This window comes from Capsicum annuum, chromosome 1 (genome assembly GCF_002878395.1).
Source record: "Capsicum annuum cultivar UCD-10X-F1 chromosome 1, UCD10Xv1.1, whole genome shotgun sequence".
In the NCBI taxonomy this organism is placed as follows: Eukaryota; Viridiplantae; Streptophyta; class Magnoliopsida; order Solanales; family Solanaceae; genus Capsicum; species Capsicum annuum.
In genome coordinates, this window is record NC_061111.1 from 215,165,518 (window position 1) to 215,237,606 (window position 72,089).

A 72,089-nucleotide genomic window follows, 5' to 3' on the forward strand; every position below is an offset into this window, starting at 1 on the left:
AACCTACGGGGGCACGTAGTTTTGGGTCATGAGACCTTGGAATCATACCCAACTCGGTGTTAAATACTACTCCCATACTTAAGCTCAGAATTTTTAGGAAATCCACCTTAAAATAATTCAAGGGTTTATAATAAAAACCAAATTTACGTTTCTTGACTTTAAGTCATAATTAATGTGGATACCTATCTTAACTTAGACTCAAAAGGTCAATCCTTTAACTAAAATCTGAAAATAGCTTAACTATGGGGTACTTATGACCCAAACAATCTTGAACAACTATCTTTAAAGGGGGTCTATTAACCCAAACAGTAATCTCAAGCCAGATATTACCAAATTCGTGCTTGGTAATGCAATTACTCATAAAGTATCTTAGAATCTGTAAATTTCATCAATAGGCATGGAAATATAAATAAAATCATGTAATTCAACTCTTAATCCATGGAAAATCTCACAATCCAATAAATAATGAAAGTGGGTATGAACCCTACCTAACTTAATTTCATGGAAATTCTCATAAATTGCAGAAATTTTGTAATTTAAAATAAGACTTTGGGAACAAGGGTGAAAGGGTTACCCTTGTTCAAACCCCACATACCTTAGATTATGACTTGTAGGTGAACAAGCTTGCTTGAGACTCTTTTTTGTATTCTTGAGTGAGGGTTATTGAAGCTTTTGACTTGGGAACCTTGAATATTAACTCAATTTGTAGAAACTATAGTGGAATCTTAAGGTTCTTGGAGAAAGATTTGGATTTGCTCTTGAAGTGTAATCGTGAGAAAAAACCATAGTTTTTGGATGCTATGGATGAATATAATGTTTGTGCCTTAAATCTGATGTATTTAGATGTGAAAAGGGTGGGAAAAGATAGAAAAGCGCTTTTTAAAAATGGCTTTAAAATACTAGATGGAATCTGCAATAGCTCGTGCGACGGTCTATCGCTGGCTTGACGGTCCATCGGCCTAACTGTCACACCTGTCCAGAATGTGATCTTTCTGCCTTAGTTGCGATGGCTGGGGCGATGGTCCGTCGGCCATTCCATTGTGCCAGACCAAAAGGTGGACTCACTGCCTCTGCTGTGACGGTTTAGGCGATGGCCCCTCGCTAGCTCGATGGGCCATCAGCCTTTTTCGTCGCCCCGGGGCAGTTCATACTACTTTCTGTAATTCGGTCATAAACTTCTATCCCGACATCGGATTTTGACGAAATGGGTATCGTTGGAAAGATAATTAAATTTCCCATGTGATAAAAAGTCAAAATTAGGAAAATTCAATATTTTTTAAAGACTAATCACTTTGGAAGTCATTCATTAATCTTTTAAAGGCGAAATTAGGCTTCACTTGACATGCTCTAAAGGCTTAGACTACGAGGAAACTTTACGGGGTTTTATAATTTCTCCCTCTTGGAAACATTCATCCTCAAATGTCACTAGTTAGGTTAAGAATACGGAGAAAAAAATCGAGAATGCACGACTGAAACAACTTTACTAATCTGACTCTGTATCATTCTAAACTTTTGAGTATCTCAGAGAATGCATGAATTCATGGAGAAGGCAACTCTATAGCTGAATACAAATGATTAGAAAGGAATTGAATGAAGGAAGAGTAGTACCTTCATCTAGATCTGAACTCACAAAGAAGAGTTGCGGGTACTTGGCCTGCATGTCTGCTTTTGCTTCCCAAGTAGCGCCCTCAACTAACTGGTTCAGCCAAAGAACTTTGACCAAGGGAACCTCTTTGTTCCTTAGTCTACGGATCTGATGGTCTAGAATCTCGACTGGAATCTCTTCGTAAGAAAGACTGGTCTGAATATCTGAGCTCTCTGAAGGATCTACAATAATGGAATCACCAATGCTCTTCTTAAGCATGGAGACGTGAAAGATGAGATAGGCAGCTGACATATATGCGGGCAACTCAACTTCATAGGATATTTTCCCAACACGTCTCCGAACTTTATAAGGGCCAACATAATGGGGACTAAGCTTTCTCTTTTTGACAAACCTCTTAATCCCCTTTATGGGTGAAATCTTCAAGTACACGCAATCACCTACCTCAAACTCAAAATCTCTTCTGCTCACATCTGCATATAACTTTTGATGACTCTGGGCTATTTTTCAACCTTTCTCTAATTAACTTGACTTTTTCCGTAGCCTCAAACATAGCATCAGGTCTAATCAAAGCAGCTTCACCTACTTTAAACCAACCTATGGGTGATCTACATCTCCTCCCATAAAGAGCCTCAAATGGGGCCATCTGGATACTAGAGTGATAACTATTGTTACACACAAATTCAATCAGTGGAAAATGCTCATCCCAACTACCTTTGAAATCAAGAGCACATGCCCTTAACATGTCTTCTAAAGTTTAGATGGTTCTCTCAGCCTGACCATCTGTTTGCAGATGAAAAGTAAAACTCAAATAAACTTGGGTACCAAGATCCTTCTAAAATGCTCTCCAAACCTGAGAAGTGAACTGAGTACCCCTATCCAAGATGATAGATAAGGGAACTCCATGCAACCTGACTAACACCTGGATTTACAACCTAGCATAATCCTTAGCTGTATAAGATATATCCACTGGCAAGAAATGCGCTGACTTAGTCAACTAGTCTACAACAACCCAAATTAAATGAGGATGGTGACGTGAAAGGGGTAGACCAATCACAAAATCCATATTCACCTCTTCCCACTTCCAAGTTAGGATACCAAACTCTTGCAACTTACCACCAGGTCTTTAGTGCTCTACCTTAACCTGTTGACAAGTTGCATATTTTTCCACAAACTCGGCTATATCCTTATTCATACCACTTCACCAATAAATTTCCCACAAATTGCAGTACATCTTGGTAGCATCAGGATGAATAGAATATTGTGTGCCATGCGCTTCAGCCATAATTCTCTTCCTCAAGTCACCAACACACAGAACACACAATCTATTCTGACATCTCAACACATCATTTCCCCCTTAGGAAAAAATCTCTACCTTTTGGTCCTTAACTGACTCCTTTAGTATGACCAAACTAGCATCTATGTCTTGCTTCTCCTTCACTTCCGAAACTAAAGAGGATTCGGATCTAATTTGAACCCAAGCACTATTTTTAGCTGAGTCAAGCAACCTAACACCCAGTTTATCCAAACGATGTACTTCATAAGCTAACTCTTTCTTATTTTTTTTCTACATGAGTAACACTGCCCATAGACAATCTGCTAAGGGTATCTGCCACTACATTGGCCTTGCTCAGATGATATAGCACACTCATGTCATAATCTTTTAGCAACTCTAAACATATCCTCTAATGAAGATTCAACTCCTTCTGAGAAAACACATACTGCAGGCTTTTGTGGTCCGTAAAGATATCAACATAAACACCATATAGATAGTGTCTCCAGATTTTTAAAGTAAACACCACAGTAGCTAACTCTAAATCATGGGTTGGGTAATTATTTCATAAGGTTTCAACTGCCTAGAAGCATAGGCTATAACCTTACTGTGCTGCATCAAAACACAACCCAAACCAACTCTAGAGGCTTACAATACACCATAAAATTGTCAGTACCATCAGGCAATGTCAACACGGGGGCTGAAATGAGTCGAGTCTTCAACTCCTGAAAACTCTTCTCGTAAGAATTTGACCATAGGAACTTAACTTTCTTTTGGGTTAGTGTAGACATAGGAGACGCAATAGAGGAGAAACCTTCAACAAAATGGCAGTAATAGCCTGCTAGAACCAAGAAATTTCTAATGTCTAATGGTGAGATAGATCTAGGCCAATTTCTTACAGTTTCTATTTTTTGGGGTTCAACTCTAATGCCTTCGGCTGAAATAATATGACCTAGAAAAGATACTGACCTTAGCCAAAATTCACACTTGCTAAATTTGGCAAACAACTAATGATCTCTAAGAGTTTGCAAGGCAATTCTAAAGTGATCCATATGGTCATTCTCTGTACGAGAGTACACAAGGATTTCATCTATGAAAACTATGACAAATATATCAAGATACTATTTGAATACTCGATTCATGAGGTCTATGAAAGTTGCTGGAGCATTGTTTAGCCCAAAAGACATGACTAGAAACTCAAAGTGACAATAACAAGTTTGGAAGGCTGTCTTTGGGATATCACACTCCCTTACTTTAAGCTGGTGATAGCCGGATCTAAGGTTTATCTTTGAGAAATAACTTACACCTTGCAACTGATCAAAAAGGTCATCAATTCTAGGAAGAGGGTACGTGTTCTTAATTGTAACCTTATTCAGCTAATAATAGTTAATGCACATACGCAAAGAACCTTCTTTCTTTTGCACGAACAGGACAAGTGCACCCCAAAGAGAAACATTGGGCCGTATGAAACCCTTATCTAGAATATCTTTGAGTTGCTCTTTCAACTTCTTAAGCTCTGCGGGTTCCATACGGTATGGAGGAATAGAAATAGGTTATGTATTGGGAAGAAGGTCAACCCCGAATTCTATCTCTCTATCAGGAGGTATCCTTTGGAGATCTTCCGAAAAGACATTAGGAAACTCATTAACTATGTTGACTGACTGAATGGTTGAAGTCTCAAACTTAGTGTCTTTAACTCAAACTAGATAATCAGGGAGATACTAAACTCCTGGACCACTTGAAGACTGGATCATCAGGGAACTAAAACTTAACCACACGGGTACGATAGTCTATAGATGCATAATAGGAATGAAGCCAATACATACCCAAAATAAGGTCAAAATTGACCATATCTAACTCTATCAAATCAACAAATATAACTTTGTGAAGAACAGTAACAGGGCACTTTTTGTAAACTTGCTTAGTAACAACTGAATTTCCTACTGAGGTAGAAACCAGAATGGGCTCAGGGATCTTTTCGGGACTCATTTTAAAATTTACAGCAACTAATGGGGTCCCGTAAGAGAAACTTGACCTAGGGTCCAACAACACATAAACATTAAAGTGAAAAATATTAAGCATACCAATTACAACATATGGTGTATCCTCCTGCTCCTGGCGGGATGGAAAAGTGTAGAATCAGTTTTGGCACTGACCGCCAGCAGTATTTGATGAAGCACCCTGAGGAGGAGCTGGATGGGCTACAGGAACTGGTGCACGGGTAGCATGAGTCTGTGGACGAATATCTTTATTCCCTTGCCTAGCATGTGGGAAATCTCTAAGTTGGTGGCCCAACTTGCCACAACCAAAACAACCTCTCTACTCTGCCAAACTCTCGTCGAGATAAGTCCTGTCACACTTAGCACAAGAAGGATAACAGGGCCTATTACTCACGTTGTTCTGGGACCTGGACATAGAAGACTTATTCCCTTTCTCCTGCCTATTTCTGGGTGTGGGAGCACTAGATGACGAAGGCGCTGGCATAGACGAACAACTCTAAAACTATGGACGATTCCCTCCATGGGATCTAGTCTGACCATGGTCAAACTGCACCAATCTAGCCCTCTTATTTCCCCTTACTCTGTCTCTCTCCCTTATCTTATCAGCCTCAATCTACTAATCATACATTATTAGTCTGGACAGATCTATATCCCTATTGAGCATAGTAGTCCTACACTCTTTCAGTACTAAACCAGACACATCATTCAAGAATTTGTTCATACTAGATCTGGTGTCAGATACCAAGTCATGAGCATACTTAGCTAACTGGTTGAACATAAGGAAATACTTCTTTACAATCATAGAGCCTTGCCTCAGGTTCATAAACTTCTCTATCTTTGCCTCCCTTATCTCAAGTGGGAAGAACTTATCTAAGAATGTATCCTAGAATACCTACCATGACATGGGAGCAGCATTCTCCCCTCTATTCTTCCTCCATGCCACAACCCAATCATAAATAATATTTTTTAGCCTATAAGAGGCCAGGTCTACACTCTTTTCTGTAGAAATATGCATTACTTGGATGATCTTCTTTACCTCTTCAAGATACAACTGTGGGTCCTCACCTGCCTTAGACCCATAGAACTCTGGCAGATTCATTCTCATGAAATCTTGAATCTGAGCTATAGCAAAATCATCTCCTTACTTCTGTGGAACTATATCCTAGTTATTGGCCTGAACATTCGTGGTGACTGCTTGGGCTAACTCCTGAAGGGCATCTCAAAACTCAGCGTGAGACACGTTCTCATTCAGGGGATCGGCAGATTGAGGTGGTTGATCAACATTCCTACAGGCATTAGCTCTTCGGGGAGGAATTTTCTATCATAAGAGAGTACGAGTCAATAGCAGATAGAGACAGTAGTAGGCACGATAGACTCTAAAAGAAAGATATGACATTTTACTAAAATGTCCTGTAGCCTCTCGCTCATAGATATGGTGCTCTACTCACCGATGATTAAGACTCTACGTAACATGGCTTGTTAGACTCTCTAGGACTCCTTAAACCTTAGGATCTGAAACCAAGTTTATAACGGTCCAAAATCTCATCCGAGAACTTCACATGGTGTTTAAGGCTACAAGTAGCCCCAAGTTAACCTTTTGTGCCTGATACTACATATAAAAATTACTTTGAGATGAATAAAGCAAAACGATGGTACTGTCATATCGTAATCATAAAGGAAATCTGAAGAAATACTTGTCTGAACAGTAAAAATACTAAAAATCTAAACGTTCTGATAATCTATTCTGACAAAGCCTCTACTAATCAAGAACTGGAGAGTCATTGGGACAGGCCCACAACTGAATCAAATAAACTAAAAATAACAACAACTGAAAATTTGAGCAATAGGTCCTTGAACCATAAGGACTCACCAACTGCGGAGTATAGACAAAGGTACTCGAGAATAACTGTCACTGCTGGGACTGAGCACCTGAACCTACATTATGACACAATATAGCACATAGACGTATATGTGGATCAGTATTTTGAGGATGTACTGACTATATGGGGGTGGATGCATTTAAGTAAACAATGTTATCATTCTTTATAAAACATGCATGCTGATATGAATGACTCACATAGCTTGAGTAAAACTAATATCTGAATCTCATAATCATGTATATTGAAGCATATAGTACAAATCTAGTGAGTCATTACACTTAGTTCTAAAATCTGTATTCTCCATCTTATTCTCAAAACTTGTAAGCAAGAGAAATCATTAAAAACAATAGCTTTCAAAACTTATACTTTTATGTTATGGAGAACAAGGGACTTCTTTAAAACTTAGATATTTTAGGACTTTGGGAACCTCAAAATCAAACTTTCAACATATAAACTTTTATCTTAATTAGAGTATGGGATTGCTTTGGGAGATCTTCTAACCGACTTAAACCATATGAGTCATATGGAGTCCAATGTCTTGCCCACATTGGGGAGAGCATCTCTACCCTTGCCATCGGAATAGAACCTTAACTTTAGTGATCACTATCTTAACCTACTTAGGGTAAATCAGAAACCTATGGGGGCACGTAGTTCTAGGGCATGAGACCTTGGAATCATACCCAAGTCGGTGCTAAATACTACTCCTATACTTAAGCTCAGAACTTTTAGGAAATCCACCTTAAAATAATTCAAGGGTCTATAATAAAGACCAAATATACTTTTCTTGACTTTAAGTCATAATTAATGTGGATCCCTATCTTAACTTAGACTCAAAAGGTAAAATCTTTAACAAAAATATGAAAATAGCTTAACTATGGGGTACTTATGACCCAAACAATCTTGAACAACAATCTTTCAAGGACGTCTATTGACCCAAATAGTAATCTCAAGTCAGACATCACAAAATTCATTCTTGGTAATATAATTACTTATAAAGTATCTTAGAATCTGTAAATTTCATCAATAAGCATGGAAATATAAATAAAATCATGTAATTCAACTTTTTATTCATGAAAAATCTCATAATCTTACAAATAATGAAAGTGGGTATGAACCCTAACTTAATTTCATGGAAAATCTCACAAATTACAGAAATTTTGGAATTTAAAATAAGCCTTTTGGCATAAGGGTGAAAGGATTACCCTTGTTCAAACCCCGCATACCTTAGATTATGACTTGTAGATGAACAAGCTTGCTTGAGACTCTTTTCTGTACTCTTGAGTGAGGGTCTTTGAAGCTTTTGACTTGGGAACCTTGAATCTTGACTCAATTTGTAGAAACTATGATTGAATCTTAAGGTTCTTGGAGAAAGATTTGGATTTTCTCTTGAGGGTTAATCTTGAGAGAAAACCATAGTTTTTGGATGTTATGGAGAAATATAATGTTTGTGCCTTGAATCTGATGTATTTAGATGTGAAAAGGGAGGGAAAAGACCGAAAAGCCCTTTTTAAAAATTGCTTTAAAATTTTGGACGGAATCTGCGACGGTTCGTACGACGGTCTATCGCTGGCTTGATGGTCCATCGGCCTGACCGTCGCACCTGGGCCAAAATGTGATCTTTCTGCGTTAGTTGCGATGGCTTGAGTGATTGTCCATCGCTAGCTCGACGGTCCATTTGTCATTCCATCGTGCCTGGCCAGAAGATGGACTCACTGCTTCTATTGTGATGGTTTGGACGACGACCCGTCACTAGCTCGATGGTCCGTCGGCCCTTTTCGTCGCACCTTGGAGGTTCTGACTGCTTTCTATAATTCGGCCATAACTTTCTACCCCAACATCAGATTTTGATGAAATGGGCATTGTTAGAAAGATAATTCAATTTCCCATGTGATGAAAAGTCAAAATTAGGAAAATTCAATATGGTTTAAATACTAATCACTTTGGAAGTCATTTCTTAATCTTTTAAAGGCGAAATTAGGCTTCACTTGACATGCTCTAATGGCTTAGACTATGAGGGAACTTAGCCGGGTCTTATAATTTCTCCCCTTTGGAAACATTCATCCTCAAATGTCACTAGTTAGGCTAAGAATACAGAGAAAAAAATTGGGAATACACGGCTGAAACAACTTTACTAATCTGACTCTGTGTCATTCCAAACTTTTGAGTATCTCAGAGAATGCATGAACACATGGAGAAGGCAACTCTATAGATGAATACACATGATTAGAAAGAAACTGACTGAAGAAAGAGTAGTACCTTCAGCTAGATCTGAACTCGCGAAGAAAAGTTGTGGGTACTTGGCTTGCATGTCTGCTTTTGCTTCCCAAGTAACGCCCTCAACTAACTGGTTCCACCAAATAACTTTGACTAAGGGAACCTCTTTGTTCCTTAGTCTACGAATCTGATGGTTCAAACTGCTTTCTGTAATTCGGCCATAACTTTCTACCATGATATTGGATTTTGATGAAATGGGTATTGTTGGAAAGATAATTCAATTTCCCATGTGATAAAAATTCAAAATTAGGAAAATTCATTATGGTTTAAACACTAATCACTTTGGAAGTCATTCCTTATTCTTTTAAAAGAGAAATTAGGATTCACTAGACATGCTCCAAAGGCTTAGACTACGAGGAAACCTTGCTGGGTCTTACACCATACCTCTTATTCAGTCGAGGACAATGCCAAACTTGATATCAAAGATTTGGTTAGGTTACACGGAGTCCCAGTATCTATTATCTTAGATAGAGGTACCCAATTTATCTCTCATTTTTGGAAAGTATTCCAAAAGGGTCTTGGTACCCGAGTTCACCTTAGTACAACCTTTCGCCCTCAGACAGATGGTCAAGCAGAAAGGACCATTCAGACTCTAGAAGATATGCTAAGAGCCTTCATAGTCAATTTTAAGGGTAGTTGGGATGACCACTTTCCTTTGATCAAATTTGCATACAATAACAGCTATCATTCCGGTATTCAACTGGCTCCGTTTGAGGCTCTCTATGGTAAGAGATGCAGATCTTTAATTAGTTGGTTCGAGGTAGGTGAGGCTGCAGTAGTAGGGCCTGACCTAGTGTTTGATGCCTTAGAGAAGGTTCAGTTGATCAGAGAAAGACTTAGGGCTGCCCAGAGCCGACAGAAATCATACGTAAATATATGGAGAAAGGATCTCGAATTTAAGATCGGTGATTTTGTATTCTTAAAATCTCTCCCATGAAGGGGGTAAAGAGGTTCGGCAAGAAGGGAAAGCTCAGTCCTTGATATGTCGGTCCTTATAGAATTCTCAATCACTTCAGAAAGGTAGCTTATAAGATTGAGTTGTCTGCATATCTAGCTTTAGTACACCCAGTAATCCATGTCTCCATGCTAAAGAAATATATAGGTGACCCAGTAGTCATAGTACCCTTAGAGAACATAAACATTCAAAATGATCTCTTTTTCAAAGAGGTTCCAGTCCAGATCCTCAATCATTAGATTCGCAGCCTGAGGAACAAAGAAGTTTCCTTAGTCAAAGTTTGTAACGCCTCGAGATCCCATCTCGAGACGTCGCACGGTGCTTATGACCCCGAAGGACCACAAGCTAACCCTTTACTGATATATGTACCTGTATAATGCATAATATCAGAAATAAATGCGGAAACTAGCCAAAAGGTTCAACACTTCTATGAATACTCATAATACAAAAAACTGAATACTAATACATCCGTCTGAAAAGCCTCTAAACTGTCTGAACTATGGAGTTGATGGGACAGGTCCCCAACTAACTCTGTCAACTGAAAATAAATAAGGTATGAAGCAATAATAGTAAACTGAGATTTATCCTCGAAAGAAGAGGACTCACTACTACTGCTGTTGACTGGGACTAAACTACTGAGGATAATCTGGATCTTGTGTCTATAAACCTATGGTGTCAAATAAAACACCATAGCGCAAATGCGTCAGTACAGAAATATACCGAGCATGTAGACGAGGTAGGCTAATGAAAGGGCTCATGCACACACCATATCTAAACTGACTAATCATGAAGATGCTGCATGAGAACACATACATGATTGCATAAAAAATAAATAAAATCATCGCAACTCTAGATACTGAAACTCAGATACCACCATACTGCAGACTGAACTCACCGAGCGTACTATTTTCGACTGATAGTATTAGAGATCAACTTTTCTAATAGATTATTCTGGAGTGATTCTCAATGATAAGAAGTATGATCATGTCCGAATCTGACAACATGAATACTTAATAGAATCTGAGATAGAGATCAAGCCTATCTGATGGGAAATCTCTAGATATGATAATAAGAATACTCAACATGGTCAGAGACTGAGATCAAATTTTCTAATAGATTACTTTGGAAGCTTATCAATGATAAGAAATATGATTATATTTGAATCTGACGACAAGAATATTCAATGGAAATCTGATACTATGATCAAGCCTGCCTGGAGGCATATCTCTGAATATGATATCAAATAACTGTATATAAGACCAAGCCTATTTGATGGGATGGTCCATAAATCAATGGAGCTATCTGAGTTCCTCACTGAGATAAATAACTGTACCATGCAGTTCTAATTTCTGAAGATTGATTCTGAAACTACGACTGAATCTAAAACTGAAACTGTGGGAAGTAGTTATCTAACCGACATTCCCCAACCTATCATAGGTGGGGTCCAACCTCTACCCCCGGTTGGGAGGGTGCCAATATTGTGCCATGGGTAAAGACATTATCTTTTCTCTAAGGTTAGGCTTTATGGCAGTGACCCTCAACAGGACGTCAAGCTTGCTTAACGGGTGACTCCTTTTCCTGTGATGGCTACACAGTTCTGGAATGCAAGGATTGATTCTAAGAATTACACCCTCTACTAGCAGGTGAGTTCTCATCCTTGGGTTCGCTCAGTGCTGAATCATACTCCCAACTGAAAGACTCTGGGTTGATTCTTAGACTGTACTAGACAAAGATGAATCTGATACTGATCATGTTTGTCAAAAGATCTGACTGAGTTACACTGAGATTACTAAGTTCTGTATCTGACGAAAAAGATATCGAGTCATGGTATCTGACTGACAATACAGATCTTAAATAGATTACTCGAATCACTTTTGAGATTAGAATTTAATCACTTGAATACTATTAGAACTGAGCGGATTACAGGATTGAGGCTAGATTACTAGTGATACAGAGATTACAGAGATAACTAATATTACTGAACTTTCTTAAGTTCTGCACTTGTCTGAGGATATAGAGTTCTATAATTCACTGAGTTCTGAGAATCATGGCTCGACTAGAATTATCAAGAAACTGACACGGGCTCTAAACAACAGCTCTATTGTTGGGTATAAATACCCCCAGGACTCGATGACATAAAAGTAGAATAATCATTCATTCATCATCACGTTCATTCATATATCATCACAATTATTTAAAGCATCTCATAATCATTAAAGTATTTTCACAGTCGTTGAGGGGTCACTTTAGGCATCTCAAAATCATAATCATATAATAACGTAGGGGAAACATGTTACTAAATCGTACTCCATTCAACGAGGTTTTACCTCAGCTATTTTATACCTATATCAATCTTCACACATGTTTGGATATCACATAGCTTGAGGAAACTTCATACTATCACGTCATAACCTACTTGCTAACCACCTGACATGTATTAAAAGCTTAGCATATATCAATAGCACGTAATTGGGGAAATCACTACTATCACCTCTCCACTTGTTCACTAAGGTCCTTCAACAAAACACTAGATATGTACGGGTTCACTCTTATTTGGGAATTTCCTACTACCATGGAATAATTCATTCACTTGGGCATTTTATCAAACACTAAGCACAAACTAACCCACAATTTGGGGTTTCCTATTCAACATACTATAATGGCCCTTATGCTTCACCTATGCTCTTTATCAAACCTATCGGCGACATGCTTCACTTATTCAAACATTTCTACACCCAAAAGTCATGAACACATCACATAGAAAACAACTTCAAGAAGGTCTATCACAAACATCACATGAATTCCACATACTAGGGTCAAAGCTCATAAATTTTGTAGGCAAACATAAATCAAAACTCAACAACACATTAAACATCAATTTAAACTCATAAAAATCATTAACAACTCATAAACATAAAAATCTTTTAGTTTTAAAAAGGGTTCATGAGCTTCTTGGATGAAAGGGACCCAAGAATCAACATCTACATACCTTAATCTTTGAAATTGGATAAATTATAATGCTTGAGACTCTATCCGCAGTCGTAATAAATGATTCTCGAAGCCCACACTATGAGGAACTTGATTCTTGAAGATATCTTGAAGAATTTATGGATGATTTTTGGAAGGTTAGGGTTCTTGAATGAAACCCTAGATATTCTATCTTTAGAGAATTGGAAAAGAAAATAAAGAAAATTAGGGTTTTGGATAAGGTTTTCCATATTTATAGAGGCTTCCAAAAGGTGGGAAATGACCAAAATATCCTTGCAAAAATGTTCTAAAATTGCTGAAAAATATTCTTGACATTATCCGTGACAAGCCGTCAGGCCCGTGATAGGCCTTCATGAATTTTCGTCATAAAAGGGGTCAAATTCTTGATTTTCTGCCCAGGGCTGACGACATTTGGTGATAGGCTGTCACAAGCGTGATGGCTTGTCACAATTGTCGTCACCAGTTTCTCGGTCAGACATGCTGGAGTAAAATTGGCATAACTCTTTGCTCCGATATCAATTTTTGACGAAATTGGTATCGTTGGAAAGATAATTCAAAGAGATTTCATTTGACATATAGTAGGTTCTTTAATTAGATATATACAAGGAGTTATGATCAATTAAAGTTGACCCAATTTTTGTCGATCACTAAAATTTAAACGATAGGAAAGGTTTCAACTCGTCCATGAGTTAGGGGACCTCTATGATCTCAATTCATGCTCAAATAGATTCCCACATGATTCAAAGTATTTCATACTTGGGAGGATATTTCTGAAACATTTTGACTCAGATTTTTACTTTACCAAAATATGCTCTAAGGCTCGAACTAGAAGAGGATTTTGTGGGGCATTACAAAGTTATTTGGCAAAATTAGTTCGTAGAGAGAGATACTTGGGAAGCAGAAGTAGATATGCAGGCCAATTATGCTTACCTCTTTTTCGCAACCTCAGATCCAGCTTAAGGTAACAATGTTCCTTAGCTTTACTCAGTTCCATGTTCAGCTATAATTATAACATGGTATCTATTACCGTTACATATTTAGTCATACATTCATGAATCAGTTCATACATGTACTCATCCATTAGATATGCATGGTCAGTATGAGATTCAACTTATTAGTAACTTCAGTCATGTATTCAATGCATCAGATATGCATGTTCAGTATGAGAATTCAGCTTGTCAGTAGTTCAGTCATGTAGTCATGCATCAGACATACATGTTCAGTCTGTAAACTCAGTCTATCAGTTTCTCAGCTTAATCAGTCTCATTTGAGGACGAATATTCCCAAGGGGGAGATATTGTAATACCTCGTATTTCTCAAGCTTAACTTAACTCTCATTTCATGAGTTATCCAATATAACATTTTTAAAATACTTAGTATTTTTCAGTTTAAAGCCTGGCATTGTGTAGGAAATTTAATTATCTTTTAAACGATATAAAATTTGCCCAAATTCGATAACCAGACGAAGAGTTATGGCCAATTTAGTGAAACAGTGTGCCAACTGGCACTTCAGTGCATCGCGGAGCCTGGCCAAATGGCATTTGGCAATTTCTAGTGAAGCCCCGTGATACCACCATGAATAATTTCCCAATTATCAAAATCCAGTGTTGCTCCGTAATATTGGCGGTCACGCCAAGGACCCAATCCACAATTGTCAATTTCCAGTAAGGCAACGCAATTGTACCGCATCGCGCCAAACTTCCAGGTCCCATCTAGTATTCCAATGTGATTCCACTGCATTGCACCACCAGCCATATTCCCAGTTGTCATTTTCCAGTGGCTTAGCACGATAGTGGCGCGTCGTGCCAGGTGCCCAAATCGAGAATTTCTCAGTAATGATTTTAAATCATTCCCAGGGGTAATTAGGTATTTTTTTCATGACCCAGGTCAGCCTTTAACATGTAAATTACCCCAAACTAACCTAGTTACATCATTATTTCTTAATTTTTTCCCCAAAATCAAAGTATTCTCTCTCAAGAAAACAAATCCTAGCTTCAAGAATCAAGGTCAAAACTCAAGAATTTCTTCAAGCACCTTCAAGAACTAATAACCCAAGGTATGTCAGGTGTTCATCTAAGGGTCCCTTTTACTCATAGAGTCCAAGAATCCATTTTTAAAAATTCAAGATCTATGATTTATGATTTTTATGCTTGGAATTAAATATATTCATGTTCATGATAGTAATTGAGATCCAATGCATGTTTAATTAGAAGTTTCCATGAAATTAAGATAGTTATGTGGTGAATTATATGAATATAGTTATGTGGTGAATTATATGAATTGCATGCTTAACCCTTGAATTTGAAATTGAATGTTGTTTTCATGATTGCATGTGTTGACCATCATTATGTGAAATACTTCATGATCCCCAATTGTTTGCTAAAATGCCTATGTGAAGTAGATAGTGGAATCTTGACATGTTATTATGTGGTCCCAATCATGTACAAGCTTATGCCTTACAAATGTTTGATGAAATGACTTTATGAATAAATTATGGACAAGTGTACATTATTGTGTATCTCAAGATCATGCTATGCTTTATTTTTCATGCTATCTAGTCCTGAGGTATTTAATACCCGACAATTTAGCTGTTTACCTAGAGCCAGTGTCAGTTACAGAATAGTCTCAATCATGTTATAATCAATAGTACTCTCATTCAGTTATAGAACTCGGTAGAACTCAATCAGTTACAGAACTCAGGAAAACTCAGTAAACTTAGTATCAGCCCAGTATACTCAGTTCAGTGTCTTTCAGTTGGGAGTAGGATTCAGCACTGTGTGAACCCAAGGATGGGGGTTCACCTGCCCGTAGAGGGTATGACCCTCTAAAATAATCCTTGCGTTCCAGAACTACGTAGCCAGCATAGGATGAGATATCAAACCTACCAGTTGAGGGTTGATGAAGTATTTTAACCTGCCAGGTGAAGGTTCCACCATTCTTATTAGAGTACCTGCCAGATCAGGGTAACTCTTCAGTGTCTTTACCCATGGCATGGTACTGACACCCTTCCAACTAGGGTCACAAGTTGGACCCCAACTCAGTTATCTTATTTAGGGTATGTCGGTTAGATGATTACCTCCCATAGTCTTAGTTTTATTCTTCAGAATAGAACTCAGTTCAGTTTTACAGAATCAGGACTGTTAGATATAATCATCAGTATTAGTAACTCAGTTATCAATAACTTTAGAGATCGATTATTGAGTATTAGAACTCAGGACTTAGCTTCAGATAAGCTTAGTCCCAGTATTTATTTATATGCACAGTCAGTATTTACAGCAGTATCAATTATCCATGTACTCTCATATTCAGTTACTCTATATCATACAGTCAATTATTGCTCATGCATATGAATCCTTGCATTCTGCCTTACCCCATCTAGTATACCAGTATATTTCACTTACTGACGCATACTCTTTGTTTGTTCTATGATGTCTCATATCATAGGTTCAAACGCTCAGGTTCCTGACCGTGCATAGACAGATTCAAATTTAGTCAACAACAGTATATATATAACACATGCCGGGAAAGGAACAAGGCTTATCATGAACTTTAAAACCTTAACTTGGACTATGTATCTTGACTGTCATAAATAGGAACCTACGAGCTATATGGATTCAGCTCCTCTATTGAAAGGGCCCCAATGCATGTTAGCCGCATGAACTGGAAGTCTCATGAAAGGTCAGAGATTCTGGCGTACCCTTCGCCAATATGATACAATTATATATATACACTTGAGGAATTTTTCTATACCCCACAAGCACCGGGTCATCAAGACCACTCCTCATATCGGCAAACATGACTTTTCACTATCAGTCCTGTGGAGTCATGCCTTCAGGCAAACTAATACGACCCCCATTAAGACCTAATTAAAACATTTATCATGAAACCCATCCACCGATTTTTGGAGTTAATTATTAAGGCATTATTAAGCGGTTTCGTCATACCAACTATAGCTTGCAAGTAATGTCATTAAGCCACCACTTAGGGGATTCCTTCGTACCCAGCAAACTTCATTATTAAAATTACTTGTAGGATTCGTTCTTACCCTGCAAGGTTTTCATTTTTTTATCCATTTAATCATTTATGCAGTGCATTAGTTTTAAAGAGAATAGCCAAACCAAGGATAATTCACATCCCAAAACCAAATTATGCAAGTGGGTTGAGGTTATTATCAATTTCCATACCAAAACTAATTATTTTGGGATTTATTTGTACCCCTATTGCCATGTTTTACAATCTTGGGGAATCCATTGTACCCCTATTCTATTCACCATTTCCATGCACCCCAAGGAGAGTATAAAACAATAATGTAAAGCATAGTAGTTCAATAATAATCATGAGAAAACATTCAAATAATTTATATCCAAAACCCTCAACCCAGAGTTCAAAACCCAACATCAAAATCATGAATAATAAACTAATTTTCATGCCATTAAGAAAATATAAGTATAGGAAAAGAAGTACATGCCTTAGACACATGAGAATTAAAAAGTAATTCGGAGCTTAAAACCTGAAAGATGAACGTATGATGAAATCCTTAGGCTCTCTTGGGTTTTTGAGTTTGAGAGTGGAATTGGGGATTTTTTTTATTCTCTTAAAATTGAAAGAAATAGGCTATATTATGCTTAAGGGTCATACATAGGTGAAAAGACCCCAATTCCCCTCATCTCAAGTAAACAAAGCAAAAACTGCACGGATTTTACATAGCGGTGTGGCATAGACCTTATCGTGGAGGCTAAGCTTTGTGCCATACTGCCTATTGTGGAGGCTAACCTCCATGACACGCTGGCTATCACAGAGTATAGCCTTTATGAGACGGTGATATCGTGGAGGCTCACTACCTCCAGGGTTCAAAATCACCCCGAACCTCATTCAAAAAATTTGAAACTCTCCCGGAATACCCCATTCACATGCCTAAACACAATTTAAGTCAAAGATTGATGTTTCAAACACGTGAGGGACAAAAATAAAATGCTCAAAATTCTTGAGGGTGTTACAATCTTGGTGATAATACTATGATTGAGTTGGTAGAAAAAAAAATTACGGCATTTAATAACGTAAACATTAAATTTTTAAAGTGGTATATTAGTTGTACAAAGAAATATGTAGGCAAGGATTAATAATTACTTTTTGATTTTCTCCCAACAACTGTGCCAATGAATGAAAAAGGATTAGCTCTCAAATTGGTTGGTGCATAAAAGCAACACACTTTTGTTATTTTCAATCAAAAGACCAAAAAATAACTATTTATTAGTAAATAAAAAATGATTACTAGGTTATTACATTACTACTTAGTTTTACTTTGTAGTTTTTGACATATAAATATTTAATATATTAATTTTATGGGTTTTATTTATTTTAAGATATGGATAATTCTCAAAGTAAGTTGTCCTATTGTGAAGATACTTGTTTGATTGATTCTGGTACTACACATACGATATTCAAGGACGAGAAATATTTCTATTATCTAAACATGAATAAGATTAATGTTACTACAATTTTTGGTAGTGCTAATTCAATTAAAGACTTCAAAAAACCATAATAATCTTGCCTAAGGAAGCTAAACTCATAATAAATAATGCTATACTTTCTTTTAAGTCTCAGAGAAACTTGTTGAGTTTTAAAGATATTCATGAAAACAGTTATCATATCAAGACAATTGATGAGATGAATCTTGAATATCTTGGTATCACCAAGAATGTCTCTGGATAGACATGTGTTATAGAAAAGTTTCTTGCTTTATCTTCTTGGACAAAGATTAGTGCAATTGAGGCACGTTATATAGTAAACCAGAAGTTTACTAACTCTAATACTTTCATACTTTGGCATGATCGTCTAGAACATCCTGAATCTATAATAATGAGACGAATTATAGAAAATTCAAATGGGCACCCAATAAAGAACTTGAAGGTTCTTTAAAATGATGAATTTTCATGTAATGCTTGTTATTATGGCAAGTTAATGTGAGGCCATCACTAAAAAAAAGTTGAGATTGAGTCCCCTGTGTTCTTAGGATGCATACATAAGGATATTTGTGGACCTATTTACCTACCTAGTGGGGCGTTTAGATACTTTATGATCCTAATAGATGCTTCTTCTAGATGGTCTCATGTGTGGCTATTGCCATCTCACAATTTGGCATTTGCAAAATCATTGGTATAAATAATATGATTAAGTTTATTCATCTTGACAATGCTGCACAGTTTTCATCTTAAGTATTTAATGATTATTGCTTATCAATTAGGATAAGAGTAAAACATCCTATAGCTCATGTTCATACTCAAAATGGTCTTACTGATTCATTAATTGAACATCTATAGTTGATAGCAAGACCATTACTTATGAAAACTAAGTTGCCTACTTCTTTGGGATCATGCAATTTTGGATGCTGCAACACTTGTTCATCACAGACCATTAAATTATCACAAATTTTCTCTGTTGTAATTAGTTTTAGGTTAAGAGTCTAATATATCTTATCTGAAAATTTTTAGGTGCACTGTATATGTGCCTATAGCACCAACAAATTGCACCAAGATGAACCTCTAAATAAGGTTAAAAATTTATGTTGGGTTTGAATCACCCTCTATTATTCACTATCTTAAACCTTTAACGAGAGATACATTCACTACTCAATTTGTAGATTATCAGTTTGATGAGGTAGTTTTTCCAAAATTAGGGGAAGAAGATAGTGGCCTCAAAAGAGAAATTTTATGAAAAATTCATCACTATCTCATCGTGATCCACGTGCTTCTATTTGTGAGGAAAAAGTACAAAAGATTATTCATCTACAAAAAATTGCTAACTAAATAACGCATTTATAGATTTAAAAAGGATCGCCAAATCACATATTCCTACAGAGAATGTCCCAATTCGAATTGATGTCCCTAAAGGACCATCCACTAGTGTATAGCTAATAAGTCTAAAGCATGCTTGAAGCGTGGTAAACCATTGGGTTCTAAGGATAGAAATTCTACAAAAATAAAAATAAATGGTCAAGATGACACTATGAAAGATCCTCATATGGAAGTTTAAGATTTGAGCAATGTTGATATTCCTAAAGGAATCTATGAGCCTGGGACTCAAAAAAAATGAGAAACTATCCATAAATTCAAGTGATAATGGAACTTATTTGAATCGATCTCAAATAGTAGTGGATTATGTCTTTGCATATAATATTGCAACAAAAATCATGCAATATAGTGAAGATCTTGAACCTCAATATACCATAAAATATCATAAAGAAATGATTCGACAAAATGGCAAGAAGCAATTCAATCATAATTGAATTCACTTGTCAAACCTAAATTTTTTGGACCTATAGCTCAAATACCTAATAGTGTTAATACTGTTGAGTATAAATAGGTCTTTATGTGAAAAAAAATGAAATGCAAAGGTATAAGGCACGCCTTATTGCATAAGGATTTTCACAGCGGCCTGGTGTCAATTATGAAGAGACATATTCACCAGTTATGGATGCAATAACAATATGTTATCTTATTAGTTTCACTGTCCATAAGAGACTTCAAATGTATTTGATGAATATGGTTACAACCTATCTATATGGATCACTTGATAATGGATATAGATGAAAGTTCTCAAAGGATTTAAAATGCCGAAAGTATATAGTTCAAGACCTTGGGAAATGTATTTCATTAGATTGCAAAGATCATTGTATGGTTTGAAGCAATCTGGATGCATGTGGTATAATCGTTTTAGTGAATATTTATCTAAGAAAGGTTATACGAGTGATGAAATTTACCTATGTATTTTTATAACGAAAACAATATCGAAGTTTGTTGTACTTGTTGTCTATGCCAATGATATAAACCTTATTGGAACTCTAATAGGGCTTCAAAAGATAATTGGTTATTTAAAAAAGAATTTGGGATAAAAGATCTTAGAAGGAAAGATTATGCCTTGATTTACAAATTGAGCATTTCACAAACGATATCTTTGTCCATCAATCTTCCTTCGTAGATAAGGTGTTGAAAGGATTATATAGATAGAGCACATCCATAAAGTACTTCGATGGTTGTTTGATCACTTGATATGAATAAGGATCCATTTCAATTTCAAAAAAAATAATGAGAAACTTCTTGGTCCTAAAGTACCATATCTTAGTGCAATTGATGCATTAATATATCTTGCAAATACTACAAGGCTTGATATAGCCTTTTCGATTAATTTGTTAGTAAGGTATAGTTCTACTCCTACTAAGAGACATTGAAATAAGATCAAACACATATTATGATATTTAAAAGGGACTATCAATATGGACTTATTTTATTCTAAGGACTGCAGTCCCGATCTTGTTGGTTATGCTGATGCTGGGTACTTATCTGACCCGTATAAAGATCGGTCTCAAAAAGGCTATGTGTTTAATTGTAAAGATACTAACATATCTTGGAGATCTATAAAGTAGTCTATCGTAGCCACCTCATCGAACCATGCTGAGATTATGCTATTCATAAAGCAAGCCTACTGTGTGTAGTTGAGGTCCATGATACATCTCATTCAAGAAAAATTTAATTTGAAATGTGGCAAAATACCCATAATTTTATATGAAGATAACACAACATACACAACGCAACTTAAGGGAGGGTTCATAAAAGGAGATAGAACAAAACACATTTCGCTAAAGCTTTTCTATATACACAAGCTATAAAAAGAATGGTGATATTAATGTGCAACAAATTTATTCTAGTGATAATGTGGCTGATCACAAAGTCTCTTCCAACTGCAACTTTTAAAAAGATGGTGCACAAGATCGGGATGCAAATGTTCAAGGATGTTCTTATTAGGGGGTGTTAATACGCGTTGTACTCTTTTTCCCTTATGAAGTTTTGTCCTACTAGGTTTTTCTTGTAAGGGTTTTAATAAGACAACCTATATGCGTATTGTCTATCAATTAGATATTCAATAAGTGTTATAAATGTATTAACCATGTATAATGAATGTTTATTTTACCATATATAGTGAATGTCTATTTATCAAAAAGTTAGAAATCTCAAGATTAGTTCTTTCCAAGGTTAGTTTTCCCATATAAATAAAGGGGATTTTTGGATTTTCCTTCATTGTTATTCACCTTCTCAAGAGAAAAATAATAATCATTCTCTCTTCCCTGCTTTATATTTCATAACAAAATAATCATAATAATTGTTGAGATAATTTTTATAGTTGCTGGAAAACTACTATGGAGTCATTTGGTAGAATATATAAGAATACTGCAAAATATGGTGTATTAGTAATGCTTGTATTAGTTATGCTTATAATAGTTATGCTTGCATTAGTTATACTTGTATTTTTCTTATGCAGTGTTTGGTTCGATGTTTTAAAAATAACATGAATTAAAGAATTTCTAAAAAATTTTTTTTACAAGAATATCTTCCAAATATATGTTGGAAAGGATGTAGATAATTTTTTTAGGGATAATAATATCTTAATTATGTTAATACATGCATTAAATCCATTACAATACTAATATCATAAATTTTGAGATATTAGTAATACATACCTCAATATATAATATAACATTAGTTATACAGAAGATGAAAAAATATACCAAACAAGATACTAGTAATACATATTAAGCTAATTCATACCTTAACTTTTGTATACAGTCTACCAAATGAGCCCAATATGTATTGGGGTGGTGCCATAGCAAGAAATTTTAGGGATTGCTAAAATAAGTGTTTTTGGAAACTTGAACACCACCACTTAATTGACAAACTATTTTTTAATTGCTTCTCCCCCGAGTAAAAGCCCAAAAATGAAAAAGTAAAAAGCCGCAGCTAATTTTGATAAGCAGCAACGGCGAACCATGAAGGGCGATGGGGTTGTAAGATATGAAAGAAACCCGGCGGAGGAGAATGAGTACGAGTATGAGTATGAGTATGAGGAGGAAGAGAGAATTGTAGAAGAGCTAGGAATGTACAAAGGGAAAGTGAGATTAGTGAACAGTGAGGAGCCAACAGAGGAGACAATGCTACTTTGGGGTATTCAACAGCCCACCTTTTCAAAGCCCAACGCCTTCGCTCGCCAGACTTCTCTCCAACTCCGTGTAGATGCGTGTGGGCGGTCTCTCTCCATTCTACAGTCTCCTTCTAACCTGGTTTGTGCCTAAACCCTCGTAATTTTGGAGTTTTTTAAAATTGAATTGAGTCGATGAACAAGTAATTGAGTGATTGGGTCAAAATGAGTTGGTTAAGAATTTCCCTTTTGATTTGTCCAAATATGGTACTTTTTTATACTCCTTGCTTTTCATTTTACTAAAAATGTTTCAATTTACTTGTCCATTTTTGCAAATTAGCAGAGTTTTGTTACTCCTTTCCCGTACCGCCCTTAGTACTCCCTCCGTCAACAATACTTGTTCGCTTGAAACACACTTTAAAAAACAATAAATAATATGGGTAATTTTTATTATATTACTCTTTGAATATAATTAATTTAATGTCTTGGGAAATGTACTGAATGAGAAATAGTATTTAATAATAAGGGTAAAATGGGTAGAAAATGGTAAATTATGCATTGATTTGTCAAACTAGACAAGTATTGATGGACATTTATTTTTAGTGTAGTGGACAAGTATTGTTGGACAGAGGAAGTAGTATTCAAATTTAGTGTTTCAAACATCATTAATAAGGTTAGTTTAGTAAAAGATCCATCTACTTAAAATCTTTCTTAAGGGGTGTGCCAAGTCAATAGGGTAGGGAGTACTATTCTCTAGTATAGATCTTTGAGCTTTACTCACAATAGTTGTCATTAAATTTATGCGTATCTGACTAGCTCAAATCGATTTTAAGTGTATCCCATTATCCAGCCAGTTAATTAGCATGGCTTTTGGTAGAAAATGGGTCAACTGGATACATTTCTACATCTGGAATGTAAAGTTCTCACTGATTATAAACGGCAATAATGAAGGATTCTTTTCGTCTGTGAGGGGGTTATGGCAGGGGATCCTTTATCACCTTTTTTGTTTATCTTAGCGATGGAGGGGCTCAACTACATGATCAGGAGGGCAGGGACAAATGGTTCGTTAAAGGGCTTCTAAGCTCAGTTGCAGGAACGTAGAGAGGATGAAAGGTGAGTCACACATCTGTTGTATGCAGATGATTCATTAATATTTTATGAGGCTGAAGTATCACAGATGAGACATATTAGGGCTATCCTCACTATTTTTGAAGGCATTTCTGGTCTTCATGTTAATTGGAAAGAGAGTTGTCTTTACCCAGTAAATAAAGTTGATAATATGGAGGTATTAGCAAGTAATCTTAGATGCCAGGTAGCTGCGCTACCCACAATGTATCTAGGGATGCCCTTGGGTAAGAACAAAGAAATGGAGGTATGGGGAGAAGTGCTAAAGAGATGTGATAGGAGATTGGCAAGATGGAAGAGTCAATATTTGTCCTTAGGAGAGAGATTAACATTATTCCTATACCGAAGAGTATTGAGAAGAGAATAAATTTGCTCAGAAGAACTGAGCAAAAAGGTTACAACACTGTAAAATGGGAAGCTGTAACACTTCACAAGAAGCAGGGGGGGATTAGGTATTAAGAACCTTAGTCTCCAAAACTTGTCTTTTGCAAAAATGGTTATGGAGGTTCTGTGCTGAGGATATGCCTTTATGGAAAAGAATTATCATTGAGAAATATGGACTTCAAAGTCAGTGGATCTTTGCAGATGCCCTAGGAAATTTGGTTGTAGTGTTTGGAAGACTATTCGGAAACTGTGGCCCCAGTTTCAAGAAAATATTCAACTCAAGGTGGGTAATGGCCTGAAGATTGAGTTCTGGAATGAACATTGGATAGGTGAAAGGAGCTTGAAATCTCTCTTCCCTATCTATTCCTTCTCAATCAATATGCTAGGGTCACTATAGCTCAGATGTGGAGCACACAAGGTTGGAACTTCAACTTTAGAAGGCTCCTAAATGATTGGGAGGTTCAAAGGGTTGCAGATTTGCTTTTGGTGATGAATGATTTTAACGGAATTACTAATCCACCTGGCAGACCAGTGTGGAAACTGCACAGCAAAGGTGCTTTCACTGTGAAGTCATGCTATTGGAGGAGGAATACTGGTTAACTACAGATAAGGAATTGGCCTTGGAGGAATACTGGTTATCTACAGATAAGGAATTGGCCTTGGAATCTGATCTGGAAAGTCAAAATCCCCCTGAAAGTTTCTTGTTTTTGTGTGGTTAGTTGCAGGAAAGCTTGTTTGACTCATGAAGTAATACAGAGAAGAGGTAGACAGATTTGCTCAAGATGTTTTATGTGTGACAAGGATGCTAAAATAAATAGTCATCTGTTTTTGCAATGTAAAATAGCTGCAATCTGTGGAACATGTTCTTGTGTATACTTGGAGTGAGTTGGGCGGTTCCCCAAACTACTAAGAGTATGATGGACTATTGGAAAGAGATTGGAAGAAGAGAATCAAAAGAGGACTGGTGCATCTGGTGGTCATTGTGGAAGGAGAGAAATGCAATATGCTTTGAAGATAAAAGCAACAATATTCAAAAGATCAAAATGAACTGCCTTAGTCTTCTATATTTTTGGTGTAAGCAAGATATGGTGGGGGATATAGAACTTTTTGTTGATTTAATAGGGAAATTGTAAAGCTCTACAGATTAGTTCCCGTGGCAGTCTGGTTTTTGCCCTACGGGATGTAAGTGCTCCTTTTCATCATTGTATGGATGATGAAATTTTGTGAATATACAGTTACCCTTTCCTCAAAAAAAAATAAAATAAAAAAATAGCATGCAAGGATTTGTCTTTTGACTTGGCTTATTTGTCATTTGATCGCTTAAAGTCTTGAGCTGAGTCTTGGTTTGGTTGAATTGTTCTTCGGGTTGGGATTCGGTTGTACCAGCCCTTCAATCAAGTCCTTTTTTGCATAGGAGCGATGTTGGCTAACCATTTTGGTTCGACGTTCAACGGAAACCCTTCAAATTCATGAATTGTAGAAAAGTAGTTGATTGAGTTTGTAATTGTAGCATCTTTCTTTAGACTTGGTAAAATGCAGCAACTTTTCTTCCATGATTGTTTCAGATTCCTTAATTTGTCCTTTTCCAATTAGGCCCTACTAATTGGATATAGGAGTCATCTTTGGTTTCTCTTTTAGAGTGCCATGTGCTTAGCACCCTGCCTAACAAGATTGATCAACGCCTAAACCTGGTTGCCAACTTGTTTGTGGTGACATGTACTTGCTTAATTCGGGTTGATATTTGCATTTGGTGCTAACATCCCTGCGCTCAGAGGCAATTTACAAAAGCTGCCGAGCAATCGAACGTCTGATAGGAAACTGGAGTTGATGGGAAGGAAGTGATTAGACAGGGGAAACTACTGGAAACAATTCAAATTTTGTCATTTGAGTGCAATACTTTAGTCCTTTTGATTTCTCAAATGGCTGATGGTTGTAGTGGGCAAATGACTTGAACTAGAACGGTTTGTCCACCAAAAAAGTTCAAGCACGCCTCCGTTCCAATTTATGTGACATAGTTTGATCCAACATGATTTATAAGAAAAAAATGAGGACTTTTGAAACTTATAGTTTTTACATGCCATAACATTTGTGTGGTTATAAAACCTTTGAAACTTTTGGTCTTAAATATACCATAACATTTATATAGTTATAGAACTTCTCATAAATGGGTAAAATGGAAAGTGTAAAATTATTTTTTCCAAATATAGAAATATAGTGTTCTTTTTGTAATGGATTAATAAGGAAAGAATATCACATAAACTGGAATAGAGTGAGCACAACTTATCAGGCTTAAGTAGCTGGCCAGAGGCTAGTATAAAATGTTGACTGAGCCTACAACACTAAAGAAGAGAAGCCAGGGATGTTACTTGAATCCAGTCCATGAATCCAAGTGGAGCATGACATGTTAGAAGCTCATTCAAGGAAAACCTGAAATTGCTGTGGTGGAAATAGAGTTGCTGCTTTTGACAAGTTTGAAAGAATTTTTTACCACCAAAACTCAATTGATAACTTCTTCTCCACAGGAAAGGGGAACAAGTGAACGTTGGTCGGAAGTGGAATCAAATGGTTTGCTGACAAAAAAGTCGGCAACCGAACTGAATCCTAGTTTAGCTGGACAAAAGACTAGTTGAACAGAAGGTAAGTTATCCGAGCTAAATGCTAGTTTAGCTTAAGCAAGAACTAGACAATCAGATGGTAAGTATCCTGTCGAGCTAAGGGCCATTTCAAGCTGACTGAGGAGCCATTTGCTGAATCAGTGATCAATTCTTTTAAGCGACATCAGCTAATCATCTGGCAACAATTTTAGGTTCTTAACGACAATAAGTGAAACTTAAATTGGTCCAAGTCGATCAGATAACATAGATTTGACCACACTTAAAGTGGAATAAGTCTTAGCTACACTATTGAAGGAATTACAAAAAGAAAGCCACCACATTTGACCACATCCAAGAGAACTTATAGCTGGAGGACTATCCATCAATTGAAGGATGCTGAACAATCCATTTAGCTGATGTAGTCCATAAAATGCGAACAAGTCAATTGTAGCAAATTCTCGACTATACAACATGTACTCATAATCTTTTCATAGAGAAACTTGAGGTCCAAATCCATATTCCAGAAGAATGCGACCAACTAGTTAGGAAAGCTTGAGTGTCATTTTAAAATTCTACAAAATAGCCAATTTCTTGTTGTACAAAAGATATCATTTGATATTTCAAAATATCAGTGCATTATCCTGATTCATTTCAGCTCTTTTAATTTTTTCTTAACAACTTATTTTATAAGCTTTCTTGCAGCTTTTTCTTATGTTTCTTCTTCTAAAATTAATATCAATTGCATTAGTATGGTCTTCTAACAATAGGCACAAGACTCACTACTAGGAACTTAAAAAAATAAGCCTGATAATTCATAGTCGATGAGCAAAGTCTTCTCCTTAACATCAATCGTCATATATTCATTTGGAAATCATTAGTTGGTTATTTCAATTATAATTTTAAGACAGCCCCGTTACGTTTATCTTTACCTTGTCATTGCGTTATAAGTAATGTGTCTTCTCATCTCCTCGAAGTATCTTCCTTATACAGAGAAGATGACAGAGTGGTATTTTAATACTTGCTAATGGATCAGATCCTCATTACTTCGAATACCCTGGACTCTTCTTTCCCCACTACTTTGGCTAGCCTTCTTCCTAACGTGGACCTCTCAAACAGATTTTGGGAAAAATCAGACTCAGTATCTCTCCTGATGTTTTATATACAGGATCATACTTTCTGTACATGGACTTTAGCTGTTTATTCTGCTTTTACCCTGGAAAATTATGAACTGGCTAAGTTTTGTGTTAGAGCCTGTTTGGATTGACTTATTCTAAGTGCTTTTTAGCCAAAATGGCTTTAAGCAACTTTTGTAGTGTTTGGGTAAATTAAAAAGTGCTTATAATCACTTGATTTTAAGTCAAAATGATAAAAATAAACCAAAATCCATAAGTTAGGATTTCTAACTTTTAGCTTTTGGCTTATAAGCTAAAACGCAATCCAAACAGGTTCTTAGTCGGTCAATTGACATTGTGGCTTTTGAGATGACTAATAAGCTTTGGCAATGACATGATCCTGTGACAATTTGGATTAGTTGCTTATATCTGCTGAAAGAAGAAATAGTTCTGAGATGTTTTGATCTCCTAGCACACACAAAGCATCTTATTGACATTATTCACCCCTGCGCTTTCTCTCTCCTTCGTCAATTTCTAATGATCAAGCTATATGTTGTACTTTAGGGCACTCCTGGAGTAACTGGTTCTGTAATGTGGGATAGTGGAGTGGTCCTTGGGAAATTCCTGGAGCACTCTGTAGAATCAGGAAGAATTCATCTTCAAGGCAAGAAGGTTGTTGAATTGGGCTCTGGCTGTGGATTAGTTGGGTAATACGGTTATCTTTTGCACCTTTTATTTCTGATTTCCTCTAGTGATTTTTGGTTATTACTGGTTTAAGCTAGTGGATGGCAGTCAAGCGGTTGAAATGGATGCATGTTCCAACATAATTATGTTGAATTAGTTCCTATTGTAGTTTCTTGTCTCCCAAATGCACATGAGAAACTAAGGATATCATGTCCATAAAATAAATTATTTGCTCATAAAATTATGCTTTTTCCTAGTAGTAGTCATTTAATGTCGAACCCACTTACTGAGCATGTCATAAATTTACTGCTGTAATATTCTCTTAAATTTCTCAAACTATGTTTCCAGCTGTGTTGCAGCTCTTTTGGGTGCTCAAGCTATTCTCACTGACCTCCCAGATAGACTGAGGCTACTGAAGAAGAACGTAGAAGCTAATTTTTATGGAGATGTAAGAGGCTCTGCAACAGTAAATGAGCTCACATGGGGAGATGAGTTGGATAATGACATGAGGAACCCTTTGCCAGATTATGGTAACAATCTAAGATGGTCTCCTTCCATATAGCAGTTGCTTGACAATACATAACTAATACCATATGCATCTGTCAGAGGTTGTTTAATTGCTCTTCACAACGTTGTCACTTACGTATTTCAAAATGATTTTTTTTTTTCTGATAACTAAGATATCCTGCATATAAGCTGGCCCGATAACAGTTGATGCACAGGTTTAAAACTCAAGGGAGTGCAGTCCGTCCCTCTACTCTCATCCCACTTAAAAACCAAGCTTCAGCTAGCAGAAGGGTTCAAACTCGTAACGTGAACCTACCACACATCCTTGTTGCACTTCATTTATTGTGGGACATTTCAAATTGATATTTTCTTTTCTTCCTTCTAGTGTCCTTGTATCATTATTGTTTTCTTTGGGGAGGAGTTGAATTAGAATTATATACTATTTAATGTTTAATCGCAGAAGTGGTACATTCAGTTAAAACTTCCCGCAATGGTTAGGAGAAATTTTATTTTGTATTTTCATTTTCCCTTAGAGAGTATAAACCTTGGCATGAAGGGCTTGCAAAACTTGAAATCTTGCTGTCTATAAATCTGATACTATTAGTTGAGAGGCATACGTTGGGTTTATAGTTTTTCTTTTTTTGATAATGGTAATGTTGTATTCCTCAGCATTGAGGATATGCTGGCTACCAACAAAATGATTTACATCTGAAAACAAACAAAAACCAAGGATCTACAATAAAAGACCAAAGATTTTACAAATTGTAAAATCTGTCCAGCGTCCTCTATACCCCTCCTCTTTGCACCAAAAATAGGAAGTCCTCGTGCAGTTCCATTTGATTTCAGCATAAATCAGCTGTGTGTTCTGGCATGGTCCATTTAGTTTGTGTCAGATCAAGAAATAAAGTCCGTAGCTGAGAAGTTATTTTACAGTGTAGGAACAGATGACTGTTGATTTCATTGCATAAAGAGCACCATGAGGCTATCTGGAAACCTCTTCTTTGGAGCTTTTCATGAATTAAGCAAGCCCTTCTGATCACCAGCCAGGAAAATATATCTTACCTTAACTGGGACTTTGTTCTTCCAAATCTTTCCCCAGGGTCCAAATACTCTCCCAGGTAGTTCCTGTACTCTCCTACTGTAATGCCTGCTGACTGAAAGTATTCCATCACTGTTCTGCTTCCATCTTATTGAGTCTGCTTCCAAGTTTGTTCCTTGAAACCATCAAGATCTTGTATCAAACCAGCCACTCTTCCTATTTCCCAATCATTCCAGTATCTTCTAAAACTCAGATTCCATCTTTGGGGAGACCAAACTTCATTACTGTTGCTTCTGGATTGGTGCTGAGGATGAAAAGATCAGGATAAGCAATCATCAGAGCTTCCTGATGAGAGGTCAGGCCGCTCCAATCATTCATGAAGACACTAATCTTGAAAAACAATCTTAAATGGTGATAAAGGGGTCACATCTTCCCTTTCAAATGCTATGCGCATGTTGACCAATGGTGGTAGCTCTATGTATACGTTCTTATGCTATCAGTTTTGGAATTTTCCAGGTTCCCAAGTAGGTATGTGGGTTGTTAGTGATATCAGTTTGACTGGTCCAACTTCGCTGCTGGGCATATATGGGTGGTTGATGCTTTCAGTTTCAGAGTTAACTTTGGTCTGATTATATTTTTCCCATTTATGAAACAATGTTTCCACCTAATCCTGCAAAGAAAATGTTGTATTTACCTATAGCAATTTGCGTCCTCTCAAGGCTCCTTCGACCCATATAACAAAAATTGGGAGGCCATGTTATCCACGTTAACGTTTCAAACATTTTCAAGGATTTTATTTTCTGAATACAATCAGTTGGTTCAGGGGTAAGAGTGCAGCATATGATGTGTGGGTTAGGTGCACGTCACGAGTTTGTCCTAGGTCATGTATAAAATACTGGTATTTAAGTGGAGGAGGGTAGACAGATTATCCAATTATCCACTGAGATTCGAACTATGAACCAGTTGGCCCTAGCAGTTTTCTCAGTTACAAGAAAGAATCACTCAGCTTGACATCTCACATTTCCCCCTCTCCCTTCTTTATGTTCCTAAGGCCAGGTAGAGGTCTCTGGTCACTTGTTCAGTTTGTGTATCCATGTTTTTAGTTTATTATTTCATGTTCTGAATATATTTATATTTCAGTTCTTGGCTCAGACGTGATATATAGTGAGGGAGCCGTCATGGATTTATTAGCAACACTTCTGGACCTCTCTGGTACTCAGACAACAGTTATTTTAGCTGGAGAACTTCGGAATGGTATAGACTTTAGATATTATTTAATTTTAGATGGAATAGATATTTATCATGTTATTTTCTTGTGGCAGATGCTATCCTTGAGTACTTCTTACAAGCTGCTGCTGAGGATTTCACTATTGGCCGTGTAGATCAAAAACAATGGCATCCAGATTGTTGCAGTCCTCGAGTGGTAATATATGTTTTGGTGAAGAAGCAAAGAAATTTGTAAGGTCGTGCTCATAACACTGTAGACTCACTCTCATAATGATACCAACTGCGCTTCACACATCATTTGCTCAGTTTTTTTTCTTTCTGGTTAATCCATTGTACCATTGCATGGATAAACCAATGTCCTAAACGTTTTTCCTCATTGTTGTTGATATAAAAGTGATTTCTATCTTGTAGCTAGTGAGGCTAATTCTGCAGGTCCACCTCCTGTCTAATGGTTGAACCATTTGAAGGTTATGATTGGAATTTATTATTCGTAAACTCTTATTTGGTATATTTTGCTAAATGGGAGGTATCTAAGTAGCTGGTCACCTGAGGTTTTGCACCACTGACTCACTTATAAGGACAACGTTCTGCACTTTGTCTGTGTCTTTATTTTTATTTATTTGTTGGTTTTGTTTCTTGCATTCTTTTGGGACGATTTGCTTTCATAACTGAGTCCATATGTTCATAGATAAAGAGCACACCCCTGGGGTTTGGTAATCTCATTATTTTTGCTAAGAAAAGAATGATGAATGGTACTATGGGAGGAAGATAAGCGAGTCTCCACCTACACTACCATAATCAGAATCTCCATTTGCTGGTTTCACATCTGAGCAAGTGCTACAATTATTCAATTTTTCCCAAGAGAAACAACAATAGGAACATAGCATAAATCAAATGACTGATAAGACCAACCAATACGTGATTTGGGTAATTGACCATGGACCCTCACACCATAGACTGAGTGTCACTCTTGAAAAATATCAGTCATGCCGAATGTGTGATGAACTAAACTGTAGTGAAGTGAAAAGTGTTAAAATAACCGTAAGCTGATCTTACATGATGTTCTAAGTTGCCTTCCTTCCCATGCAAAGCTTACCAAGATAATGCATGTTGAACAATTTTCTCTTCAACAACAGGTTGATGTTAGTCTTTTCTAAGAAGACGCAGATTGAAATGGTTTAGTATCACCAAAGTGCCCAAACTATAATCATTTAAGAATCGCGGGTTGCCTTTGGTATGCCAGCTTGATCGTAGCACGGGGCAAAGGAATTCTACCTCCTAAAGCCAACGATCAAAGTTGATGCGTACTGTGATTTCTATTGGGCAAGTTCCTCTGTGACTCGTTGCTTAGTTTCTTGGTACATTTTGTGACATTGGGAGCAGCACCTATAACATGGAAATACAAAAAATAAACAGAAGTTTTGTGTTCACAAGCTGAATATAGATCAATGATGAATGTTAACAAGTAAAATAATTTTGATGTGATTCTTGGACATTTTGGTATGTTCCACAAAACCAAATGTTGATGTGACATTTGGCATCAACTTGAGATCGTTGGAATGTAGATCAATGGTCAGTGGCCTTTGTAATTTCTTGTACATAATATTAATAACAATGCCTTAAAATTCAGGGAGTGGAGAACGAAGCAATCTTGGCAATGCCTCGATGGCCACTATCAATCCCAACATCTCTAGCAATCCTTAAAGTCGAAACTTCAAAGGGACAGTTTTTCAAATGTAGGAATCAACACGGACAGTCCTTTTTTTTAGGTAACAAAATGGACAGTTTGCATAAAAATGGGCTACCTACAACTAACACTATTAATACCGTTTGGGAAACTGTCACGACCCCAAATAATCATGAGTGACACCCACAGTAATCTTTTTTGGGAGAATCATCTACCCGAATCATTACCCGATCATTTAGTAAACATTAAGACGAGATTATCATAAATCAACTTAACAATAATAACTCCAAATTTAATCATTATTAATGCAGAAATCAAACAAACTACCTATTAAAATTCCCAAGACCCGAAAGTCATCGTATAAGAATTTCTAAACAAAAATCATGTCTAAAAAAGATTCAAAATAAAGAAAAATAAAGAATGTTTCATTGCCCGAAAAAGATTGATAAGAACTAATATGATGATTCATGGCAGCCTGGAGATGGAGTGCTCACCCTTAGATTGAGATCAACTATCAAACGCTAGAGATGAGGTTGTGTCTGAGCCTTTGAAACACTTTCTGCACTCAACAAAAGAAGAGTACATGGTAGTGGTAGATATCACATGCCAACTCAATTAATAACATGTAGACAACCTAAATAAAATAACAAGTGGAAAAGCATCAACACATAGCAAGTATTTAATGAATCAACAAATACATCAATGACGGCCAAACAAGGCTTACAAACAAGCCACGTAACAATCAAGAGTACCAACCATGTTGTAAACATCCACAAAATCAACAATAATACCATAAGTAACAACTATCTTCGCAATTAGAACACCATTGGCTCGCTATCAACTCATCAAGCCATAAAACCTCTCAAAATCAACATTAATATGTACACACATGCTAAAAGACTTTTTTTTTCCCAACTAGTCATGACCTGCAGGAGACAATCTAAGTCCATGTACCGTATTGACGTGGTATCCGATCTTCCACGAGTAAGGAATATCAATATACATATCCGTATCGGCGTACTGTCCGACCCTCCACAACCATATTATGTATGTTTTATCAAATTCACACTATCTCTCAGAATACAATACGATGTACTAAATTTACAAGTACACTTAAAATCATAGGTAATTCCATCAAGTTTGATTTTCAATAATTATTCATACAAGTGCCAACAATTCAAATATCATCAAATTCAATTATGTCAGAAGACCAATCACCAAGCACCCACTTTAAGAGCATACACACCGTTAAATCAAGTCTAAACTCTAATTAAATCATAACCTACCTCAATCGAAGAATTCAAATTCAAGTTAATTTGCAAGGGTCTTGGCCTTTCATAAAGTCTCTGAATGATTAAAATCTGTTCAAATACATAATTCTCATAAGAATACGAATCTAATAACACCAATTTTATAAATTCTTACTCTAAAAACCTAGACCAAAACTCAGATTTATCAAAAGTTTGTAATTAATTTCATTGGAGAAATTTGAATCTGAACCTAACCAAGAAAACAATGCCTTTGACACCTTAATTACAAACAAAGTCACCAGATATGCACATTCTTGGCTTTCATACCATTAGATTTCCAACAAAATTATCATTATCACCTAATGATTATTAATCATTGCTTTACTTAACCTGTGATATTATTAAATAAGTAAATTTACTGTCTTATCTATTCTTTGCATGAGTTCCTATATATGAAGTCAACTCATCTTAATTCTAAAAATAACAGTGAAAAACTTACCTATCGTGGCTACTGCCTCACGTCCACACAGGTCTATAACCCCTCAAAGATGCAATGAAAAAATTGTAACTTTTGTGCGCCTCTCCCTAAGGATAGCAATGGGGCGGGGCGATGCGGGTTATAGGGTATGCTGCGTGGTGCGGGTTTTGGATTATGTAGGTGTGGGGAGGGTTTAAGTAATTTTTTTAAAATGATGCGGGGCGGGCGGGTTGCGGGTTTAAACTAAAAATCAAGCTAAAAACTAGTATTATTCTCATGAATCTATCTAAAATTATACGTAGTCTTCATTTAAAATTTTATGATACTTAAAACGACATGTATAACACTACAAATAAATAATTTTATAACTTTTTTAATTTCTGTATTCATCGTAATGAAAATCTGATATTTGATCATTACTTGTACACGTGATATTTTTATGATAATTTCTTAGTGAAAAGTAATATAATAGAAATTGGTTGTTTCTATATCCTAGTTTTGAAAATATTATGATTTTCAGTGGAGTTACAAATTTTTCAAAAAAGAAAAAAACAAAAACATGAGGCGGTGCGATGTAGACATGCGCGAGTATGAGTGTGGGGCAGGTTTATGCGGGTTTAAAGGTGATGCCGGGAGGTGCAGGGCAGTTTTAAAATTCGTGATTTTAGAAAAAACCCGCACCACACCATTTCCACCCTACCTCTCCCCTTTTTCCAATTATTTGATGTTGTTATTATTATTATTGAAAAATCCTACCTACTTATTTATTCTTTTATTGACCACATAAATAAATAAATTGGAGATCTGACCCATTAAATTACTAATTAACTAATTATCTAAAATATTCTAAACTTTTAATAAATCCTCAAAGTTTATTCAAAACCCTATAGAAATAAATTTAATATGTATATTGACTAAAAAGCATGTTCCGAGCCTATTGAAATTATTAAAACACTAATATGAGTTCTTCTTGACCGAAGGTTGATCATGATAAAGTTTTACTTTATTAAAACTCAGGATTCTAAGTAATGACTTAAATCACTTTCGAACACCTCAAGAATTGGTATTACCCATCCCCTAAGTCATAATTCACGTATACAAACTATGAGGAGAGCTACAATAGAAAAAATGAAAAATTTCATAAACGATCGAGTGGGTCGTTACATCAGATACCAATTAAAAATTCGTACATCCCCAAATGAAAAAACAAGAGACAGGAAGGAAAAATAAGAAATTACCTGAATCTACAAAAAGATGTCGTTACTTACTATGCATGTCCGATTGGGTCTCCTAAGTGTCTTCTTCAACAAGAAGATTCTTCCACTGGACCTTCTCAAATGCAATCTCCGTAGTCCTCCACTTACGGATGTATCTATCAAGCAAGTTCCTCTTCATAAGAGAGGTTATCATCTAACAAGACTGAATCCCAACAAGTTATGTAGTTACCATCACCTTGAAACTTCTTTAACAAAGATACATGAAATACAGTGTGAACTCCCAACAAACTCAGAGGCAATGCCAACTTATAGGTCACCGACTCCACACGCTAAAGAATCTCAAATAATTCAATATATCTAGGACTAAGCTTATCTCGCTTACTAAAATACATCACACCCTTTATGGGTGAAACATTGAGCAACACCTTCTCACCCTTCATAAAGTGCATATCCCTCACTTTTCGATCCGCACACTCCTTTTGCCTACTCTGAGCTGCTATAAGTTTCTCATGAATGAACCTAACATTCTCCAATAAGTTTCTCAACAGATCGGTACCCTACGGTCTCACCTCAAAGGCATCAAACCAATCAATGGGAGATCTACACCCCCTCTCATATAAAGCCTCAAACAAGGTCATATTAATACTCGAATGATAACTATTATTATATTCAAACTCATCCAAAGGTAGGAACTGATCCCAATGACCTCTAAAAACCATTGCATATGTCGGAGCATATCCTCCAATACCTGAGTCGTTCGCTCGGACTGTCCACCAATCTGAGGGTGAAAAGTTGTACTAAGGTCTAACCTTGTACCTGACTCCTCATGCAACTTCTCCCAAAAATAGAGGTAAATTGAGTAACCCTATCCAAAATAATAGAAATAGGAACCCCATACAGCCGAACAATCTTCTTATGATAAATCATGGCTAACTCTTCTACATTGTAAGTCACCCAAACTAAAATGAAATGTACATACTTAGTCAGCCTATCCACAATAACCCGTATAAAATCATACTTCCCCAAAGTCTTAGGAAGACCAACAACGAAATCTGTAGCTATCCTTTCCTATTTCTATTAAAGAATAGACATCCTTTAAAGCGTACTGCTAGGCTTCTAATACTCGTACTTTATCTTATGGTAACTCTGACATTTAGCAACAAAATTAACTATATCACACTTAATTCGACCCCACTAGTATTGATGCTCCAAATCACGGTACATCTTAGTTACTCCAGGATGTATAGAATAATTCGAACCATGAGCCTCAACTAGAATAGTAGGAATCAAATTATCAACACGGAGAACACAAATTTTCCCTTTTCCGCAACCCATCCTCACCAGCAAGAATGACCTTCTTGGCCTCATCCTTCAAACCTTTATCACAAATCTTGCTCAAATTAGCATCCTCAAATTGTTTAGCCTTGATGTGATTAGAAAATATGGACCCTGCCTTTATACTAGTTAGAAATACTCTTTTTTCAGTCACCTTCAGTCGTATAAACTTATTAGATAGAGTTTGAATCTCTCTAACCAACAGACGCCCGGTAACATTCAAGTAAGGCAAGCTATCCATACTTGTTAACTTTCTTCTCAATGCATCAACTACCACATTAGCTTTTCTCGGATGGTATAGAAAGGTGACAACTCCACCCATCTACGTTGTCTCAAATTCAAGTCCCTTTACGTTAACACATGTTGTAAACTGTAGTGATCAGTGAACACTTCACAACAAACCCCATACAAGTAATGCCTCCGTATCTTCGAAGAAAAAACTACAATAGCTAACTCCAAATCATGAGTGGGATAATTTTCTCATTGGTATTCAGTTGCCTCGAAGAATTAGCAATCATGTTATTTCCCTGATCAAAATAACACGTAAACCAGAACACGAGGCATCATAATAAATAATAAATCCTTACCCTCTACAGGCGAGACAATAATAAGATCGGTAGTCAATAAGATCTTGAGCTTTTGAAAATTCTCCTCACACTCATCAGACCAAATAAAAAGTGTATCCTACTGAGCCAATTGTGTCATACGAGTAGCAATAAAAGCAAACCCCTTTATGAATCTTTGATAATAACTTTCTAGACATACAAAGCTACAACCTTCCATCACTAAACTAGGCCTAGACCAATTCTTAACCGATTCAATCTTCTGTAGGTGTACCATTATCTCTTCCTTCGAAATCATATGTCCTAAAAAGAATACAGAAGCCAAGTGGAATTCACACTTAGAAAACTTTGCATAAAACTTTTCCTCTTTTAACACACCTAAAACAATCCTTAACTGATTCTCATGTTCCTCTTTACTTTTAGAATAAACTAGAATATCATCAATAAAGAAAATCATGAAAGAATCCAAGTAGGGATTAACTATCCCATTCATCAAACTCACAAAGAGCTGGGGTGTTAGTCACCCCAAAGGATATCACAAGAAATGCATAGTACCCATACCTAGTTCAAAATGCAATCTTAGGAATAACATAAATCTGAATCTTAAGTTGAGGATACCCGAACATCAAATTAATCTTAGAAAATACAAGTGCACCCTACAACTAGTCAAACAAATCATTGATACGGGGCAAAGAATACTTGTTATGGATCGTAAACTTGTTCAATTGCCAGTATTCTATACATATAAGAAGACTACCATTCTTATTCTTCATAAACAAGACAGGGGCACCCCATGGAGAGGTACTCGAATGGATAAAACCCTTACCCAAAAAATCCTGGTACTGAGCCTTTAGCTCCCTTAACTCAGGCAGAGTCATCCTATAGAGCTGAATAGAAATACGACGAGTACCTGTCTCTAGATCAATATAGAAATCAATGTCACAATATGGTGGTATGCCAGACAAATCTGTTGGAAAACCTTCTTGAAACTCACAACCACAAGAACTGACTCAATAGGTGGGACCTCTGCGGTAGTGTCCCAAAGATGTGCTAGGAAGGCTGAACGACCCCTCATAATTAACCTTCTTGCACGTATAAATAAAATAAGTTTTATTATAGCAGTACTATAACCACCCTTCCATTTAAGTCTATCCATTCCAGTATAGCCACAATCACTATCTTAGTATGACAATCTAATATAGCATGATATGGAGACAACTAACTCATCCCTAGTATTATGTCAAAATATACCATGTCTATAAACACTAAATCTGTCCAAGTTTGATACCCTATAAACATAACAGAATAAGAATAATAAATTCTATTAACAATAACTGAATCACCAACGACATAGATACTTGAATCGCAAAGTCAAGTAGATCACACACCATGTCCAACCCCATAGCAAAATTGACAGATACATATGAAAACTTATAACTAGGATCAATACAGTGGCCATTCGGTCACAAACAAGAATAGTACCTATAATAACAACGTCTAATGCCTCTGTCTTGGGTCTGCCTAAAAAAGCATAGATATGGTCCCTACCACCAATCTAAGCGTTATCCATGCCGAAATGAGAACCACCTCGATGGGGTTGATTACCACCCTACCTACCTAGTGACTACTACGTGCATATTATAAATAAGCACTACCATTACCACCACCTCCCCTACCTACTGAAACCATAGCTCGATGAGTGTACTATTGGACAGACTGACATACTATCTCAAATTAGGACAAATCCTCCTGATCTGAACAACTCCACCATACTCATAACATATGCAATCCAAGGTACGTCTCTAAGCTAAAGAAAATAAAGTGAGGCAACTACCAAAGTCTAAAGATGGTTGGCTAGCCTTGCCAGACCTCCACTAGATACCTATATTGCTGACTGGGTGGGGCGAGAAATGTATCCTAGTGAACTTTGACCCATAAAATAAGAAGTACTGAAACTGCCCCTTTTGCAGACCTTCTTTTCTGCCATCTTGTCATGACTCTCTTTCCTTACACCCTCCACCTTCTTAACAAAATCAACTATCTCATGCAAAGACTTACCTAAAGATGTTGTCTAAAGAGCAAAAATATGGAGACCTATATTCAAATCCTTCATAAAGAGATGGATCCTTAACTTCTCAATTTTAATAACTGAGATGAATACCAAGATAATGAATGAAATTTGGCCTTATAGGCCATATCCCTACTCAATATTAGTGAACTAATCCCTTTTTATATCTCTCAATGTACGACACACATACTATTCTAAAAAAAACTAGGTAAAATTGAGTCCAAGTCAACAGAGGCAAACTGTAATACCTCGAAAAATCAAAACCAATATTAGAGCCATGTACCAAGCTCATGCATAGTAAATCATGGTTCTTTTATAGTTTTATGATTAAGTTAGATATATATTAAGGCTTCAAATAACTCCTAGCTATCATACGAATCAAAACATTCCTTATCGATTGAATTCTTGAGAAGGATATTGGTATAGTAAACTTCAAATGAGGATATCTCTTATTATACTTGGAATTTTTGAGATCATGACCTATCAACAGATAGATAATTGAATTAGATTTCTGATGATACCAATTTCTCCTAAATTTGATATCGGAGCAAAAAGTTATTCCTATTTTACTCCGGCATGTCAGGCAGGAAACAGTGTGATAAAATTCATGGTAGCTTACCACATTTGTGATGCCCTATCACGAAGGTCATCAGCCTTAGGCAGAAACCATCTCCTAAGTGACAACATTCGTGTTAGCTTACCATATTTGTGATGCCCTATCATAAAGGTCATCAGCCTTAGGCAGAAACCAGCTCCTAAGTGACGACATTCGTGGTAGCTTACCACATTTTTTACGCCATGTCACAAATGTCATCAGCCTTAGGCAGATTCCAGCTTCTGTGTGACAATATTTTTGATGGCTTACCACATTTTTGATGCCATGTCACAAATATCGTCAGCCTTAGACAGAATCCATCTTCTATGTGACGGCATTTTTGACGGCTTACTACATTTTTAACGTCTTGTCACAAATGTCGTCAGCTATTATTTTCAGCAATTGGGAATTTATTTCATAAGGGTATTTTGGTCTTTTTCCTTTACTTTTCACGACTTATAACCCTCAAGGAACGTATTATCTTCCATTCTCTTTAGTTAAAATATCTCAAAAAGCTCTCTTATACACTTTCAACCACAAGATTAGGGTTTTCTCTCAAGATCATCTCCTCAGGAACAAGAATATTCTTTCCCAAAGGGGTTAAACCCTAGTCAAGAAAAATCAAGGGTAAGCCGAAGAATTTCTTCAGGAACCTTCAGAAACATTAGATCTCTTTCAAGATCAAACTTTAAGGTATGCGTAGTGTTCATCTATGGATCCAATCCATTCATAGAGCTCAAGAACCATGTTTTAAATATTATTTTGTAAACTTTTTATAGTGATATGAGTATGTATATGTTGACGATTGTTGTTTAAGTCTCAATGTGATGTCTGAAGGTGTTTTCATGGATATATATGTTTGTTAATTGAAAACCATGAAATTTAGGTGGTTTAATATGGTGCAAGTATGAAACTCACCTATGCCTTAGAGAATGCATGCAAGGTGTTTGATAAAATGCTTAGGATGCTAGAAATTCATGTTTGTATAGTTCTATGATGTCTAAATGATAAGTCCATGTTAGCTATATACTTCAATATGAATCCCATGCTTTTCATGTGTTGCTATTATGATGGTATGAAGCATGTAAGATAATGGAGATATACAATATGTACACGAAATATACCCATGCATTCCCTACAATGTTTAAGATATTGAATAACTATATGAAATATGATATCCCCTACTTATGATATTATGAATGGTGGACTCAAATCTTGTGATCAAGTCATGTCAAGTGTGTTAGTTTCCTTCTATCGAGTCCCGGGGGTATTCATACCCGAAAACTATAGCTGTGTGCCTAGAGCCATGTCATGTTATCACGATACTCTCAGTCAAGCCATGATATATAGAATTCAGTTAGTCATATGACTCAGAAAAATTCAGTAATCTCAGTAGTTCAGTAATCTCAGTGATCTCAGTACTCAGAAATATCTGTAACCTCAGTATTCGAAGTCAATCTTAGTAATTTCAGTACTCTCAACCAGTCCTCAGAACTCCGTACATTCTGTCAGTCATCGAAATCCAGTAAACTTAGTTTTAGCTCCGTTAAACAATACCACTATTTTCAGTTCAGTTAATCAGTATCAGTTCAGCAAATTAGTTTAGTTAAGTTATTTAGTTCAGCCCAGTTATTCAGTTCAGTGTCTTTCAGATGGGAGTAGGATTCAGCACCAAGTGAGCCTAGGGATGGGGACTCACCCGCTAGATTAGGACTGAGATCCTTAGAAGCAATCCCTCAGTTTCAGAACTACGTAGTCAGCGTAGGTACGAGATGTCACTCGTTAGATAGGACTAACATACTTAAGAGTCACCCATTAGCACATTTATATGTATAGGACTGATCCAAGGAGTCACCCACTAGATTAGGACTGACTCCACAACAGATGTCTTTACTACTGGCACGGTACTGACACCCTTCCAGTTAGGGCAGAGATTGGACCCCAGTCAGCTTAGCTTGGGGCATGTCAGTTAGATGAACATATCCTACAGTTTCAGTTACAGATTTAGGACTATCAGATACAGTCAATTCAGTTCAGTAGTATAGATTCAGTACTGTTAGATACAGTCAATGCTTATCAATTGTAAATAGACTTCAAGATCACTCATTATCTAGGACTAATCTCAACTATGATTAATCAGTATCATGATCATTAGATTTAAAGATCACCCGCTAAATAGGACTGATCTCAGAATAAGTCAAATCATCCTTATTATCAGTATACTCATGATCACCCACTAGATAAGATTGATCTCAGATTTAGTTACTCCAAGTAGAACGGAACTTAGATAGTTCCATCAAAACTTAGACTGTCAGATACAGTCGCTCAGTATCAGTTACATTGGTTAGGTCGATCATTACAGTTATATCAGTTATATCTGTTTTCTAAACTCATGTATCAGTCATATCAGTTATTAGAATTCATGATATCAGTATTCAGCTTTAGGACTGTCAGGTATAGTCAACCAGACCAGTTCTTCATAATTCAAACTGTTAGAAATAGTCGTTCATCTATTCAGTATCTCAATATCAGTAGACTCATATTGTCAGTATTCAGACTCAGTAGTTAGTATCTCCACGAGTTTAGTTACAGTTATGTATGCATGTATGTATTCTCACGTTCATATTAGTCAACATTGTTCATGCATATAACCCTTTACATTTAACCTACCTCACTCGTATACTCAGTACATTCAGACGTACTGACGCATTTGCGCTATGGTGCTTTCTCTTATTTTACATCATAGGTTCAGAGGCACGAGCTCCAGATCATCAGTAACATTCCAGTGTTCAGAGTTTGCAGTGAGTCTTTCTCATTCGAGGATGATATGATTATTGCTACATTTACTATTCAGTTGCTAGATAGAGTTAGTTGGAGACATGTTCCTTCAACTCCTTATTCAGTTCAGTTAGAGGCTTTCAGACTAGATGTCAGATTATATATTTAGATCTCATTATTTTCAGTATTTATGACTTGTTTTGGTATTGTTATACCCTTTTTAGATATTTTGTTATCAGACGTTTATTCAGTTCGAACCTTATGGCCTTTCATGTTCATATTTCTGTATTTTATGATATATTATGCAGTATACAGGTACAGATATCAGTCATGGGTTAGCTTGTGGTCCTTCAGGGTCATGAGCACCGTGTAGTATTCCGGTTCAGAAAATTAGGGTGTTACACAAACATATAGCCCTATACTTTACATAAGCTTCCACCACATCTTGGCATCTCCTTGAAAATAGAAAGTGACCGATTCCAGACCATACCTTTCAACCACACATATTTTATGAAGTCTCTCATGACAATCAATAATGAACTTATAGACATCCTCAGACTCGGTGTCATAAAAAATAGGAGGCTTCATATTGGTAAACTTGCAAAATAGATCATGCTCATATCTAGTCATCATTGTACCCCCTACCTTCTTGACAAAATATCCGACCTTAATATTTCTTCCACTCGAGGAGCTATAGCAGCAGCATGCTGCACCCTTGGATGCTGAACTGTGGGTACTGTGGGCATAGTCACAGTTTCTGCCAACTTACTCAAAAACCTCAAAACCTGGTGATTCACATTGGAAGACATATGAATTGGAGTTTCACCTTCCTAAACTGGTATGAACCCATCATGCACCGATATCCCCTCATTCTGCATTGGTATTGCCTTATACTTCTCTATCTCAAGCATATCTTCTCGTGGGAGAGGAGATACTAACTTTTCCCTTGCTGGTCTCCTTGCCTAAGCTCTGCCCCTTATAGGCGTCACTCTCTTTCCTCTACCTTATCCTCTCCAAGCCTGTCATCTACCCCGAATCATAGCTCCAATAGCCAATTTGGGCACCTCAACTCTTGCTTTATTTTCTCGTGTTCTTACCATCTTTGATAATAAGAATGAAAGAAGTCAGATGCCAATTGGGTTCACCAGATACCAATTAAAATAAAGTAATAGCACTTAAGAAAGAAAAAATTAAAATTTTCTAATGTTTTGTAGCCTCTCGAAGAAAAGTACAAATGTCTCTGTACCATTTTGCAAGACTCTACTAGACATGTCCTTGTACGATGAGATCGAAGAACCTAGGGCTCTGATACCAACTTTGTCATGACCCCAAATAGCTATGAGTGACACCAACACTAATCTTTCTGTGGGAAAACCATCTAACCTAAAATATTATTCAATCATGTAGCCAATATTAAGACGAGATTATCATAAAAACCAAGTTAACAAATTCCAAATCTAATCATTATTAATGAAAAAATCAAACAAACTACCTATTAAAATCCTCAAGACCCGAAAGTCATCATACAAAAACTTCAAGTCAAAAACTGTCTAAAAGAGGTATCCAAAATAATGAAAAATAAAGAATGTCTCATTGCCCGAAAGATAAACAAGAACTAATATAATGATCCATGGCAGCCTGGAGATAGAGTGCCCTTGAATCTATATTAGATATTAAATGCTATAGATAAAGTCACGTATGAGTCTCTAAAACACTTTTGCACTCAACAAAAGAAGAGTACATGATAGTATCAGTATAAAATACTAGGTACTGGTAGGTACCATAGGCCAACTCAATTTAATAGCATGTATACAACCTAACTTGAATAAAAAGTGGACATGCATCAACACATAACATGTATTTAATGAATCAGTAAAACGTCAATGGCGGCCAAACAATGGTTACAAATATATTACGTAGCCATCAAGAGTAACAATCATGCTGTAAATATCCACAAAATCAATGATAATATCATAAGTAATAATTATGTCCTTCTAAACCTCGCAAATTTGAACCTTATTGGCTCGTTATTAATTATTAAATCATACAACCTCTCAAAATCGATACTAATATGTACACACATGCTAAGAGACTTATTTTTTCCCAACTATTCGTGACCTGCATGGGATAATCTAAGTCCATGTACCTTACTGACGTGATACTCGATCCTCCACGAATAAGTAATATCAATATCCATATTCGTACTGGCGTGGTACCCGATCCCCCGTAATGATACTATGTATATTTTATCAAATTCAAACTATCTTTAAGGATACAATACTATGCAATAAGTTTATAAGTACACTTACAACCATAAGGTAATCTCATCAAGTTTGATTTTCAATAATTATTCATACTAGTTTTATGCCCGATCGCTCGACGACAGAGATAATTCACCTGGTGCGGAGACTGGTGGAGTAGTATAGAGAAAGGAAGAGGGACTTACACATGGTGTTCATCGACCTGGAGAAGGCGTATAACAAAGTCCCTGGGGAGGTTCTTTGGAGATGCTTGGTGGTGAGTAGGGTCCCAGTGGCGTACATAAGATTGATTAAGGAATGTATGATGGTGCAAAGACTCAGGAGAGGACAGCGGGAGAAGATTCAGAGCATTTTCCTATCTTGATAGAGTTGCATCAGAGGTCAACTCTTAGCCCTTTTTTGTGTTAGTGATGGATATGTTGATGTAACTTATTCAAGGAAAGGTGCCTTGGTGTATGCTTATTGCAAATGATATAGTTTTGATTGATAAGACTTGAGGAAGGAGGGGAGGGAGCTGAATGATAAATTAGAGGTTCAGAGACAAACCCTTGATTGTAAAGGGTTTAGGTTGAGTAGGACCAAGACAAAGTATATGGATGCATGTTTAACGACTTGAGGCAGAAGAATGAGGTTTTAGTAAGATTGGGTTCCCAGTAAGAGGGATAGTTTTAAGTATCGCGGGTCTATGATTTAGGGGAATGGTGAGATTAACGAAGATGTCTCCAACCATATTGGGGAAGGAGGGATGAAGTGGAGGCTTGCCTCGGGAGTGTTGTGTGATAAGAAGGTGCCGCCCAAGCTTAAAGAAAAATTCTACAGAGTGGCAGTTCGTCTGGCCATGCTGTATGGATCGGAGTGTTGACTAGTCAAGAACTCCCACATTCAAAAATTGAAGGTTGTGGAAATGGAAATGTTGCATTAGATTTGTGGTCTTACTAGGGGTGATAGAGTTAAGAATGATCCTATCCGGGAGAAGGTGGGAGTGGCTTTGGTGGAGGACAAGATGCGGAAAGTTAGGTTGAGTCGGGCATGTGATGAAGAGGGGCACGGATGCTTTAGTTCGTAGGTATGAGAGGCTAACTTTGGATGGTTTCAGGCAGGGTAGAGATAGGCCGAAGAAATACTAGAAAGAGGTCATTAGACATGACATGAAGCAGTTACAACTTACTGAGGGCATGACCCTAGATAGGAAGACATGAAGGACGCGAATTAGGTTAGAAGGCTAGTATATGTGGGTGAGTCGTAGCCAGTAGTTGAGAGAGCTTTGGGGGTATCCGGGCTGGTAGTCTTTGGGCTTTGTCCATAAGTTGGAGCTTCTAGTAGGAGTGGGGGTGGTGGGTTCCTTTCGTTCGTTAGTGTAGGATATTACCTATGGGTGTCTTATTTCTGTTATTGCATCTTGTTTCATGATTTATAACGACTCTGTTTACTATTCTTTGTCTTGAGCCAGGGGTCTATTAGAGACAACCTCTCTACTTCTCCGGAGGTAGTGGAATGGACTGCGTATATTTTACCATCCCTAGACCCTACTATGTGGGAATACACTGATTTTTGGTTGTTGTTGTTGTTGTTTATTCATACAAGTGTCAACAATTCAAATATCATCAAATTCAATATGTCCAAAGCCCAATCAATAAGCATCCAATTTAGGAGCATACACGCCATTAAATCAAGTCTAAACCCCAATTAAATGATAGCTTACCTCAATCGAAGAATCCGAATACAAGCTAATATGCAAGGGTCTTGCCTTTTCGTAAAGTTTTTTGAATGACTTAAATCTGTTCAAATACATAATCCCTATAAGAATACAAATCTAATAACACCCATTTTATAAATTCTTATTCTAAAAATCTAGGCCGAAAGTATGATTTATCAAAAATTATAATTGATTCCATACGGAGAAATTTGAATCTGAACCAAACCAAGAAAGCAATACCTTTGACACCTTAATTACAGTCACCATACATGCACATTCTTGGCTTCGTAACATTAGATTTCCACATTATCACCTAATGATTATTAATTATGCTTAACTTAAACTGTGATATTATTAAACAAGTAAATTTATACAATCTTGTCAATTCTTTGCATAGTTTCGTACATATAAAGTCAACTCATCCTAATTCTAAAAGAAAACAGTGAAAACTTACCGGTCGTGGCTACTGCCCCACGCCCACACGGATCTATAACCCCTAAAAACTGCAATGGAAAAATTGTAACTTTCCTGCGCCTTCCCTTTTTTCTCAAATATGAGATGTTATTATTATTATTGATAAATCCTTTCTATTTAAATTTATTCATTTATTGACCACATAAATAAATAAATTGAGGATTTAACTCATTAAATTACTAATTAACTAATTACCTAAAATGCTCGAAACTTTTAAGAAATTCTTAAAAAAATTTCGAAAAAAAATTCATATGCAGATTGACTAAAAAGTATGTTTCGAACATATTGAAATCACTAAAACACTAATTCAGATTCATCTTGATCGAAAGTTAACTATGATCAAGTTTATCTTTATTAAAACTCAAGAACCTAAGTAATGACTTAGTTCACTTTTGAAGACCTCATGAATTGAAACTACCCATTTCGTAAGTCATAATTAACGTATACAAATTACGAGGGGAGCTAAAATAGGAAAGACAAGAAATTTCACAAATGACCAGGAGGGCTATTACACAAATGTTTGGTGGAGGAAAAAAATATTGATAGAATTTTCTAAAGAATAGGCAAACCACATTTTTATAAATCTTTTTTTAATAGTTTGACCATTTATGGGCAAACTACTTTTATTTGGGTAAACTATAATTTTCCAATGATAAATTCAACTTATAATTGATTAAAAATCCTGCTGTTAATATTCTTGTTAAGATTCTTATTTCTTTGAAAGTTTTGTCACTTTAATTTTTTTTTTTTAGAAATAGTACAATTTTTTCACTAATAAACATGTGTTGTTGTAATGTTGTTCACTTCATTTTATCTCATTATTCACGAGCAACATTCACTATTCAAAGAACACTTTCTTTTTTCACTAATTGTTGTTCGTTTAAATTTCTTACAAGGATAAAAATAATGTCCTACTTTCTTTTATAATCGGTTTAAAAAAATGACCTCTTTTCTTTTTTGATAATATTCAATATTAAAGTATCACATGACATATTTAAGACCACAAGTTTAAAGTATATTTTGGTACATTTGACATAACTTTAATCTAAAACCACAAGTTTCAAAAGTCTTCTTTATTTTCTTAAACTCTTTGTCAAGTTAAATTAGGTCATTCTTTTTTAAACAGGAAAAGTATTAAAGAAAATAATAGATAAATAATATTCTAAGAAACTATTTATATAATAGATAAATTGAATTCTAAGAAAATTTATATGTAACTAAATTTTTTTTGTAGCGTTTAATATTGACATCTCCAATTTTAAATTATGGGTTTAAAAATATAGATAACAAAATATAGTTTACAAAACTTAAAAGCTGTAATAAAAAAGGAATAACAAATAATTACTTAGATGAAGTAAAATGAACAACAATTACTACATAGGAATCGATTTTATTTGAATTAAAATTGAAAACATATTACATGACCGATTCGAACTACTAAAATTATAAAACATACTGCATAAATTTTAATCTTACTGAAAGACTACATGATAACTAATCAATAGTAAAAAAGTTTCAAATCAAACAGCAAATCAACATAACACATACAAACTTTTAATAGTTTCTTTTTTTCTCTTCTTCATTGCATTTCCTTTTCAAAATACGTTTCTCCTACTTAGTTTCATTAAGCATATCCTTCAAATGATTTTATTTTTCTTCGAATTCTTTTAGCAATGTCTTAAGAAAATCTCTATCTTCTATGACTTTATTGAGATTAAATAGCATGTCAAACTTCACTATGTTCTATGAAGTCACGGTATCACCATCAAATATGGGTCTCTTCAATTGTGACAGATGATGTTCGTTTCATTTGTTGACATACTTTCTATTCACCTTTTTTCTAAAATAATAAAATAAGAAAAAAAGGTTAGTATGCACATATTTTTAATTGAACCATGTAAAAATTTTACCATCGAATGCACACAATTTCAAAACTTACGATCGAAATTTCTCAGTCTTTGATGTTTTCACTTTACAATATTGATAGCATTTACATACATCCGGTTCAATTGAATGTAAAAATATTTTGAATTGTTGAGACATAATTATCAATCCTCAAAGCCTAAAACAAATGATATTAGTAGAATAATATAATAGATGAATGAGATAAACTGGAGTGAACAACAACACATATTTATTAGTGAAAAAATTATACTATTTCTAAAAGATTGAAGTAACAAAACATTCACATAAATAAAAGTCTTTTTTGGAATATTAATAGTGTGATGTTTAATCAATTATGAATCGAACGTCTTAGTAAAAATATCATAGTTTGCTCAAATAAAGTATTTTTTTTTCAGAAATGAGCAAACTATTAAATTTTTTTTTTATGACAACGTGGTTTGCCCGTTTTGGGAAAAACCTATTAATATAATTTTTTCTTCACTAAATGTTTGCCAGACCGTGTTAATGGTTTTAGTTGTAGTTTTTTCATTTTTGGACAAACTGTTCGTTTTGTTACATAAAAAAAAGACTGTTCATTTTGATTCCTAAACTTGAAAATCTATCCCTTTTAGCTCAGGGCTCCAATCCTCATGTATCCTTCCCCACCCCAACTAGTATTCCATGAATTCTTCACTAGCCAATAGTTTACACCATCTTCACTTGTCCCATAACCTTTTGACTGTGACTGCATGAAAAATTCAACCCAGGGCAGCAACTTCCACCATACAACTCACTTCCATAAATATGAAATTCTTGGCTAGTGAAGACTCATGGGGTGCTAGCTGGGGTTAGGAAGAATACATGAAGATTGCTAGAGATGTTGGGATTAATGGTGTGGCATTAACAAGATTGCTTCGTTCCCAACTCTTAAGAATTTTAAGACATTTTTGTTAATATTATGAACAAGAACCAAAAGAAGGAAAATTAGAAGAAGAAAATTAAAGAAGCATGAGTCGCAACACTTTGAAAGTTTTTTTACCTAAATATAATATACTTTTCAATTAGACTCTTGAATGAATGTGGTAATTTTTTTCTTCTCTCCTCTTTACCTTTTTTCATAAAAATATATACTATGAATTTTTATGAAAAAGAATGACGATATTTTAGGAAAATTTCAATATTGAGAGATTTTAGAAGATAAAATGAGAATAGTATGGAGTATATGGAAAGTATTGTCGACATTAAAGTTTAATTTGCAAATAATGATTCATTTATTTTGTTTCATAGATAGTCTCATCCTAAATTTGCAGAGAATAACAATCTAATAAATTATATAAATGGTAGGAGATGTATTTAATTTAGGAAAAAAAAAAGGTTGGGATATTTATATATTAAATTATTAGTAAAAAGATCAAAAAATACCCATTTATTTTAGTTTATTAGCTAAGTTTGACCCTCATTATATTTTGGTATTGATTTACCTGGTCATGACGGTACATTTTCACCCTCTAAAAAGGAAAAAATGTATGTTTTCTAGAAACAATTGTGTTATTTGATATGTTTTATGCTTGTTCTCAAGAGTTGAACTAAAGGCATTAAATTTTAAAAATTCAAGTTACAAAGGCCTGTGATGGGGATATTGACAAACTGCAGAACCATCCATCGCCACTAAGAAAAAATGAGGATAAACTGGAGTTGGGTGACGGTCCAACCGATAAACCGTCAAGGCCACGATGGACCATCAACCTAGTCGATAGTATTAAACAGAATGTATGGAAACTCAGAGGCAGGTAACGAGATGGGTGACGAACCGTCCAACCAGCGATGGACCATCACTGAGGCCATTGAGACCACTACAGGCCAAACTCTTTTGTGATAAGCAGTGATGTTTCAGTCCATGAATCATTGCTAACTTGACGGGCTGTCAGGTGAGCTGTTTGCTTTAGCGCGACAAATCAGTTTGAATTTTAAATCTCAACTTTATTGGGGCCTATAAATACCCATCTTAGGGTTAGAATAGACATTTGACTATTTGTTGAATTTGTAACGTAAATATTACTGAGAAACATGTGGGAAGCTGTGGAACATATTGCTTGTGATTTTGAATTTAAATTTTGAAGTTGTACTTCTCTTGATTGTATGTTTAACCCGTAATTTATGAAATTAAGCTTTTTTTATTTATTTATTTTCTGATCATGAGTAGCTAAAATTTCATAACTAGTGTTATGGGATCCTAGGTGGAATTTCAACTCTAGGTTATGGGTTGTTGAGTTTATATCAGTATTGTGATTATATCACCTTCTTTTCATTTTAATGAATTCTCCTGGTTGCAAACTTGAGAATGTACCCTAAAACATAACTTGCTTGAATAGAGAAGTGCATGTTGAAAATAAAGAATGGTGATAAGAAATTAGAGTTTTTAACCTCTAACTACAGATTAATGCCTTAGTCGGACTAATCTCTTAGAGAATAGGCTATCTTATCATGCCATCACTTTAAGTTTGAGAAAATTAAAATGAATCCACCTTTGAAGGTTGGGAAACACTTGGATGGAAATTTTATCTATATTTCTCTATAATCATAAGTATAAGTATGAACTGACATATGACATATCCTATAGCCTATGAGTGATTGAAACACCAAGGTGAACATAGCCCTAGTTTTCTATTTGTCCATTGTCACTATGTTCTAAAGAACACATCAATTTTAAATAGACTAAAATTTAGTCAAATAATATTTTAACCAAAAAATCCCTACTCTGTGGATACTTATAATTAAAAGTCTATTAACCTACATATAGCTTAATTAGCATCTTATTCCCTATGGGATTCTACCCCAATCTTTGTTGGGTTATATATTTGACGATGATCACTAACACTCTTTTTGAAAGTTCCAGTTTAGGCGTAACAAATTTTGACACCATTATCAAGAAATTAGAGCACAAAGCATTGTCGGTACTAAAATATTTGAACTTGAGTTGGAAACAAGCGGCTGATTTAAGATTAGCTCAGTTAAATGAAATGGATGAGTTTCATCTTTGGGTATACGAAAGAACCAGCCCTTATAAAGAAAGGATGAAACTATACCATGAGCGGAGGATCGAAAAGAGAGAGTTCCAAGTTGGGGATTTGGTTTTGCTGTTTAACTCAAGATTCAAATTGTTCCCAGGAAATCTGAAATCAAAATGGTTTGCTTCATTCAAAGTAACTCAAGCATTTGCATCCGGAGTAATAGGGCTTGAAAATAGGGATGTTAAGCTGATTAAGGTTAATGCACAACGTATCAAACAATATGTGAGACCAAAAAGAGGTAAAGCTGGTAATGTCAATGTATTTGATGAAGTCTGAGCAATCAAGATAATTGAATTGTGTCGTAACATTGAATCAGGCGACAATGGGAGACAACCCACAATGTTGTTGAAAAATCATGTAGCTAGATTTTTTTTTACTTAATTGTTTAGTCAGTGTAATTTATGTTTCAAGTGCAGGAGGCAAAAACATAAGGAAGTAGAAACTGTGTATCCGTGATAATTAGACTGATGGACCACCGCAAGTGTGTTGGACCGTCAGTCTAGATTGTAAAGTTAAGCTGGAAAGTAAGCATTATAGATAAGAAGTGAACGAGGATTCGATGGATCATTGGGTGGGAGATGGGCCATCTTTGGAACCATCATTCCTGAGATGAATTTAATGGTTTCTGGAGGAGCGCCAATGGTATATATGATGGACTATCATCCTGGTGACGAGTTATCAGGTAGATTTTTGTAAGAGTGGTTTGGTAGAATGATACTGGTGAACAATAACAGTTTCAGTAATGGACTATCAACTCACCGCTGACCCATCACAGAAATTGCCCCAGGTAAGTCGGTGGAAAATAAAATATACCGGCCCATGAGATGTATTAACCGGGAACTAATTCAAAGTTGGGACCATAACCCGATCCAAAACCACCTAAGCATAGAATATGAAATCACTTCCCATGTTCATGCACAACTCTTCCACTTCATCTTCGAAAATAGTTATAGCTCTCACATTCATCGCCAACTTACTATTCTCTTCATATTCCACTGCTATTTGAACATCCCCAAGAATACTACTCCATCCCATCACTAAGAACTCATTCTCTATAATTTGGAATTTGTTTCTTTTTCTTCTTTTAAGAGTGTAGAATTATCTTACATCATTTTCCAAGCTTATTATGAAGTTGCTTTCATGCCTAGGTATGTTTTATTAGCCATAACCTTTGAGAATATAAGATGAATTAAATAGGGTGAAGTAAGTAAATATTTGCTTTCATGGTGTCAATTATCACATTGAAAAATAAGGATTGTTATCCCTTATTGAAGCTTATGAAAAGGAGAGTCTGAGTAACTCCACTAACAACACAAATTTGAGAGTATAATAATTCAAACTTATCATACTATCGGGTACAAAACGTTAGCCATCATGTGTTCGATAAAATGACTCAAAGAAATTTTTAAAAAGCTAGGCGTGGGGATGAAAGAACTAACAGGTCATCTCAATAGTGATGGACCATCAGAAAAACCATCTCGTAACTGGTTGAATAATCTGATACTACTTAATAAGCAATATTCAAGTCGACATATCATTCCAACTACGATGGATTGTCGCTTGAACCATCACTCAAAGTCTGAAGCAACCAAGTCATACTGGAATAAAGCGATGGTTGGCCGAATGAACCGTCCGCCAGGCGATGAGCCATTAGGGTAAACATCACAAATTGTCCAAATTATTCTGTTTATCCACGAAGAAAGGTGCAATGGCTTACCCCTATATGCGACAGACCGTCTGTCCAACCATCAGTGTAAGACAAAATCATAAAATTAAATTTTATTTTAATTTTCACACATTAACCCTATCTTGATCTATTTCTCATTTTAAGAACAATGACACAAAATTTTCCACCACGGAGAGGTGGGGGTAGAACCAGGCCAGCTCATGAGTCCACAACATTTAGACTCAGGGATGAGCCTGAAGAGGACACGAAAGCCCCATTCAATAACACTCGATAGAGTGAAAAGAATTGGCAACCATCCTTCCATTCTAATGATAAGGGTGAATCATAGAGTGTGGAGTCCAGTAGTGAAAGTGAAACTAAAAGTAACAATAATTTTAACCCAAAATCGATTAAAGAGGGTAAAAAGAGGGATGCAACTAGCCCAAACAAAGATCCTGAGCAAGAAGAGAGGGATGTGATACGTAGCAAGAACCCTGAGGTTCAAGATATAATTAGATGAAAGGTTAAAGGATCAAAGAAACACTACTATGATGGATTTCAACCTACACAAAGTAGAAGCATGAAGAGGCCTATTGCGGAAGAATACCAAATCATCACCACAGATCTACATGAATATTCAAACCTTAAGATGAAATTTAACGAGTATGAGTTGGAATACTTGAACAAACCTTTTGTATCATATTACCGCACCATTATTCAGGAACTTCTAACAAATTACTTGGCTATTTCAGAAATGATTACCCAAAAAGGTCAAAGGTAGCGAATATGTAGAATGGGATGAGTAAACCAGTAAGGGGAGTGATAGTGGATATATTTGACCATTCCATCAACTGAATCTTATTTTGTGAGATTTACAAGACCCCTGCTATCACCCTAGAGCTTGAACTGTAACACCCCATACTTTCGGGCTAGAATTCGAACTGTAGTTCCTACGTGAATAAACTCTAATCCTATGATTTGTATATGAATATATGATTCATTTCCATTCACCTTGTTTATAAAGTGTTTTCTATACGAATCATGGTCATAGGAAGCACTTAGAGCAAAGTTATGTCGAGAATACTTTCATTGATTGAGTTTTTGTATTTGATCCTACAAGGGTCAACTTTAAATAAGTGTATCTTGTAGAATATAATGATTCAGGTGTCTTACTATATATAAAATGAAATATTTTTGAGTCTTTTTTCCAACGCATCTGATTTCACCTTAATCCGATAGCGGAGTAGAAAGTTATGCTCATTTTACTTTAGAGTATCCATCTGTCAACAAGGTGATGACTTGAGGTGATAAGCTGTCAATCAAGTGTTGAGCTATCAACCTCGTCGTTAGCCTTAACCAGATTCAGCTGCAAGGTGATGACTTGAGGTGATAAGTCATCAACCAAGTAACAAGCTATCAACCTCATCATTAACCATAACCAGAAAAGGGCAAAACCTATGTAAAGTTGACTACTAGGGGGACGGGACGTCACCAAGTTGACAGCTTGTCAACCTAGTCATCAATTGAGGAAAATCCTGCATTTTCTTTAGTTTCTTTAGGGGTATTTTGGTATTTTCCTCACCTCAAACCCTACTCCCCACGACTTAAAAATATAAGGAGGCATTATTTTTACCCATCCTCAATCCTTAACATGTTTTTCCTCCTGCCATCATTAAGAATATCAATATTAGGGTTCCTCACCCAAAATTCAAGCCTCCCTTCCCAAGAACAAGAAATTCAACCTTTTTTCCTCAAGAATTTAAAGATTCAAGTTCCAATTTCAGGCTTCTTCAAGAATTCATTCAATTAAGGTATGCTGGGTTATGAACAGGGATCTTCTTCCGTCCTTGTGCCCAAAATATGTTTTAAGCATTCAAGTTATTTGATTTATAGATTAAGGTTCATAACCAAAATTTCTTTGTTTTAAACTTACGGAGGTATCATGTGAGTGAAAGTTTTGACGGTATGTTAGTTTACTTATATCCATGTATTGACTCATATTGTGAATTGAATTCTATTACATTGACTGGGATATAACTGAATGACTTTGAGTTGATTATTTAGTAAGATCTTTTAGTATGAATTTCCAAGAATAAAAACATGAATACCAAGTCCTAAGTATAAGTTTAAGTTTACAAGAAAACTAAAGTCTTTAAAGTTTCATTTATATGAAATCCTCTTGATTTCAAGAAAAGATGGATCTTTTGATCTCAATTTAAGACATGAAATCCACATTATTCATCCTGATTATGATTTATAGTAAAGAAGAGCATAATTGGTTTTCATTATATAAACTCTTATTCTATTTTAAGGTGGATTTCTTAAAGTATAAGCATATAAGTAATCTGAGAGTAGTATTTAGCACCTGAGATGGAAATGCAGATGGGACTATCCAAAATCTCGAAAACTACAAGCCAACATAGTTAACCTTATTCTCAATATATATAAAGTTAAGAAGTGATCACTAAGTTAAGGTTCTATTCTGATGGAAAGGGTAGAAATCTCTCTCCAACGTGGGTAAGACGTTAGACTCCATAGTAGCTCACATGGTTTATGTTGGTTAGAAGAAACTCCCAAAAGAAAGAACAAACGGAAAGATTTTATAAACTAAGTGTTATGTTTCACAAATTTTATCCTTATGCTTCATTAGTTATGTTTATGATTTTGCAGTCTTTGTTTTATTCAAGCTCAAGGTGAGTCATTTGCACTTAACAAACATTATTGAAAGTTTATATGAATATTCAATTATTGTTTTACTTATGCATTCACTCTCACATACTCAGTACATTCCAGAATTACTGACCCACATATATGTCTATGTGTTACATTATCACATAATGTAGGTACCAATTGTAGCACATCATAATCGGACAGTTCGCAGCTTCTAGTTAGCAGGTGAAAAGTTCTTATGATTTGATGACTCGAGTTGACTCTAGTTTTAGTACCTTTTTTATATTATTTACTCAGTCGTATTAATTATGGATAGCTGGGGGTCATTCTCGGCTACCTATAGTTTGTATTAGTAGAGGCTTCATAGATAGTCAATAGAGTTGATGTATTTGATTTTAGTTTTGTAATGTGCACATTTAGTAAAGAAATCTCTTCCTCTTATTTCTTTCAGATTTATGTAATATATATTTAGTTGCTCACGAGTTATGCAAGTACCTTGGGTTAGCTTAGGATCACTTAAGGTTCTAAGCGCTGTGTGACATCTAGGGGGTAGTATCGAGGTGTAACAAACTTGGTATCAGAGCACAGAGTTCAAGTGTCCTAGGGTGTCTATGAAGCTATGTCTAGTAGAATCGTGTGGAGCGGTATAAAGACATCTGTACTTTTCTTCGAGAGTCTACAGGGCATTTAAGAAATGTCTCCTTTCTTTCATACTCTAGATTGCATAGTAAAGTTGTTCTTTTAGAAACTTCTATCCATTTATGTGTTACTCTATAATTCTCTATCTATGACTTTCCGAGATAACGTGAGTACCAGGTTCTAATTTTTACCAAGACGCTACTCTCAAATTTACTATCAAAAACTTTGGAAGTCATACAAGGGGCTTGAGAGGAGCTCGCTAGTGTGTTATAAGTCCCTTAAGTTGAAAGCTTATGTCCTCATCCATACGAGTTGTACAGTTATGATAGAATATGTTATGTATTTAGATTCCTCATTAACCCCTTTAATCCAGATAGTGCTCATGAGAGGAGATAGTATAAACCCAGATTGTTAAATAGAGTTTGCATTCAAGGGATATTATGTCCTTGAGTGTTATGATTCATAAGTAGTAGAACTTTCTTATAGTTGGGAGTATGGTTTTAGAAGTGTAATGACAAAAAATGTGGTAATGGCGATTGATTAAATGTATATAGATGAACTTTTGCATACACTCGAGTTAATAGTGAAGTGATATGTCCTTTTATGTTAGCTTAGGGTAATGAATATAGTACATGTTCCTTGGTGAAAGGTAGAGAAAAAGTTATTAGTTAAGGTGAATTGTTGTTTTATTGAAGTAGGAAAGGAGTTATTGATGGTATTTATTGTGTTAGAAAAGTATAGATTATTAATAAAAGTATTTGGTGGTTGAGTATTGTTAATTTAGGCTCCCCGTGAGGTTACAAAAAGAAGGGGAGTTTATTTGACACTTATAGAACTGTGAAAGTCATTTAGGTGTATAGATGGGTAAATAGTAGTAATGTGTAGAAGGAGGATGTGCGAGCGAATTTTAATAAGATATGTCATATCATTATGATTGATTATTATTGGTATGAGTTTCTAGTGGACTAGTGTTTCTTGGTGTTTTATTTTATAGTTTCAAGCGCGAATAGTATGTGAGGTTGTGTTGTTAATCATGCCTAGGACTAGGCACTAAGTTTGAATAGTGGATGATCATCAATGTAGAAATAATGATTGCTTGGTTAGTGATTCTAGTGTTATGGAAGTGATATAGTAGGCTAGGATAGTGTATGAAAGAGTTAAAGTTTATTTTTCACAATTAAGTATGATGTTGTAGGTATAATTTAGAAGTGTACCCAAGGTGATATAGGGTTGGATTATTTTCTAAGATTATTTAAGGTTGTGTATGGTTAATAGTACCTTGGAGTTGCTAAATAGGAAGAAGGTTAGTTATATAGTATATGGTGTTCCTAATAGCTAAGTTAATGAGTTATGGATAGATGATGTTGAGTCTTTTGATATAATTTTGATTCTCGTGGTTTAGGGGAAAATATAAGTTTAGAAATGTGATACAACTTATGTGTTTATTGAGGCAGGAATGTTTGCGGGGGAGAGTGTAAGTCTATCACGATGATAATTGAAGATAGAGAAAGTTAAGGATGCTATATATAAAGGGATTGTCCAAGAATGAAGTTAGAATGTTTTAAATATATTTCATTCACGTGAGTTGAGCATTTCTCTATAGAACATTAGAGTGAAGAAATTATGGCCCAGTCCTAGAAATATGAAATAGATCCATAAGTTTAGAAGGTTGGCTTTAATCTAAGGGGGAGATGATAGTGGTGATGAACAATTGCTTAGATGGGAGAGAGTAAATTTTTCTTGTTGGGGAAAGATTGTTGCATGCTTATTTTATCTAAGGCTATAAGTTTGAAGGATGACTGAGGCCAAGCTTTTGGTATACATCATGGTTAGTTAAAAAAAATCCGTGTGTCTCTTCTTAAGGACAGTGCATGGAAGTGTTATTTATAGAAGTATTAGATAATATGGGAAAGATGCTTTGCTGGGTTGTTTTTCTATAAGTTCATGTGTGGTTATAATGATAGGCTTGAATGTCATGTTGGTATATGCATGGACGGGTGCATTGCACATTAGTGAATTCTTAGTAAGAGGTCGAAGTTAGTCGTTGAAGTTGTAAGATGAATTATTATTGAGAAGAAAGATGTAAAACACATATATAGTATTGAATTCGTGGTTTATACTAGTATTATGGTGTTATGTGCAGTACCTTGTGAATTCGAGTTAGGCTTGAACATGGCGAGAGCATGTAGTTCAAATCAGATTTTGGCTAGAGTAGTTATATGTACCAATGTGAGAAGTGTAAGGTGAATCAAATGAGCATGGTATTTAAAGGGGAAAAGTATAGTTTAAGGAGTATTTTAGAAATGTGGCTAAGCTTGGAAGTTAGCAATCGTATTGCCTAAGGCAAAATGATTCTATCCTAGCTTATCTTTTATAGGCCTTTAGTCCATGATTATAGAGTTGTAACCATATTGAGATTCCTTATACAGATATCTCATTCAGGTCATGCCTAAGAATTCTTTGCTCCCTAATATTATTAGAACTTCTTTGAAAAGTGTCAGATAAATACTCCAGTTGAGTATAAACTTTCAGTAAGAGTCAGTCCGTATAACCATCAATTCAGTTTAGCAATCAGACATGGATATTCATTTTCATGTATTTCCATATAGTCTTACTATCTAAAGTTTCATGAGTATGGATATTCTATGAGGTAATTTGTTCGTATACATGTAAGTTGCGAATTCAGTTTAGTCCATGCATTATGTATACGATTCAGATATTTGGTCATGATTCAGTTCATAAGTGTTCAGTGAATGATCTCAATTTTCCAATTATTCTAGCTTAGAGAGTGTAATACCCCTCGTACGACCTTAGTCACATTATCTTATGTTTTGTGCTTACATAATGTACTTGGTGATGCCATGAAGCCCTTTTTGCTTTGATTCCTATATGTGCTTTGTTGAGGGATAAACTTCTAATGAGAAGTTACATACTTTATTCCATCCTTAGTAACTCTTGGAAGTTTATTGCATCAGTTATCACTTCGTATATCTATATGCATGATTGAGTCATGACCATTTCAAGTGAGTTCTAAACTCTTAGAATGAATCAACTCCTTATAGTCAATAAAGTCACGTCAGCTCAGAAATCAGTTTTATGATAAAAGTTATAATGTTTTAGCTCATCTATATCCTTCATTACTAGACATGTCATGTGTACATTATTCCATACTTCTAAGGCTTCAACAATTTCCTATCCATCATTCGAGGACGAATTATTCCAAGGGGGAGATAATGTAACACCCCGTACTTTCGGACTAGAATTTGAACCATCATTCCTACATGTCTAAACTCTAATCCTATGACTTGTATATGAATATATGAGTCATGACCATTCATATTGTGTATAAAGTGTGCGAGTCAAGGTCATCGAAAGCACATAGATCAAAGCCGAGTTGAGAACACTTTCATTAATTGAGTTTTTGTATTTGATCCTACAAGGGTAAACTTTAAACGAGTTTATCTACTAGAATGTAATGATTCATATGTCTTACTATATATCAAATGAAATGTCTTTGAGTCTTCTTTTCAACGCATCTGATTTTACCTTAATCTGATATTGGAGTAGAAAGTTATGCTCATTTTATTTTAGAGTATCCATTTGTTAAGAAGGTGAGGACTTGAGGTGATACGCCTTCTACCAAGTGATGATCGATCAATCTCATCGTCATTCTTAACTAGATTCAGCTACAAGGTGATGACTTGAGGTGATAAACTATTAACCAAGTGACAAGCAAAGAACCTCGGCGTTAGCCATAACTAGAAAAGGGTAAAACCCAAGTAACATTGATGACTAGGGCGATGAGACGTCACCAAGTTGACAGCTTGTCAACGTAGTCGTCAATTGAGGGAAATCCTGTGTTTTCTTTAGTTTCTTTAGAGGTGTTTTGGTCTTTTCCTCACCTCAAATCATACTTCTCACGACTTAAAAACATAAGGAGGCGTTATTTTCCCCCATCCTCAATCACTTAAGACGTTTTTCTTCCTCCCATCAACAAGAATATCAAGAACATCAAGATTAGGGTTCCTCACCCAAAATTCAAGCCTCCCTTACCAAGAACAAGAAATTCAAGCTTTCCTCCTCAAGAATTCAAATATTTAAGTTTCAATTTCAAGCTTCTTCAAGAATTCATTCAATTAAGGTATGTGGGGTTATGAACAAGGATCTTTTTTCATCCTTGTGCCCAAAATATGTTTTAAGCATTCAAGTTATGTGATTTAAAGATCAGGGTTCATACCCAAAATTTCATTGTTTTAAACTTACGGAAGTATGATGTGAGTGAAAGTTTGTTTTAAACTTACAGAAGTATGATGTGAGTGAAAGTTTTGAATGCATTTTAGTTCACTTATATCCATGTTTTGACTCATATTGTGAATTGAATTCCATTACATTGACTAGGATATAACTGAATGATTTCGAGTTGATTATTTAGTATGATGTTTTAGTATGAATTTCTAAGAAGAAAAACATGAATCCCAAGTCCTAAGTATACGTTTAAGTTTACAAGAAAGCTCAAGTCTTTGAAGTTTCATTTATATGAAATACTCTTGATTTCAAGAAAAGATGGATCCTTTGATCCCAAGTTATGACATGAAATCCATATTTTCATTTTGTGATTATGATTTAAAGTAAAGAAGAGCAAAATTGGTTTTCATTATATAAACCCTTATGCTATTTTAAGGTGGATTTTTTAAAGTATGAGCATATAAGTAATCCGGGAGTAGTATTTAGCACCGAGATGGAAATGCGGATAAGCGTATCCAAGATCCCAAAAAATATGAGCCAACGTAGGTTAAGTTTATTCTCAATTGGATGAAGTTAAGAAGTGATCACTAAGTTATGGTTTTATTTTGATGGCAAGGGTAGAACAACTCTCCCCAATATGGGTAAGAATTTGGACTCCACGATAGCTCACTTAATTTATGTTGGTTAGAAGAAACTCCCATAAAAAGAAAAAAAAGTAAAGATTTTTGTCACGACCCGAGGCTACCCCCTAGTCGAGACAACGGTGGTTACGGTCACAAGTGATCATAAGCTAACCCATGAGCTGGTACCTACTGTGAGCACTGAGTAATATGATAATAAACAACATATGTGGAAAAATAACTGATAATGCCATAGTGTTTTAAATACTAAAACACAATTAAATCATAGATCTGAAACATATGAACATATACTGAAAAGACTGATAAAACAACTGATAAACCAACTAACTATTTGAATGTTTGAAAAGCCTCTAACTGACTGATTGTGGAGTGGATACGACAAAGCCCCAAATATCTCTGACTAAATGGAAATACTAAACTACTGAGATAAACTGAAATGAAAAAATTACGTCTTCGATAGATGAGAACTCATCACGACCGCTGCTGCTGATAAGATGAGCTGTCTAAGCGCGGTCAGGAAACTATCCATCTGAATACATGATATAAGACATCATAGTGTGAATAAAAGTATGCACTTAGTACTTTTAATGTACTCGTATATGAGATGAGGTTAGGCTGTAATGCAAGGGTTAACTGTGCATGAAATAATGACTTGCTGAATAGCATGAGGTAACTGAGTATGCATGCATGAAAACTAAAATACTGAGAATGCAAGACCAAGCATATAATATTTCTGAAATAATCTGTATAAAAATTACGAAAATCTAATAACTGAGTAATTGGAAGTTTGTAAGCTATGGTCAAGCAAAATTAAACTGAATTTTATATTGAATATTGTACTGAGACTGTAGGAGATATGATCTAATCGATATGCCCCAATATGAGCTAATCGAGGTCCAATATGTACCTTAGTTGGAAGGGTGTCAGTACCATGCCACGGGTACTAACACTGGCTATTTGGATCCACCAATCTGATGTCTTGAAGGACCAGGGTGTCAAGCCTAACTGACGGGTGACCCTTGAGAGGAAGTTAAGCCTAACGGATGAGTGAATCCTCATATCCTATACTGGATACGTAGTTCTAGAATATAGGTACTACAACTAACGACTTTGCCTAACTGACAGGGAAGCCACCATCCCTGCATTTACTCAGTGATAAATCCTACTCCCAACGAAACTGACATTGATTATTGGATTGAACTAAGCTTAACTGAACAAACAACTAATCATAGCAACTGACTGAATGATAATGCTTATGGTATACCTAAATTCATTATGATGATACTGAAATTATGTAAACATCTAAGTATCAGGTGTTCATAACCCTCTAGCAGTGAATGGAAATAACAATACGGACATATAAAAGCTTCAAAATTGTAGTAGGGGATCATTGTTCAAAATCTAACACTTAGGCACTTCATCAAACACATGAGAGTCATGAACTTAAACATGGGAATGGGTAAATCATGTGATGATAACATAATTACAATTCTAAAATCATGAGTTAGGGATTTAACATGAAAATTTCATTATTTAAACGTGTAAAGGCCCATTCCATCAAAACACTTGTAAACACAATACTTAAATTGAAATTCATTAGAGTTTCATAGAGATAATTCATCATAAACATGTAAAATTCATCATTTAAAACCATAAAAATGGATTATTGGATTCAATGGGTGAAAAGGGCCCATGGATGTACATCACACATACCTTAAACCCTTAAGCTTGAAAGAAGAATTCTAATCTTGAAGTTTTCTTGACGGTTCTTGGATTTTTGAAGCTTGAATTCTTAGTTTCCTTGGAGAGGAAGGAATGGAATTTGATGATTTTAGGGAAAGAGTAGGGTTTGCTTTGAGAGGAAATTGGAGAAGATGGGCAAATAATGCCCTAAATGATGTTTTAATTCATGTTTTTATGAATTGATTCAATGGGAAAAGACATAACTGCCCCTCAAGAGATTAAATTCATAACTGAAGCGCAGTTTAATGTTTTACCGCGACGCGATGAGGTGTCCATAGCGATATGGACTGTGACTCGATGCTATCGTGGTGAGCAGTTGAAATCAAAATCCAAATACAAACCAATCCTCATCAAAAAAATTTGAAACTTCCTCGATACATGCTCCTTACACCCCTGAACATGAATTAACTCAAAAACCTACATTTCGTGGTTGGGAAGACTAATTTAAAAATCCTTGAAGTTAAGAGGCCAAAAATAGGACTAAGTCCCCAACACTTGGTGAAATTTCAGGCTTTAAGCCTCTTATGCATGCAACTAGGAGCTGAACTAAGCTAAGTATAATATAGGATATTATAATATCTCCCCCCTAGGGAATATTCATCCTCGAATGAAACTGATTAAGCTGAGAATGCTGGGGAAACTGAAATCACATACTGAACATACATAACTGAAAACATGATTACATGACTGAGTCTGTAACATGATACATGACTGAACTGAATTCATGAATACATGCAAAGACATGAGAATGATTATATAGCTAGGACTAAGAATGGAAAACAATCAATCTAAGAAGAACTGTTACTTTAAGTAGAATCTGAGTTTATTGAGAAAAGATGAGGGTACTTGGTATGCATATCTGCTTCTGCTTTCTAAGTGGCTCCCTCAAGAGATTGATTCCGCCAAAGAACTTTAACCAAGGAAACTTCTTTGTTCCTTAGTCTACGAATTTGGCGATCAAGGATCTCGACTGGTACTTCTTCGTAAGAAAGGCTATCCTGAACATCTGTGCTTTCTTAAGGAACTACAACAGTTGGGTCACCAATACACTTCTTTAATAAGGAAACATAGAACACCGGATACACTGTTGCCAAATCTGCAGGCAACTCAAGCTCATATGCTACCTTCCAAAAATGACTCAAGATTCAATAAGGGCCAACATATTGGGGACTGAGTTTCCTTTTTTTGCCAAATATCTTCGCTCCATTCATGGGCTATATTTTAAAATAGACCAAATCACCAAATCACAAATATCAAACTCAAGATCTCTTCTCCTTACATCTATCTGTATAGGATTTCTGATGGTTTTGGGTTGTCCTAAGCTTCCCCCTAATCAACTGAACCTTCTCTATTATATTAAACACCAAATCTGGTCTTATCAAAGTAGTCTTACCTGCATTAAACCAACAAATAGGAGATCAATATCTCCTCCTATAGAGAGCCTCAAATAGAGACATCTAAATGCTTGAGTGATAACTTTTATTGTAGGAAAACTCAATCAAAGGTAAGTGCTCATCCCAACTACCCTTAAAATCAAGAACACACGCCCTCAATATATCCTCTAGGGGTATGAATGGTACTCTCCGCCTGACCATCTGTATGAGGATGAAAAGTTATACTGAGATGAACTTGGGTACCAAGACCCTTCTGAAAAGCTCTCCAAAAGTGAGAGGTAAACTTAGTACCTCTATCTAAAATGATAGACACCGAAACTCTGTGCAACCTAACCAACTCTCTATTATAGAGCTTAGCACAATCCTCAATTGAGTACGAAGTATGAACTGGCAAGAAATGAGCTAATTTGGTCATTCTGTCTATAATGACACATATAGAATCATGCTGACGACGCATGTGAGGCAAACCCGTAACAAAATCCATGTTCACCTTTTCCTACTTCCAAGTGGGAATAGTGAACTCTTGTAAATATGTCACTAGACCTCTAGTGCTCAACCATAATGTACTGATAATTAGAACACTTAGCTATAAACTCTGCAATATCCCTCTTCATACCACTCTATCGGTAGATTTCTTGCAAATCCCGATAATCTTAGTGGATCCTGGATGTATAGAATAACACACACCATGCACTTATGATAAAATACGTTGTCTCAAACCATCAAAACATGACACACACAGCCTACCCTGACATCGCAACACACCATCTCCCCTTTTGGAGAAAACCTCCACTTTCTGACCTCTAACTGACTCTTTTAACTTAACTAAACTAAAATCCCTATCTTGCTTCGTCTTTACTTCGGTAACCAAAGAAGATTCCAAACTATTCTAAACCCAAACACTACCTTCAGTTGAATCAACCAACCAAACACCTAATATAGCAAGCTGATGAACCACCTGAACTAACCTCTTCTTATCATTCTCAACTTGAGAATCACTACCCATAGACAATCTACTAAGGGCGTTTCCCACTATATTGGCCTTGCCCAGATAATACAACATATTCATATAATAATAATTTAACAATTCTAACCACATTCTATTATGAAGATTTAAATATTTCTATGAAAAAACATACTGAAAACTTTTTTGATCCGTGAACACATCAACATGAACCCCATAAAGATAATGCCTCCAAATTTTCAAGCAAAAAACAACTGCGGCCAACTCAAGATCATGGGTAGGGTAATTTTGTTCATGGGATTTAAGCTGTCTAGAGGCATGGGCTATGACCTTACCTCTCTGTATCAATACACAACCAAGACCATCTCTGAAAGCATCACAGTAAACAACAAACCTATCTGAACCATGTAGAAAAATCAAAACTGGGGTTAAGGTGACTTGAGTCTTCAACTTCTGAAAACTCTTTTCACAAGAACCTGGCCACTGAAATTTGACTTTCTTCTAAGTTTATTGAGACATGGGGGATGAAATAGATAAAAACTCTTTAACAAACCATATATAATAGTTGGCCAAACTCAATAAACTCCTGATATATGATGGAGAGATGGGTCTGGGCCAGTTTCTTACTACTTCAGTCTTTTGAGGGTCAATTTTAATGCTATCACCAAAAATAATATGGCCAAGAAAAGATACTGATCTTAGCTAAAACTTGCACTTATTGAATTTAGCAAACAACTAATGGGTTCTAAGAGTCTGCAATATAATTCTGAGATTGTCTGCATAATCATTTTCACTACGAGAGTAGACAAGAATATCATCAATGAAGACTTGATGAACATGCCCAAGTACTGCTTGAACACTCTGTTCATCAAGTCCATGAAAGCTGTTGGGGCATTTGTTAGTCCAAAAGACATAACTAGAAATTCAAAGTGACCATACCGGGTTCTGAAGGTTATCTTCAAAATGTCATATTCTCTGACTCTGAGTTGATAATAGATGGATTTGAGGTCTATCTTAGAGAAATAAATGGCACCCTGAAGTTGTTCGAACAAGTTATTAATATTGGAGAGTGGGTATTTATTCTTGATTATGACTTTGTTCAACTGACGGTAATCAATGCACATTCTAAGTGAATCATTTTTCTTACGCATGAAAAGGACTGGAATGCCCCATGGGGAAACACTGGTCCTGATGAATCCCTTATCTAAGAGGTTTTTCAACTATTCTTTCAACTCCTTAAGCTCAACTGGAGCCATTTTGTAGGGCGGATTAGGGATAGGCTGGGTATCTGGAAGGAGATCTATTTTGAGACTAGGAGTCACAAAATTGGAGCCTTTGACTCGAACAAGATGGTAAACACACCCCTTAGATATCATCTTTATCGCTCTAAGATATGACACAATTTTACCCCTAAGCGCTGAAGTACTACCCCTCAATTCAATAACTAGTTCATTGGAAAACTAAAACTAAATGACTCTATTTATATATTCAACTGAAGCATAACATGAGTGAAGTCAATCCATGCCAAGAATGACATCAAAATCAGACATCTCTAGTTCTACAAGATCTACTTAAGTGATTTTTTAAGATACTATAATTGGGCAGTTTCTGTACACCCGTCTAGCTATGATAGATTTACCCACAAGGGTAGGCACTGAGAAAAGCTCTACTATTATTTCAAGACTGACATTAAAATCACCAACTATATAGAGAGTTACAAAAGAAAGTAAGGCCCCGGGGTCTTGCAAAGATAAATATGAAAATGAAAGACCTGTAATGTACCTGTAACCATATCAGGAGAACTTTCCTAGTTCTGTTGGGACTAAAGTGCATACAACATGTTCTGCCACTGTCCACTAGTGACATTAGAAGCAGTGCCCTGCTGAGTCGGGCGACCTATGAGTGCTGCTAAAGAAGTATCCTGGCCCTGTTGGCAATCATTTCTGCCCCTCTACTCCACCACCATACACTCTAGGATCCTATGGCCTGGCTTTCTACATCCAAAACACACATCACTACTATCCTTACACATACCCTGATGATTCCTACCGCATTTTCTACAAAGCGAATTAGTACGATCGCTGTTCACACTACCTTGGGACTTGGAGCCTGGTGCCCTGTCCTGACTGTCATTTCTGAATTTTGGCATTGGCACACTAGTTGATGGATCTGGGGCTAAAAAATTTCTGATGGAACTGAGAATAGTTACCACCCTCTGATCTCAACTGATAAAAGTTAAAGCTATATGTTCTAGCCCTCTTATTCTTTTTTTTTTCTCCTTAAGCTTTTGTTCCTCAATCTACTAAGCATGAACCATAAGCCTAGATAGGTCCATCTTTTTAGTCAACATAGTATTCCTATATTCCTTGACCATACTATCAGCTACACCAGAAATAAACTTACTCATTCTTGACCTATTATCAGCCACCATCGAAGGAGCATACCTCGTTAACTAAGTAAACTTAAGTGAGTATTACTTCAAACTCATACTACCCTATTTCTAATTAATAAACTCCAGTACCTTAGCTTCCCTCAACTCTAAAGGAAAGAACCTATCTAAAAAGGTTGTAGAAAACTCCTCCCACTCTATAGGCCCTGCGTCATCACCACGGTCCTCCCTCTACTACTTAAACTAGGTGTGAGCTACATCTTACAACTAGTATGCAACCAACTCTGCACTCTCACTCGAAGTGACACTCATGATATCTGTCACCTTCTGAAACATATCAAGAAAATCCTATGGATCCTCTTCAGACTTTGATCCTAAAAACAAAGGGGAATTCTTTCCAGTGAAATCCCAAATACTAGCTGTAGCAATATTAGTCACTGGGTTGGCTAGGAAAAAAAACTGCTAATTGTTCTGAGAAGCTACTGAATGAGCTAAGGTAGTAAAGGCAGCTCTGAACTTGGCATGAGAAACATGCTCATTCAGGGGATCTTTCTGAGTAAGAAGAGGTATGGGATGATTCTCATTTCTTCTTTCGTTGTTTCTTTTAGGAGGAATTATTTGTAAACTGAAGGAAGAATGTCAGAAAGAGAGTTTTAAATAGAGCTCATGCTCATTTGCACAACATGAATACTGAAAGAAGGAAAAATTTTCCTAAAACATCTCGTAGCCTTCTATCCATAAATGTGGTGCGCTTCACACCTATGTACAAGACTCTACTCAATGCGTCTTTTTAGACTCCCTAGGACACTGTAAAACCTTAGGCTCTGATACCGAGCTTTTTCATGACCCAAAGCTACCCCCTAGTCATGACAATAGTGCTTACGGTCACAAGTGACTACAAGCTAACCCATGAGCTGGTACCTGCTATGAGCACTAAGTAAACTGATAATAAATAACATATATGGAAAAATAATTGATAATGCCATAAGGTTTTAAATATTGAAACATGATTAAATCATAGATTTGAGATGTATGAATACATACTGAAAAGACTGATAAAATAACTGATAAACTAACTATCTGAATGTCTTCAAAGCCTCTAACTGATTGACTATGGAGTTGATGGGATAAACCCCCAACTAACTCCGACTAAATGGAAATACTGAACTACTGGGATTATCTAAAATGAAACAATCATGTCCTCGATAGATGAGGACTCACCACAACTGATTCTACTGATAAGATGAGCTGTCTAAGTGTGGTTAGGAAATAGTGCATCCGAACCTATGATATAAGACATCATAGCACGAAGAAAAGTATGCAATCAGTACTTTGAATGTACTGGTATATGAGATGAGGTTAGGCTGTAATGCAAGGGTTAATTTTGCATGAAATAATGACTAGATGAATAGCATGAGGTAACTGAGTATGCATGTATGAAAATTAAAATACTAAGAATGCAAGACCAAGCATATAATGTTTCTGAAATAATTTGTAAACTAAATTACTGAAATCTGATAACTTAAAGTCTGTATGAACCTGAATTAAATTCTGTACTAAATACTATACTGAGATTTTGGGAGGTATCATCAAACTGACATGACCCAATCTGAGCTAATCGGGGTCCAACCTGTACCCCAGTTGGAAGGGGGTCAGCACCGTGCCATGGGTACTAACACCGGCTCTGTGGATCCACTAATCTAATGTCCCAAAGAACAAGGGTGTCAATCCTAACTGATGGGTAACCCCTGAGAGGAAGTTAAGCATAACTGACGAGTGACTTTTTATATCCTATGCTGGCTATGTAGTTTCGAAAAATAGAGAATGCTACTAACGACTCTGCCTAACTGACGGGGAAACCGACATACCTGCATTTACTCAGTGCTAAATCCTACTCCCAACTGAACTAACACTGATTACTGGACCGAACTAAGCTTAACTGAACAAACAACTAATCATAACAACTAACTGAATGATAATTCTCATGGTATACCTAAATTCATTCTGAAGATACTGAAATTATGTAAACAGCTAAGTATCGGGTGTTCATAACCCTCTAACATGAATGGAAATAACAATACGTACATATAAAAGCATTAAAACCGTAGTAGGGGATCATTGCTCAAAATCCAACACTTAGGCATTTCATCCAACACATGAGAGTCATGAAATTAAACGTGGGAATGGGTAAATCATGTGATAATAACATAATTACAATACTAAAACCATAATTTAGGGATTTAACATGAAAATTTCACCATTTAAACGTGTAAAGTCTCATTCCATCAAAATACTTGTAAACACAATACATAAATCGAAATTCATAAGAGCTTCATGGAGAAAATTCATCATAAACATGTAGATTCATCATTTAAAACATAAAAATGGATTCTTGGACTCCTTGGGTGAAAAGGGCCCATGGATGAGCATCACACATACCTTAAACCCTTAAGCTTGAAAGAAGAATACCAATATTGAAGCTTTCTTAAAGGTTCTTAGATTTTGGAAGCTTGAATTCTTAGTTTCCTTGGAGAAGAAGGAATGGAATTTGATGATCTTAGGGAAAGAGTAGGGTTTTCTTTGAGAGAAAATTGGAGAAGATGGTCAAATAATTCCCTAACTGATGTGTTAATTCATGTTTTTTCGAATTGATTCAATGGGAAAAGACAGCCCCTCAGGAGATTAAATTTGTAACTAAAATGCAGTTTAATGAGTTACTGTGACGCGATGAGGATTCAATCTCTATATAGACCATGACGCGATGCTA

At 35.9% G+C, this 72,089-nt stretch overlaps 2 protein-coding genes and 1 long non-coding RNA gene across 3 annotated transcripts; 2 read left to right on the top strand and 1 right to left on the bottom strand.

Moving 5' to 3' along the window:
* The first annotated feature begins 22,561 nt into the window (after window positions 1-22,561).
* LOC107847996 (protein N-lysine methyltransferase METTL21A) lies at window positions 22,562-32,024 on the top strand. Its single transcript, XM_016692647.2, has 5 exons — window positions 22,562-23,084; window positions 28,722-28,864; window positions 29,190-29,371; window positions 31,528-31,641; window positions 31,710-32,024. The coding sequence occupies exons 1-5, from the start codon at window positions 22,794-22,796 to the stop codon at window positions 31,847-31,849; spliced, it is 870 nt and encodes a 289-aa protein (XP_016548133.1). The 5' UTR covers window positions 22,562-22,793; the 3' UTR covers window positions 31,850-32,024.
* Window positions 32,025-32,597: 573 nt separating this feature from the next.
* On the bottom strand, window positions 32,598-35,204 carry LOC107857283. Its single transcript, XR_001670821.2, has 4 exons — window positions 35,051-35,204; window positions 34,588-34,662; window positions 33,796-33,860; window positions 32,598-33,000 (listed from the first exon to the last, which is right to left on the bottom strand). It is a non-coding gene; the product is annotated as an uncharacterized LOC107857283 (long non-coding RNA).
* A 17,560-nt stretch (window positions 35,205-52,764) lies between these two features.
* Window positions 52,765-53,247, top strand: LOC124898805. Its single transcript, XM_047412823.1, has one exon. The coding sequence runs from the start codon at window positions 52,765-52,767 to the stop codon at window positions 53,245-53,247; it is 483 nt and encodes a 160-aa protein (XP_047268779.1).
* The last annotated feature ends 18,842 nt before the right edge of the window (window positions 53,248-72,089 follow it).

What these genes read in the sequence shown, in the direction of transcription:
- LOC107847996 (XM_016692647.2), top strand. Translation starts at nt 22,794, where the DNA reads ATGAAGGGCGATGGGGTTGTAAGATATGAAAGAAACCCGGCGGAGGAG. An exon ending in TCTGGCTGTGGATTAGTTGG is followed by an intron (nt 28,865 to 29,189) that starts GTAATACGGTTA and finishes CTATGTTTCCAG; the next exon opens with CTGTGTTGCAGCTCTTTTGG. An exon ending in AGCTGGAGAACTTCGGAATG is followed by an intron (nt 31,642 to 31,709) that starts GTATAGACTTTA and finishes TTCTTGTGGCAG; the next exon opens with ATGCTATCCTTGAGTACTTC.
- LOC124898805 (XM_047412823.1), top strand. Translation starts at nt 52,765, where the DNA reads ATGATCACTAACACTCTTTTTGAAAGTTCCAGTTTAGGCGTAACAAAT.